Source organism: Serinus canaria, chromosome 1 (genome assembly GCF_022539315.1).
Source record: "Serinus canaria isolate serCan28SL12 chromosome 1, serCan2020, whole genome shotgun sequence".
In the NCBI taxonomy this organism is placed as follows: Eukaryota; Metazoa; Chordata; class Aves; order Passeriformes; family Fringillidae; genus Serinus; species Serinus canaria.
In genome coordinates, this window is record NC_066313.1 from 86,261,695 (window position 1) to 86,322,642 (window position 60,948).

Sequence of the window (60,948 nt, forward strand, 5' to 3'; positions counted from 1 at the left end):
CTGACATTTTTGGGGATGCTGGTAGCTCCAAATTAGGTTTTGTCCATGTCTATAAAGTAAAAGACAAGCCTATTGAGTGAAGATTCTGTACACTAACTTTCAGCTTCACACACTTCTGCAGAAAGTATAGAAGGGCTGATAATGAAATCCTTGCCCAATGGTCTACATTGCCAAGAATTTTAAATTGTAAGTTAACCAATTTCTCCTCTAAAGTTCAAACAATAAATAAAATTCTATGTGAAAAATGGAGCCTTTTATTCCTTTGTTAAAATCTGATCAGAGTAAACTACAGATGTTAAAAGGCATTGTAGTTCAAAGAATTAAAAGAATCTTACAGGGTTTGTACAAAAAAAAGAGTTTTAGAGAATAATATGGAAAATATTATAATGCTATTATATAAATCAGTGGCTTTGAATACTGTCTTCAAATTTGGTCACCTCATCCCTGAAAAAAGAAAGTAGAAATAGAACAAGTCCAGAGAATGGTAATAAAAATGATAAAAGTCAAAAGGATGGGAAATTTCTTGAGAAAAGAGAAAGAACATAAGCACCACCTTGTCTCTCAGGAAAGATATATTCTCATATATTCTCATCTACATTCATAGATATGGTACTTAGGGACATGGCTTAGTGGTGGCCTTGGCAGTGGTAGGTTAATGTTTGGACTTGATCTTAGAGGTCTATGATTCAAATCATACTGAACTGAACAAAGCCTCTCCATAAACTTAGAACACATGCTGTTGTCTCAGACAATCTAGAAAATGTCCTTGGACCCCAGCAGTTCTGGAAGGCTCTAGGACCTTTCATGAACCAGATATTGCAGTATTTTCCTCAGTGTACCCTCTTGTCTTAAAGAACTTTCAGCCACTGGAGGCCAATCTGACTCATGGACAGTAGACAGGACACAGAGCTACATATTAGAAACACTTATAACCTAGCCTTGAACATTTCCAAGGGTGAGGTGTCCCACATCTCTGGACAACATGTTCCAGTGCCTTACTTAGAAACTCTTATGGTAAAGAGTTTCATCCTAATATCTAATCTAAATCTATTCTTCTTCCTCTTAAGGCCAGTTCCCCTTGTCCTGTCACTTCATGCGCTTGTGAAAAGTCCTTTCCCATGAACTTGACTGTGCTCCTAACTCATTTTTTAGGTCTAACTTTTAGAAACTTTACTTTTCCCTACCTTTCCCTTCTGGAAGGCATAGGTAGTTGAGAGGTAACAATCCATTGACTTGACAGGGAACTTTTACAGTTTAATCACTCATCTTCCTTGAAAATGTGCCATGTGTCTATTAAAACAGTCTCAGTCCTGAAGGACTTGCACAGCCTCCCTCACTTTGTGTGATGGGATCCCCAGGCTTTGTCAGAGTTCTACTTAAGCATGACTATAATATAAATAACATTTTGTCTTCAGGATCCTTGAACTTAATTAGCAGCAGAGGAAAAAGTCTTTCCTATCCTGCAAGGTGATACAAAAAGGTATTGAATTTTAAATGGATGAAAGGAATTGCTTTTCCAAACAATGTGCAGCTAATTAATGGAACTTGCTATCACATGGTTAGAACTGAGAGAAACAGCATCATATTTGTAAATGACAAGTCAATTTTAGGCATAAAAGCAAATCTTCACACAAAGCTCAGCTTCGGTTAAATTCAGTTGAAAGCATTATGCAGAAGATCAGATTAGATAATAATAATGGTGCTTGTAGCCTTAAAAAATCTGTGAGTTTTACTAGCTGCTACTACACAATGATGTCCAGTCATCCCAGTGGTTCATGGCATGTGCCAATCAATAGGCAGTGTCAGGATAGCACCTTCATGCATGGTAAACCATCACACTGGGCCTTCAGAGGATCAGGAAAGCCCAGGAAGCTTTTCAAACTGGTGACTGTCTCATTTCTTTCTAGAGTGGGACAAGTCCTTTCTCCTCCAGCCCTGTATGGGCACCCTGGAGGTATCAGTCATACTCATGCTAGCATGGTGTGTCTTCAGCTCTGTCTGCAGGTCTGCAGGAATAAGATGATCAAGTCCAGCAAGGTCTTGGGCAAAAAAGGTTTGGAGGAAGGTGAGGAAAACAAAAGGTCAATGGCTTCAATTAACTGTGTCTCTTGGCTGGTGTGACAGCGCACACTGGAGTGCCAGTGCCCTAGTACTCAGACCAGCATCCCTTCCATGCACATCCAAACCCAGAACCACCCAGAACCTGTGGAAGCAGAAGGTCCATCCTCAGGTGCTCATGGTTGAGTTGTAAAACTGAACCTTGGAAGTAGGACAACATTCCCCATGGACAAGTGGGAATAATAGATTATTGCCGTATCTCATGTTACCTTACTGTGGTGGGGCATGATAGATACCCAATTCATCTCTGAACTGTTAAGAATATGTTCATGCTGACAAGGTACCAAGAGAATAGAGGCACTTTTTGACATGATTGCACTTACCTACAACTTCAGTCATCTTATGGGCCCCCAAGAAATCAAGGAGGATATCTTCTATTAAATAGCTGTGCTGGGGTCATTTCAATTTAAGGAAGTTGTTTCAGCCTCGTAGGTTGGAAAACTTATCTCCTGAGGGGAAAAGAAAACAAAAAAAAAAATTAAAAGGGGCAAATCAACTCCTTACACTGGTGGTTTTATACCATCAAGTTGTACTTTTATATAAAGTCAAAGAATACACATAAAGTAAGCACAAAATGCTCATGCAGTTGTTCTTCCAGGATGTTTGTAATGGCAAGCTAGATTGTAAATTATTTCTTTGGAGGCCAGAAAGCACAGTGGAAATAATGTATATTATTCATAAAAATGATTGTCCTGTTCACTTGTATACCTCTGCAATTTATTCTGTAACAGCTTTTTACTTCAAAGAAATCACTAGCTAATGACATCTCAAACTTAAAAAAATCCACTTATTCACAACCCTGCCCCTGAGGGAATTCCTGCATGTTATCAGAAATTTTTCCAAAGATCATTAACAGATATTACAAACCAATTGAAACTGAGTATTTTCTTTGCAAATTACTTTTAACTTTGGAGCTATTGAAAAAAGACATTGAGTGATTTAATTTACTTAATCTGTCTACAGATTGCAGCTATGTGCATATCCTGTGATTGCATTTCCAACAAAAAGCATATATAACTATCCCTAATAGGGATATTTTTCTAAATTATCATACAAGATCAGTAAGATCTCTGCAGATATTAATGTTTACTTTTTCATTTAGAAAATTGCACTCAAAAAAGAAATGGGCATCTTTATTCTGTTGTTATTTTAGAAGTAATAGCACACCATAATACTTATTTTACCTGCTATTTTAATTAAAACTCCAATAATCATCATATCCTTCGAGGATATGTTCTACTGATTTTTCTGAAAAATCACTGTATTTTCATTAGGCTGTGAAGACAGTGTTTTAGAAACACCTTACACAGCAATGAGCATACCAAAAGAGATCCTCTATCTTGCATCAATCCAAAACACCAAGCTAATTCAGCAGTGGAGGGCTGGAGATTGTATCTGATTCTGTACCTCACTGCCTTAAACTCCTCCCAGAGAACCTTACATGTGTCAACACCATTTCTGCAGGAAGTATGAAAAATCTCTTCCCCCATGAATATTTAGCATGCAGCTTCCTACCTAAGGTTCCTGCTCTCTCTGCAGATAAGAGATAAGGGCTTGAAGCCCCTGAAGCTTGGGTGGAGTTTGAAGTTAATGCCTTTGAATGACAAAGAACACAGCTGCTGTACATTGTGTACTGCTCAGTCCTGATCATGTGTTACATGTGCTTTACCAAGACACTCTTGGAAGACATATGGGTGAAGCAGTGGATGGTTTGAGGAGATGAATCAGGATTAACAGCTGGGAAGTTCAACTTAGCTGAGCTGGTGACTGACCAAGAGACATGAGCAGAAAAAAGCTTTTAGACGTCTTAAGAACTTTCTTATCAAAAACGCAGGTGATAAAAAATGCAAGGGATGTGTAGATTGGGAACTCGGACTTGGACATCTCTATCCCACATGAGTCTCAGTCATCTTCTTTCATGGCCTTGGGCCCAAAGATAACTATTTAGAGAAGGACCCAGATTTTCAAAGCAAATAGATGCATAAACATCTTTTCATATCTTACTTTGAGTGGTGGGAGAAATGGCAGGAAGGGTAACAGAGAATTTGCAGGGGGTAGTGCCTTCCTTGGATAGTCTGCATCTTCCTATCTGCTGGATCAGAGGTCTGCAACCAGTCTAAACATTTCTCCATTCCCAGTACTCTCTTGCTATTTTCCTTTCTTGGGTTGCAACAGAAAGATCTCGCAACCAAAAGAATTTCTTTTTTTCACAGTGTATCAAAATACAGGGGGTCAGTTAAGCTAATTTTCAAACTCTGTCAAGAGCTGAGAAAATTACTCCCTGAGCTACCTGATGTCCAGTTTTGTCCTGTAAATATTAAAAAACCTTATAAATCTTTACAAAGATCCCATGCCATTAGCCTGGTAACTTATTCCTGCCACCATCTTGTGGAGGTAGGTAGGCATGAGAAAGAGGAATTGGCTGCTACTGAGCGATATCAGGGCAGGTTACTGGCCTGGTTTTAACCCACACAGCACTCAGATAAGTGCAAAGGGAGGATAGCATGCCCTTTTTCCCTGATGAAATTGCAGCCTCTTACTCCTGCTCTTCATTCACCCCCATGACCTGCTCAAGACACTTTTCTAGTCATGGTCCAGACCTCTAGTTTACAGCCATAATAGCACTGAGACTGTCAGCAGCCGTCTCTGTGAAATTCAACTGCTTTTCAGGATCCCCTTCTTTTAAATGTGTCTCCCTCACCCTTCTACCACACACTTGCAACTGGCATTACAGCATCAGGTCAGATGGCACACATGGAAAGCCAGACCCTCAACACATTTGCTCGAGGCTTTTGCTTCTCTAGCAGTGCAATGTCTTGTGCATATCCAGCTTCAGGGACAAGTCAGTTCAGTGCTGCATCCTCCCTGTCTTCCTCCTCTCAGGAGTCTTGTTTTGTTTGTGCTTTACTACAACCACATGCCTGGTGCTCTGGTCTCTGTCTGCAGCTCCTTCCACTTGGAGACTGGTGACAGAAGCCACCAGTGTGCCTCCCTCAGGGGTGACCCGACCTTTCCACCTGCCAGCATCGGGCACTGTGCCATCAGCTGCCAGACTGGCACAGCTCCACCGGCTGCAGCAGCTGAGCGCTTCTGTTGTCACTCAACCCAGGACATCTCCACGGGGTCTGATAACACATCTGCTAATTAATGCCAGTTGTGATCATTGGTCAGATCCTCAACTGGGTTAAATTGAAACGGGTCCATTTAAGCCTGTGACAATTAGCAGCAGCTTAGAGCTGACCCGATGGCTTTCTCTATGACGTGAATATATGTCTTGCTCAAGGTGAGTAAAACTCACCAACAAATTGCATTAAAACTAGCAAAGGATCAGAAAATGAAATGAGTGTTGGTAACTCCAAGCCAAGGCCAAACTGCAATGGTGGCAAAGAAGTGATAGCCCCAGCTATGTTAACAACATTCTGAGCCATCCAAGCTCCTTATAATAAAAATAATTGATAATAAGAGATTTGCTTCTGGACACATTCACCTTTCTGTAAAGAAAGCCTAATGAGTCTGTCTTTTAAAAAAGAGACTATCAGAAAATTTAAAAGTGATTCTATTGATTTGTAAGCAGTGTTTTACATTTTAACAATAGAGCAGATCCAATCTATTCTTGAATTCAGTTTTTAAGACTTGTAAAGCAAGAATTTTCTTTGTATTTTGTTTCTGCCCTTTGTAAAAATTTTATTTCAGTCAATACTTCCACCCTGTTAGGTTGTATTACCAGTCCTCTCAACCATAACAAGCAGAGTTGTAGAAGGTATTAAATCTTATACAGAGGTAAGTAAGGTACTCCTGGAAATAAAGCAAAAGTTTGATAGGTTGTGTCAAAAGGAACTGCGGTTATTATTATAATTTATTATTTGTTAAGCACTGACAACGTGCTCAGTTCTGCTGATTAAGTTTTTCTGAGCAAGTTCTACTGATTATCTTCTGAGGACAACACACTGTACTACAAAGAAGATATGTGACAGCTATCAAGACTTTTGCTTTCAAGACTCACTTAGCAAAACAATTACATGCCAGTTATGCAGGTTTTATGGAAAAAAGGAGAAAAAATGCATAAACTGAGTAAATATCATGACTTTTGTGTTAACTAATTTTCCTACTCCAGATCTCTCACTTCAGTACTGTCTGACAATCTCAAGGTTACAGTGAGATTTGAGGAAGATCTAAAGCCTCATCCCTGCTTATATTCAGTTATAAGCATCATGTTATATTAGAGGCATGCACTCAGGATGTATTGTTAGAATCTGTCTTTGGATCTGGGACTCACTCCCCAGCAAGGGCAGAGATGGCTGAATGGGGCCAGCCTGAGACAGACAAAAATCAGAACTCCAGACTCACACATGCATTTCCTTCATGCCCCAAAGCAGATCAGACTGAGCTAGCCTATGCTTTACCCGTAGGTGGTGATCTGACCTTACAAAGACATTTGGGGTGCAGGTGCCTCAAGGGAGCCTTGCTAGGCTCTCAGGGCTGTTTCTCTGACAAACCTATTGTTATGTTTCTCCAGCCTGAGCTATAGGTACATTTTTACAGGGCATCTAGGAGTCAGGGATGTTTGGTTTCTGCTGATCTAGAGGTACTGCAGACATTCTATTCCTGTTAACTCTGTGCCTGGTTTATATCTACTTTAGCATGTAAAGAAATCACAGTTTCTTCCTTCACCTTTACCCTCAGATCATTTATGTATAGTTTACCTCCAGGGTGGAAGATTCCCCAAAACAGGCATTTGATGGCAAAATAATGTCTATGCATCTGTGTATGCACAGCAAGGGACATGGCTGAGGACTGCTCTAAGAATCTCTGGCCAAATTTGCGTGTCAGGAGGGTGCCAAACAGACATTGTCCCTTGCCCCAGCCAGGCAACACCTAAGCTTTCAAACCACAGCACTGCCAGGGTTCCAGCTGTGCAGATGTTCTTAGAAGAAAAACTCCCTTTTGTCTGCTTCTATCCTTTAGCCTGCACACTTCCCTAAATCCTGCCAGCATGCTTTTTTTTTTTTTTTTTTGGTAACTGACAGAGAGAAGTGAGTTCTTATATAAATCTTTTGTGTGAAGATCAAACTGCGCACATGTAGAACTATTTTATTTTTAGGGAAAAATCTGCCCTAAAATAATCATTCCATGTTATCCTCACAGAGCGTCTGCACTGCCTTTTAAAAGGTGTCCAAGGCCACCCTCAAGACCAGACTCAATGCTGTCAGCTGCAGCTGAACTCTCCATGTGTGCAGGAGGGCAGAGCGCGGGCAGCCCGGGGCAGGACTGGGGTCAGGGGCAATGCAGCTGGAAGGGGCCGTAATCCGAGTTGCTCCTTGCAGACAAAGTCAGCCTTTGTACTGATAGAAACTTGTGGGGCAACTCAGGAGCCGAGCTGGGTCATGTGAAAAAGGTGTTCCTTTACCTAGCCAGCTTGGACTCCTCAAGCATCCAGCTGGCAGGCCCTGAGGTTCCAGTCAAGTCTTGTAAGTTAACATTAGTTTACTAATAGACAGAGGAGCAAAGGATTTGGCCTTTCATAGCCTTTCATTCACAAACTCAGAAACCTTTGTAATGGAGAGGAAAATCAGCAAAAATGATCACCTGATAACAGTACTGTTGGGAAATTCTTTCTAAAAAAAAGAAAATACTAAAGAAGACAGACCCAAATGGCAGTACACCAGCAGTTTTAGGGTCAATTTCAGTGCTGCTTTGTGTTTCACTATTTACAATTTAATTGCCAGCTAGAGAAATGATCAGGTATTAGGTATAGTGAAGCCCCCATGTGTGACACCAAGCAGTAGCACAACTCACTGTAGCAGCTTATCTTTGGGAGGCCTCCCTCTCTCCCTTTTTACTATTTCTCTTCATCTTGCTTCCTTCTTATCCTCCCAATTTCCTTAATACAATATAGTCAGCATTTTACATTCAGCTCTAATTTTCCCAGAAGAGGCAGCCCTCAAAAAGCAGCACCAAGTTCTTTTACTCAGGACCATAAAAAGGGACTTGCACTCCAGTGCAGCCATCTACAAGACAGATGAACCAATTCCATTAATACAAAAACATTCTACCTGTGCCCATCCCCCAGCAAAGCTTTTGCCAAAACACAAAACCCTAATCCAGCCTTCATTAAAGTGGAGAAAAACCAACTTACTTTCTCCCCCCCACTCATTTTCCACCTCTGTGATTTTCTAAATTTCAGGCAGGCCTGTGACCAAGAGCTACAGGGCCAAAAGTGGCTGGGTGTGCTGTACTCCTGGCCCAGGTGGAAGCAGGAAATACTAAACATCTTGCATGGGAGCCTGTTCTCATCAGGTTTATAGCCCAGCTTTTTTCATCAAAAGCAGTTAGGATAGTACACAGTTCAGAAATGCATCCAAGCATATGGGAGTCTCTCTACACTAATCCTCCTTTTGAGTTTCATCCAGCACTAAATCAGAGCCACACCGGAGAGAGAAATAATGCAATAGCTTGTGGAAAATACATGGCTCCTCTCTGTTAGGGTATGGAAAATCAAACATGACTCACTTTTCTCCTTAAAAATTGTTGAAGGAATATTAGCAGCATAAAGCATGACAGAGATTGGAAAAGAAAGAAGTCAGATACCTTTTAAACTTGCCTTCCCTGGGACTGTACATCCCCAGACAGCCTTTGCTGGGACAGCAACAACAATCTTGAAAGAGTAACAGGATAATAACCCAAGTGACAAAACTCACCTGAGAGGCTAAGAAAACACCTTTTTGCAGAATTAACCTGCACCAAGCTCACAGCATTTTAACTGCAGCCACCACTTTGAGAAGTCCCCAAGAACATTGCCTCTGGAATTCTGGGGAAGAAGGGCTGCACAGTCTTATTTTCCCAGATAGAATACAGATCTCTCTGTCAGGGGAAGAGAAAGGGCTTTGCTGAGCTCATCCAAGGACAAGAGGGCCCTATGGCTGCACAGGGACCCAAAGAGTGTGCTGTCAGTGCTGCCTTGGACGTGGGAGCAGAACAGGCAGAGTGCTGACACCCCACTCTCCACCACAGCCTCTGGCCTCACCTACTGAAAGGAAAAACAACAGAAAAAGCAGTAAGAGGAGATCTACACCATCTTCTCGTGATGCTGTATCAGGGAAGCAAAGGCTGACCAGGGCTTGAGCCTTTCATTCCTTTTTCAGTATGTCAAAAGTAAAAAAAATTCAAAGTACAGCCCTGATCCACAGGCTCAAAACGCCACTCTCCGGACCTCAGACAGGTGACAGAAATAAAAGTTTTTAACAGAGCTTGCTTCAGGAGTGCTGATGTGTTAGGGAGCTGAAAAAGAGCTGTCAGTTGACAAAATGATGTGGGTAGTTAAGGATACAAGTTAGGAGAGGGATTGGCTATGTAATTAGCAACAGGAAAAATAAATGGAGCTCCAAGCACACAAGCAGGTACACGTGCAGAGCCAACTTGGAAATTGTAAGCAGCCTATTGTTTCCATACATAAGGGCTTGCAAACAGCCTTTTGTTTCCATATATAAACATATTTTAACTTGACTTTTCTTGATCACATTTATTGCCTTTTCCTGAATAAAACTGAGATACATCTTTTTCTATTTTTTCTAATTGTTTAAAAGAAAGAAATCAGTGTTTGAGTCCTAGCTCTAGAAAAATATTGACCAGAATCTTGTATGGCATAACTCGGCCTCGCTATCATAGAATCATAGTTATCACAGAATTACAGTATCACAGAATTGTTTGGGTTGGAAGGGACTTCAAAGACCATCTAGTCCAGCCCTTCTGCCTTGCACAGGGACACCTTCCACTAGACCAGATTCCTCAAAGTCTCATCTAACGTGGCCTTAAACAATTCCAGGGATAGGGTATGCACATCTTCTCTGGACAACTTGTTCCAGTGCCTCACCAGCTTCTCAGTGAAGGATTTCTTCCTAATATCTAATCTAAACATACCCTCTTTCAGTTCAAAACTAAATTGCCATCTACAAAGCAAAGCATCTTTACTGAGGCTTAAGATTTTCTCCCATATGCTGTTTCTTTAGAACAACTTGTCTTTCTCTTTTTCTTTTTTTTCCTTTTTTTTTCACAATATGCATCTGGTTTAAGGTGACTTTTTCTTTTCCAGCATATGGAGTAGAATGATTATGATGATTTAGATTTATTTTAAATCACAGCCTATTAAATGGAAAAATAAATGCTAATATGTTGATATTGTTTACTTCTGAATGAATTATTGATATGAATGGGTAGTTGCTTCTATCATAATTACTCTTTATTAAATGAATATATTTTGAATTAGAGATCCTTAATTAAGAAATCACATTCTGAAAATTCTTTCCCTGGTGCTAGTATAAGAAATACCTTTACATTACTCTATGGAGAAAAAAAAAAGGCCGGTGAAATTATTCTATTTTCTATCTTTTCCTTTGCTCTGTGATTTTGGCAGGGCTTTGTGCATATTCCCTTTCACTGCTTCTCTCCTCTAATCAGTTAAGTGAGGCTCTTTCCCCTCTGTTGTTTGTGTGGATCTGTCACATAGCACCTAGAGACAGAAAAAACCATTTTAAGTAGGAAAATGCAAAACACAAAAACTAAAGGATTGAGGATCAGATACCTGAAACTTCTCTCAACATTTTCTTTCAAGCTGAGCACGTTTCAGATTAATAGTGACTCTTTAACATAAATAATGATCTAATGAAATAAATATGAAATAGAAAGAATCATAAAAAGATTTTTACATTTAAGAATGCCATCTGTGTAACACTTAGCCTAACAATGAAATCATTTCAGTGCCAAAACAGCTCACTCTGCTTCCAGCACAAGTTACCGGAGAGGGTAATGGCTTTGTAAAATGGCATAAAAGTCTGAGCTCAATCACAGAAAGAACACCTGGGTTCAAACTCACTCTGCTTCACACAGACAATGGGTCTCACACATGAGTTTTGAGCTCACCCCTGCTAATGTTTCCACCTTAAGTCATCACGAATTTTTCACAAAGCTGACGATTTTTATTGCAAGGATATAAGATTTTGTGGGTCAATGTGAGGGAATCTTGCAACAACTGATTCTCTGCTTTCCAGCTGTGAAATCCAGAGTGAGTCTTGTCTGACTGAAGCGCACAGGGCTCAAAAACAAGACCCTGTGTAAGTATATACATTGCAAGTAAAATTCCCTCATTCCCTCACCTAGGACCTAACACCAGACCACCTACCAGTTTGGGAGCAGTGTCCTAAGCTGCAGGTCTGTCTGGGCACACACCCTGTCGCAGAACGGAGATGCTGTTTTTGTGAACAGGGAAGCCAAGCTCTTGCCATGTGCAAGGCGGCGCAGCAGAGCCATGCAGAACACAATGGAGATTGTTTGTTTATACCAGCCAAAGAGAAGGGAACATATTTGTTTTGAGTGAGCTGTGTTAGAATACATATTGTTGTATATGCCCAGGCCTCATTACGCCATGCTAGTCTTCAATATGGATCAGATCCTAAAACTGCTCGACATACTGAAATAAATGTGAGTTCTACCCACAGAACATCTCCAGACTTAGGCCTCATGTCTGTCAATGTCATCTCAAAAAAACAAATGTTCAAAGAAGAAAAACAACAAAAGTATCTTAGAGACTGTGGAGGATGCTCACGTGTGGTAAATGCCATTCAAGGGTATGCTAAGGAATTGCTTGGAGAGAGAGGAAATCCACATACCAAGGCTGGAGAAAAGAGTGGCCCTGAAAAAAAGGAGAGAGAATTAGGTTTCATAAAATAAATATTTCTTATTTGTATTTCAGAAGTTACTGAGAAAGCAAAAGGAAATTCTTCCTTCACGTCAGCAATGAGGCCACATTTAGATCTCCTCAGGCAAAGGTGGCCACAGCTCAAATTTTACTTAAAGATATAATTGTGAGGGCATTCACAGAGGAAGAGTTAAAGTGCTGTTCAGTAAACAACCTGAAATGCTGTAAGCTGTATTCATATAAGGAAAGGTATGAGCCAACGGAGAGAGATGTTCAGCTGCAATCAAAGAGGATCTAAGCCTAACTGAGCGCTCACATGACAGTTGGGATCATTTCGGATCCCTTCCAATGAAGATAAAATAGCATCAAAAGCAGAGAGGGGTTTTTTTCTTTCTTTTAAGGATGAAAACACAACATCATTAGTCAAATTTACTCTGAACTTCCACCTCCTCATGTTGATTTGTACTCAGGTTCAGTAAACATATCTTTCCATCAAGGTAAATAAATGTAAAAACCCATCAGTAACTTAATTGCTTAAGCACGATGGATGCAGTGTGGGGTGTAACACTGTTTCTGACTATACTGTTGAAGTTAACGACCTCTCAAAAACACCTATTATACAGCTTGGCAGTAAAAAAAAATCTGTTCCTTCTTGGAAATCTGCTTATAAAATTTCAACCATTTTTCCTGATGTTGGGGAGGGGGTGGAAACCTCTGAGGACAATTTTTCAGGTGGACGGATGTAAAATGGAGTTTATTCATTTGAGATGCCATCCTTTGTGGGCCTGCATGATCCAGGGAAATTAGGCTCAAGAGAAGTGGGGAAATCTACAGTGAGGGCAAAAGTTACACAGCCTGGGGAAAACATCTCCAAATTAAAATGCTCATGGTTCTGAGTGGGACCATTCACTGGGAGGGGTAGAGGGCTCGGTCTGCAGATGTCAGGCAGAAGCCTGATCCCGCATGTGCAGCACACACCTAGGGACATCTGGGAACGTGCCCTCCTCCTCTATCCTTGCACACCTAGAGCCCAGGATTGAGGATCCATGAGAGAAAGCAGTTGCTCCCATTAAAACCAAGGCGTTTAATAGAGGTGAAGGCAAAATCAGCTCTCCATGAGAGAACAGTGAGGGAGGAGGTTATGCCAAGCATCTGAGAGTGAAATCTGGCTCACGGTGGGCAGGCAGGCATAGTGCAGAGGCACAGCTGCCAGCCTGACATGATGGATCAGAAAAGCTACTAAGGAGCTGTGAGAGTCCAGGCAATTGAAATGAAGCAAAACATGAAAAGGCAATAGGTCAGACCTTCTTTGCAATCTATCAATTAAACAAGCATCCACTTCCAAAGGAGTATGATGTCCTAAGCAGTAGACATCCCAGCACGTGATTGCTGCTGTGATGGAGGGACAGGCTTACCAAAAGGAATTAATAATAATAATTACTAGTAGCGCTAATAATTTAGTTGAAGTTGTTCTTTAGTGAACCCCTCTGAGGAAATAACATGGTTGGGCATTTTGGCTTAATTCTATAGTCCCACACCAGCTTTACTCAGCCTGTTGAAAAACAAAGGTGTGTTCAAATCTGTCCGTTACATGGGAGGCTTGTGCCAAAATCTTGCCCTCCTTCAGTTAGGCAGCAGTGGTGAGTGCCACAGAGTTGGCTTCAGCTGCTTTCTCCAAAACCCTGAAGCTTTCAGAAACATTCATTTCTGCTGGCATCACTCAACAGCTCATTGTTAGGATTTGTTCTCATTGGCATGCATGAACTGAGACTGATGTACAGGATGATCCAGAGTGACAGCCTTCAGCCCCAAAAGTGGATACCTGCTTCCCTTAGAGTCCAGCGACTCACACTTGACTCAGAAGGATATATACAAAAATTATCTTTCCTCTCTCATTTGTGCGTGCTAAAGCTAAGAGTGTTCAGCCAAATTAGCAATCAGGCAAACTGTGCATGCAGAAATCTGCACTTGTACAAACTGTGCATTTTTTTGTAACATTCCAAGATTAAATATCTTGACAAAAGATAAAAACCCTTTAACAAATCTGCCCCTAGAGAAAAGTAACATTTTTTTATTCCATTTACTGTCAAACAACATATAGTTGAACACAGTCCTATAGGTTGATTTGTTGCTTTAAATAATGTCACTAACATCCAGATATCAATGTGATGGTGCAGAAAAAAGAGTTCACATTTAGCTAGATTCAATTACAGACCTAGAAATTGAAATTAAGTCTGATGCTGCATGCTTAATTCATGTTTGTGTGACTGAGAAAGGGAGTATCTGGTTTACCCTGAATTTCCTGCCTTAGTGTGGTGAAAACATGACCCATCGCATTAATTAAAAAATAGTTTACAAATGTAACTTAAGTGGTATTGCACTGGCAGGAGGAGACAAACACCTTTTTGTCCTTGACATGTTATGTGATATAAAGGAAGCTGTTCAATAGCTTTTTCCTCGATTCCAAGGTAGGTCTTACAATTCTCACTGAAGAGCAAGAAAAAAGGTATGATGACACCTCAAAATGACTGTGCTTTGCTTAAAAAAAACAATTTAAGCATTTATCCCTCAAAACCCATAACCCTCTCCTGACCACACCGTTTAAACAGGTGCCTATAGGTAGCTGTCACATATGTTATGCAGATTTGTATTTATCTAATTTGAGCGTTTTACCCAGGTTGGTGTTTTCACATTTAATACCCCCAAATACCATATCACAGCAATGGACTTTCAACCAGCACACATTTGACTACTGATTTCACATATGCGGCTGGGACTAACTTTTCTCCTAATATGGTGATGGCACAGGCACTATTTAAATGATTCCTGAGCCTTGTAAATATACACCAGATGTATCTTTTGTAAATGTTACATTTTTCAACATCTCAGCATTTGTGAATAGTTGAAAGCGATGCCAGCCATGCTTTAATGGGGCACAGAAGCATACTGCATTCAAAGAAATGGCACACCATTGCAATAGTCAAAATTACAAGTGCTGTCAAAAAGCTACATTTTTGCTTTATTGATTAGCTCCAGGTAACACAGTGCTTCACATTGTACCTTCATACATGCCTCTTTCAGCTGATGATGTCCCTGCACATGGGTAACACAGAGAGGGGTATGGAACTTTCCGGGCTGCACTGGGGAAGGAGAAGGGCTGAGTGGCCTGGAGAGCCCCATGAGGCCAGAGGCAGAAGGGCTATGGGAGCTGCCACTCCCACAGCCATGGTCACAGCCCACTGCCACAAGGATGTGCCCACTATCCCAGAGCTGAGGAGGGAACAAAGCTCGCCTTTCCCACAGGTACTGATGCAGTTTGAAGCTACAATACATTTTCCTGCAGCTCAGGCTTCTGCTGCTTGGTCCTCCCTTCTTGCAGAGGTAACTCAGCACCAGGGAGAGGTATCTCCCGTTAGGGACCTCTCCGTGAGCACAGGGTGAATTCAGCTGTAAGAAGAAGCCACCTCCTGGGCTTTTCCAGACCTCTCTTTTTCCCTAAGCTTTTCCTGGCTTTCCTATGTCATTGCAGAAATCTCACAGAAGACCCAGGAGCACTTGTATAACAGGTTATGGGAAATGTGCTCTCTGTACCTTCTACCTCCTGGCACTTGCCCTGCCCATCACCACTACATCCAGACTTCCCCCGTGGTCTCCCCCTTTAGCACCAGGCAGTACAAGGAGCTGTCAGAAATCAGCCATCGTATTTGCTTAAAAATGCAAAATTTTGTGGAATTTGTCCCCCAACCCTCCCACAGATAAGAGGAAAGACCTTTATAATATCGCACAATTACTATTATTTGCAAGGCAGAGTGCTTTTGCTCAGTGAATTTTGTGCTGTAATTGCACCATGCAACTCAGTTCAGCAAATCAGCTAAAATCAGAGCTAGGTGACACAGGACAATAAACTTAGAGGGAATGGACTAGACATAATGCCCCACTACAAGTATTATTTCCAAGTTCACAGGCTTGCAAATTAAAATGTCCCTGGACCACTGCCATAAAAAAGAACATTAAAAATCAGGGGAAGAGGTCTGGGCATCTGTTAGAAGCATCTAATATATACCAAATGTGTATGCTGAGCTTCTTAGATAGATGCGTTGCTGAAACATAGCCTACGATTAATGTAAAAGCCGAAATATTTTAATTGTATTTTTCCATTTGATATTCAAATGAAAAAATATATCTTATTAAACACAACACTTGGCTTTGCTATTTAAATAAAAAATAAGTTGTTGAGGAAGAGAAAAGCAAAACTACTGATTCCTTTCCTTATGATGATCAAATGAGCCTTTCATGTTTGTATCTTATACTTCACTTTTTAGCATTTTGAGGCAAATAGCAGATATCAAAACTTAGTAAATAATCAAAGACTTATTCAGTTTTCCAAACTGTCATGCTGCTTATCTTGTAATAACTGATCTCTTAGGTAGCATAAGCTATTTAATTGCTACTGAAGATTATTTGAATGAAAAATGAGACGATATTCTCCCTTACCCCTCAAAAAGACAAAACTATATTCTTCAAAAAGACACATGCCGACAGATAGATTCTGATCTCTTCTACACAGGCACAAGTGCAGTAGCTAATTTTACAAGATTTGATAGGAGCTGTGTATCTGAGATTACACCCTGTCCTCCAGACTGCACATTCCACATGGAAAATGACTTAATTTGGAAATAAATTTTGTTGCTGATAAATCCAGACTCTCAAGTCTCTGGGCATCCAAAGAACCAAACCTATTAAATTATTGTAAAAAACAGCTACTGCATTTTAAAGGGACTTTTTACAGTGTTGGCAAAGTGCGTATTCATGTATCCCCTCTGACATGATAGACTGTAATGGTTCCAGTCTGTCATGTCAACCATCTGCATATTAAACAGTCCCTAAGTACACATTGACACAGCAGACCCTAATAGCTCTGAAGCCGTAACAATCTATTGAGTCAATAATATGCATGTTAAGGAGCATCTCCTGTACTTCCATCAATATCTTTTCTCTTTTCCTTAATTTGTATCTTCTTTTTATATGTATATTCAGAGTTAAAGTTTTAGGAACCTTGATGCTTTAATGTGCTGCCACAGATGTGAAACATGTGGCACAGAGAGGCACATGCAGTAGCAAAATCCTCCCCTAGTATTGGGGCCAGACCTTAAAATAAGAACTGTAATATTTTTACACTGACAGAATACATTCTTCCAGATAAGGTGGAAATAGCCCCTCTTTTCTGCTAGGCTGGATGCAGTGATAGTGAAAAGCCCAGGTTCCTGATTTCATGGGCTTTGGATGGAGCCCAGTGTGATGATACTCATTTCCTATTATGCATTTCCTTCTAATTAAATGAAATAGGTCACAGGGGGAAAATGAAACAAAAGACAAATGTATTTACTTACAGTAATATCAACCCCCCAAAAACGGCAATCAAAAACAAGAGAAAAGATAATACAAAACATACTGTCTCTTCATTAACTCAAAAACATGTCTGTTACCACAGTCTTAATTCATTCCTGCGTGATCTTGGGATCCTTTATACCATGGAAGAGGGAGACTGTTATTTAAGCAGAAGAAAATGGAGATTTTACATCTTTTGTCTAAATAACTGGAGAAAAATAATCTAATTTTCTTTTGCTTAACTTCACCATACCCTGCTGCAATCCTTTCACTCTCTGATTACAGGACTTTCCCACCTTCTTCCAATCTTCTTGGTCTCTGTAAACACCACAATTTGGCTTACGCATTCAAAAGTGAAACCAAAGTACAATTTGTGTTTCCAAAATGTAGACCTAAGGACAGGGAGGTCACCTGACCCTATCAGCAGATCTTAGCTGTCCTAAATTCCTTTCTCCTTTCCATTAATTTGATACCTCCTTTCCATCGAATTTGATAATTCGATGTATCTTTGATGCACATAGGAATTTATTCCAGCATATTCTTGATTAACTTTCACTTCAGTGAGGGCAGAATCATGGTACTCTCCCTCTTGCTTTCCAGAAGTGTGCAGTTCATCCTACCCCTGCCTTGCACCATCCCATGTCCCCAAGGCACACTGGACCAGATCACCTACTTCTGTGCCTCATTCTGTACAGCATCCCTGAGCTGCATCACAAGCACTGGAAGGTACCTACTCTCTATGAAGTCCTTGGTAACATCTCATAGCCAGCAGGCTTTTCTTCCCAATGTAATGGCGGGGAAGTGGATCAGATGTCCACATGCGTGCCCAGGGATTTGCCCAGCCATGAGGCAGGTCCTCAAAACCTCAGACTAGTGCATAAACTTCATCTTATATGTGTTGTCTACTGTGTGTTTTATCAGGACAGGACTTTCTAAACTGTGAATAACACAGTACTCAAAAAGCCACAGTAGTCACCATTCAACCTTTTTCACTGAAGATCTAGCAAGCAGATTTAGTTTTGGGCAGGATATGTTTTTCTTCCTGAATAAAAAAAAACTATTTAAAAAACCTAAGCAAATGAACAAAACCTAAATAATGGGTGCCATTATAACAAAAAAAGAAAAAGCAAAAGTCACTGAAAGTCCTGCTACATTGCCTGTATTTCCTTTAGCTGAGGGAGGCAGCCCCAGTGTAGCTCTGGAAGTACTTGTTCCTGACAGAAATGGTTCATTGTCAAGTCCTCTCTGTGATGCTGCAGTTCATCACCAAATTATACATGAAGCATGGTCCTATTGTCCTCTCTCTATAATATTATGGGTAACAGCCATGTCCATTTGAGGAATATAGGTCCCCTCTGGATCTCCTGCAGGAGTTCTCTTGTTATTCACTCTGGTACTTGCTGTGGAGCAACCCTACAGCTCCGACCAGTCCAGCTCTAGTAAAGGCAGTAACACCACACAGCAACCACACAGCAGGTCTGGATAATTTATTACATCCCTTTCTCCTCTGCCATTTCTGTTTGTGCCTGATGGGCCTTTTAGGCTTCCCAGAACTTAACAAAATTACCAGTCAATGGCAAAGAAGGACAGGAGGAGGGCTGCTGGCCACGCTGCCAGAGTCCTTTAACAAAAATCCTGTGCACCAAGGGTTACTGGTAGGTCACACTCACTCTGGATGGCAGTGCTTCTGGGAATTGTTCCACTGATTTAAGTGGATAGGTTTCCCAGTCCAACTCCATGGACTTAGAGCAACCGATACCTGCCACCAAGCGAAAGAAGAGCCACCAGCCTTGGTCTGTAAATGAGATCGGTAAGGGAGATGAAGGGAGGGCAACGAAGGAAACATAATGCTGTAGGTGAAGTGCTCCATGTTCCCCCAGCAACCTTCTTGTGTGTGCTGCAAATGTAAGGTGGGCTCATTTCCTGCTGCCTTGTTCCCCCTCCTGCACAGCCCGTTCCACGTCCAGCTGCAGCTGAGCCTACCCCAGGCCAGCCCGACCCTGAATGGAAAAATTCCCAATTACTTCAGTGAAGAGGGCTCTGTGTCCTCAGACAAATGTGGGAGAGCAAAATTTGGGTAGGGCTATGATTTCACTGCCTGTGTGCATAGGATGTCTCCTTTCCTACACAGAGGAACGCTGGCCACCGTTCCCACTTTTTTGGTTCTCAGTGTTCATCACTGCACCTGGAGTTATCTCCCATTTACCAAGGAGTTGATTTAAGTGTCTGACTCAGTCACATATGTTTGGCTCCCTTATTCAGAGTAAGATTTGGCCTACTAGCTGTGAAAACAGCTTATATCACATGTGCTGCAAAGCCTAGCCAGAACAGGCTGAATAAAGGATGAAGTTTAATCATGGAAATGTTGACCTACAAATAGAGAACAAAATGTTAAACCACATGGTATAGGGTGCTGCACGCCCCAAATATCAAGGAGAGAAAAGAAGAATTGAACACATTTGGAAAGTAAAGCTTACTGTTTGGGGTTTGGTTGGGGTTTTTTTTTTACTTTTTCTTTCTGCATATTCGGAGAGTCAGACCCACACTGTTCTCGCTCACGATGACACCCTGGCATCCGAAGAACAACATAACACCCACCACAAAATGCTGCTGCTGGCTGGCGCCGTCTAAAGCAGCAAGGTTTGGTGAGGGAGGTGAGACTGCCAAAGGCAGGCGAGTGGGGGTGTCACAGAGAGTGGGACCCGGCCACCAGCGTGACTCCAGTCTACGGGACCTGGACAAACTGGGGAGAGGTAAATGTGATGAAGATTAAGACCCCTTTCATCTTGTGTCCTTGAAAACTAGTCCTGAGTTACCTCTTACGGCTGGGGTCGGAGGGATGTTGTCATTATTTACACACCACCTTTCAGCTGGGACATCCTCACCTTTGTGTGCTTCACACAAAGAACGGCAGTGTTTTTGTCAGAGAGTCCATTTTTAATCACAACCATCACACAGACAGTTAATCTCATAGGATGGGAAAACTTTCTCATAAGCTTTAATTAACAACATTTTGGGTATTGCAAATGACAAAGAATAATTTTTTTTAATCAGTCATCTTGCTTTCAATAACTCGTCGGCTTTGTCTTTAGGTACACTACATTTTACACAAACGTAGTTAACAGCAGCCGGCCAGGTCTTACTGACTGACAACTGTTCTTTACAGGATTTCTATGTGCCAAAGAGCTGGACAGTAATATCCATTTGGTATTCATGGAAAGTACTTGCAGAACAATAATGACAATAATTGCTTCTGATTCTTGTGTTTACAACACTGCCAAAGTATCATTAGAGCCTTATTTATAGATAATAATGCTTATTAATCACACATATTTGAATTTTGGAATGTATTAGATTAATATTCTTTTGTAACTTGGTTCTGTACTAATGCTATGAAAAGCACTTTCTGAATGCAGCCCAGTGGGAAGTGCTTGCCTCGGTAAAGTAAAAGCATCCAAGCCATCTGCAGGTGAGGGACAAAAGGCATACCTTTTCCTCAGCAGGGAAATACCAAAGCCGGACGCTCCAGTTCCAGAAGCAGCTCCTTTAGATTAAAATCGGGGCAGATGCCTGAAAAAAAATACCACGAAAGGTGTGATAGTAGTGTTGTTCTTGAGCTTGCTTTTTGATGCTCTATGAAAAGGTTTGTTTTCTACTGCTTAATAAAGAAACTGGGTTTGGAAGGTGAGGAATAGATCCATCTATCATCTCACTCTCTAACAGCCCGTTCTACCCCATGGGTGAGTTTAGCCTGGACCTTAGAATTCCTCAAGTCAAGAGGTTGGCAATGAGAAATATAGGAAATATGCTACAAAAACCACTCCTTATTTTGGTTATTAAATAATTCCAGCTTGTCTATCTCAACATCTTCTACAATTCAATAGCATGACAGAAGGAAAATAGGTTTTTTAAAAAGAAATTTTCAACACATGAAAGTGCCACCCAAATCTAAATACCAACTGCCCTATATTCACATCCTCCTTTGTTTCTCTGTAACTCATTACAATGGTGAAAAATATACCAAAGTAACTACAGTACCAAACTGTCCAATTTTTAGTGTGTGACTAGCTCCATACATTTGTGTTTAAATAAATAAATTCCAGAACAGTGTAGAATGTTTTTTTATTATTTTAATATTTTACGATAGTTCTTCAAGCAAATTTTCAGAGACTGTCAGCTTAGAGACAACATTTCCATCTGTTTGGTTGAGTTTTTTTTTCCTTTTTACCCACTGATGATGCAGTGTAACTACTCTAACACCAGAAAGTAAAGAAACTGGGAAGCAGGAGAGCGGGTGATGTATTTTCTTCTGTGTGTCCATTTTGTGGTTTTTATGGTGCTCCCTGCACAGTGAGGATAACCTGTTGCTAAGTGTCACAGCCCCATTGTCTACAGGGATCTTTTACAGTGGCACAAAAAAAGGAAATTATTAAAATGCAGAAGCTTTAAATTGTGAAGAACACTTGTGGCTTTACTGCAACTCCCCCAAGCTGCCCCTGGCTGATATGTTTTAACACACAAAATTACAAAGTGATGTTGTCCCTTTAAAATGTTTCAGATATTAATATTCCAGTGTGCTTTGCTTACTGTGTTTAGAAAATTCCAGTATTGAGGTTTCCAAGGAATTTCAAACCTATCAAGACAGCCAGAGCTGAGCACAGTCCAACCATTTCTAATTGAACCCAGGATTTAAAATCTTAAAAATCCTAACAGAGAGGTTAGAGATGAAACCAAAGCGCAAAGTTGGTGTCGGGATTCAGAGGGAAGCCTTGTCCCTGTAGGTTCAGCACAACAAAGCGGAGCAGCCCTGCCATCCCAGAGACCCCAGCCCCTACTGGAGGCTGTGGGATCAGCTTGTCCTGGGCATTGCTGGGAGAAGGGTCAAGCCTTCAACCACCACTTGCAGACAAAGGAATTATTCTCCAAGTGTGGGCACAGGGGGTGCAAAGAGCTTTGGATTGGGTTCCTTTCCCAGTTGCAGCTCAATACCATCCAGCCAAAACTGATCCCAAAATTTGAAAGTCCTGCACCAAGGGGACTTTGATCAATAACTAGTAATGGGTTTTGGTTCTTCTGCTAGTCCTTTTCTGAAAAGAAAACCCTTAGCCCCCGGCGCACGCAACCTGCTACAGCATTCGCTGGCACAGAAGCATGTGCAGATACTCTCCTCTCCCCAGCCATTGGTGGCTCTCTGAAAAGTTTGCTATATTTTCCTTAGGTTTCAGAGTGCCACAGTGCAAAAAGCTGTCCCTCTAACAGGTGTGTGAAATCTGTATCTTATTCCTTCCTACTAGTAATGAAAATAGCTGAAGGAGTTCAGTACAAGGATCCTAATTTCAGAAAGGCAAATCAGCAATGTATAAAATCATAATTCACCCTCTGCAGATTACAGACTTCTTATTTTCTTAACAGAGTAGTGAACAATAATTTCTATTGTTTCTGTCTGGGTTTTTTTTTCAGGGCAATAGTGGTTTAATAATTTTTTCTACCTCTTAGAAGGAAAAGGCAAAGCAAACAGTTATCACATGAGGAAAGGTACATTTGCATTTTATGTACTTATAGCTAATGCTAAACCCACACAAAGATAAAAACAGACATTTCCAGCTATAGAATTTTACTATTTATTATAGCCAGAGATACACAAGTCAAATTTCCATGACACTTGACTTTCTAAAGAAAAATTGGCACTTTTTTTTTTAACTGAAATTTCACAGTTCTCATTGAAGTTAAATGCCCTTGAAAAATAGTCACTTTCCTACAGTATCCCTTTTCTGTTTCTGTCGGAATCCCCAGTATGAAAAAGCTGTCCTCCTTGCACAAAATAAGTAGATGACCCTGCAAACATTGCTCATATGTACAAGAAATTTCATCATGAGTCAGGGTATGCAAAATAAAGTCTCAAGCAAAATCCAAGCAAAAAGCGGCAAAATCACCCTCCTGACATCAAGTGCAGTTACTACAAGTTGCATTTTTGGATTTCTAGATATGGGATAGGAAAATCAAGACAGAAAAGTTTTGACTGCTTGTTCACTAACCATATCTCAGTGGACACAAATGATTAAAAAGAAAATTCAACTAGATAAGTTCTAAACATAGAGGAAGTTTCATAAGTGTCTTTTTGTAGTACCACTTTACTTGTTATATTTCTCACTAGGACAATATTACTCTGCTCATATTTAACATTTGGGTTATTGTCAAATAATTATTCTTTCTATTATCAGATTTCATGATTATTGTCTATTTCTCCCTCCAGATATGTATCATGAACATTTTTCTTCCTTAGTTTTATATCATATGTAACAACTAAAGTCTGGAATTTGTAGTTTCCCATTACCTTCTGTAACTGTAAAACACAAGCAGGAATAAAAATAAATACATACTTTTCATCAAGTAGTCTGCTAACCAAAAGGAGAAAAAATAAGCTTTGTGTATTTCTAAATAGTCCTCTAGGAGTCTTATACTTGTACTACATGCTATATATGGTTTCTCCCCCTGTTATGACATCTCTGATTACTTTAAAAAAAACTTTTAAAAATGTTGAGGCACAAACCTTTGTATGGAATACTTTTAGTACGTTTTATATTCTGACAAGATTAATAATTATCCTATAAGCATGACACAGTGTTTTAAAATGTTTTTTCCTGCTATGAGTTAGGATTGTGCACATAAATGTGGAAAGAAAGGGTATTTCACAGCAGAGAAAAGCATATTTAAACAAACTGTGATTAAATGGTAAAACTGCTTAAAAAGGAAAAGCACGGGTTTTTTCTCACCACAGTTATTCTGAATTTAAAATACCCATAGTAACTTTCCAAAGGACACTGGGCATTTGTAATGGAAACACAAGCTACTAAAATTAATGAGAGATAATTGAGAGAACCGTAGCAAATGTCCCAGAGCTTTGGCCAAAACTGGACAGAAAAACATCCACTTGTGTAGCAAGTGATAACTGTGTGCCTCCCCACCATCACCACCCTGTCTTCTTCTGCGGCACTTGCAACTGGCTCATAGTGGGAGCAACTGGATATGTGGGAACCAGCCTAGACACTAACCAGGGTTTTGCTGTCCTTCAATAGGACACCTCACAAGTGCTGACGATCCTCATGGCAGCCTTAAGTCTTTCCCAGAACACCCAACTGCCCTTTCTGTTAAGCTTGTACACATCCAGCCCTTCCCATCGATGCAAAGACATGGGTATGGGGTTGTTTGACTGTTCAAAATGCTCAGTAATGCATGTCCTACTTATCAGTATGTAGTGACTACAATTATTGCTGGCCTGATTCACTAGTCAAAGCCTGTTGGATGTAACCCTTCGACAGCTGAATCATAAGGGCAAGATCTATGTGGCCCTCATACCTAACTCCATTCACATCAAATAAATGCAACAATAATCTCTTCATTGACATTAAGGTCTAATGGAAATATTTCAGGGAGCAGAATGAGATCTAGGTCCTGCTCATTCCAATCAATCAAAATTCCACATGGCTTCAATGAATGGGACAAGCAAGATTTGGTCCATCTTGAGCAGCATAGATTTGGCTTCCAGTTACTGAGCTGTACCCACTCGCTGGAGAAGGACAGTGAAATCCTTGAGCCAATAGACCTTGAACTAAGGAGAGGACCAAGGGTAACACCTTGTCTGCACTTAGATGGCAAGGCAAGCAGCAGCACCCAATTTGCCCCTGAGCCTTACCGCTGGGCTTCATGGTACTTTCTACTAACAACAACATAGTCTTTCTACTAACTTTACTTGAAGGAGTAATTTTAAAATAATTTAATGCCAAGTGCCAGAGGGTTCCTTTTTCACAACATTAAACTGAATCATATCAGGTCCTATTCTAAATATAAAATATGATTGCATTACTTGACTTCATGCTTTTTATAAAGGTCCCATTGTGGTGGAGTTTCACAAGGTATAAAAGCCCATACAGGTATTATGGGCCATATCAGTCCATTTCATCTAATTAATCATCTACTTAAAAATGTTTTTCTTGAATCATAGCAGAAAAAATAAAATAGGTGAGGTATTTTTATCATTTCCAAAATTAAATTCATATTCCAGAATGACCATATTTCATGTGCAAAATAACAAGATATGCTTACATACCTGACTTCCCTCCTTTAGTGATTTGCTTCATTTGTTAAACATTGCATATAAGATTAGAACCTAAAATGAATTACTTGGTTTTTCTTGATATGAAATCTTGTTTAAGTTCACAGCAATTTTAAATATGATACATTTAAAATATTAATATTTCCCATATATTATTCACTGACTTTCAGGTTTCATCTCAAGTTAGTGGCACTTCATATTTCAAAGGAAGAACTGTTTCTTTTTTTCAGTGCTTATGTTCTATTAATTCACTTTGTAATATCATTCTGGTTCAGACAAATAAAATTGCACTAAATTGCTTATGCCAAGAATTGTGCTAAAGTTGTTGGCACTATATAAAATTCCATATTCCATTAATATTTTATAAGTTTTTTATATCAGTGGCATCTTTTTAGGCATAATTCATAGTCCCATTTAGTTAGTTCTAGAAGGGCAAATACGCACAGAGAGATTTTTATGCTGAAATGGAGTGTATGTAGGTATTTACAGTAAAGTCTGCAACTAAAGTGACTTTTGCAATGTACCACATACCAACTCCCAGTGAACTACCTTAATGGCTTTTCCTTTATGAATATTTTTTGTTTTGGGCAGTTTTTTCTTCCAGCATGCACACATGTATAAACACATACATATGGACACACATACATTTATGAAAAATAAATTTGTGTGCATACAGAAATACTTGAAAGGCCTCATATACATATTATGCAACATATGCCATTCATATAATCACTACATACAAAAAGAAAATTCATTTTATAGATACAAATAAAATATGTGAAATAAGTTCTTAAAGGACCCATAAAGTCCTCAACAGAGATGGATTCTTCATCACATCCAAAGAACTGAAAGAACCATGGATAAAATCCAATCTTTTTATATGTCCATTTATATTTTATACTTTTTACATAAAGTCCACGTGGCCTCATAGCTATTTCCAGAGATGTTGATGAAAGTTACACCTGGATAAGCTGAAAACTCTTTAATGAGTAAAGCAGCATTTAATCCTATAAAATGCCTAGCTGGAGTGAAATAATTACTAAGTGCCTGAGCAAGAGTAGCAAACAGCAGTAAAATCACCTGTAAATAGATGTGAGGAACTATAAATACACTTTAGCATTTGTATAGTTGACTTTCTCTGACTGATTTCTCTCATCAAAATCAAATGTTCAGGAGGCAAAAATCCAACTCCAAGGAATGCATATAACTCCAAGATTAATACATATATATGAATATAGAGTCTGTGACTAAGTTTGCAACATTGTTAATAATGTATGCTCCTTTTCTAATGCCTAGTATTTGCTCCCTCGGCAATTTTAAAAATAAGAAAATTTGATCCAACTCTTTTAAAAAATAAATTGCAAAATAACTGATGCAAATCCCTGTCACTTGTGAACACAATGAAATTATACAGAAAGAAGCAAATGCAGGAGAGGCTCCCCCTCAAAAATAGAAACGAGTGCCCTGTTCCTATACGGTCCTCAAATGGCAGGATTTTGAAACATGGATTAGACCTCGAATGCAAATTAACTTCGGAAGGCAGGGAGAGGGGAAAAAAAATCAGAGACATACTAAGTCGAACACTCCTTTTCCTGCCTATCTCGTCCGCGATGTTAAAATAGGCTAAACAAAACAAGTGCACATCAAGATACAGCCAATTAAGGAATAGAGAGCAGGGGGAGAGGGTGGAGAGGAAGGCACCTCACTGAGCACATGGGGAGTGGGAGCGCAGCATCCCACCATACCTACCTTATGAGTGTTCAAAGGAAGACAACTGGGGTAAATTGGAGCCAGCTTTGATTTTTGCCATCCGGTTGCACCCGGGATGCGGGGGAGTGGGGTGGGGCAGAAGGGTCGGTCTGGGCGGAGGTAGACGGGTGATAAAAAAAGTGGGGATAAATACTGAGTGAGGGTGCCGAACGTTATGCAAATAGTTGGTCTTTGTTCGTCGTTTTATTTTTTTGGGGCGGTGGGGGGTGTGAGAAAAGTCACCGTCAGTGGCGAGGTGAGTGGGTCCCCACACGGTCGGCACACGCGTGGGGGAGGGCGAGGGGAGTCGTGCGGGAGCGCGGAGGGAGCGCGGCGCGGGGCAGTGCTGCCCACTGAGGGGCCGGGGCCGGGGCCGGCGGGGCGCGGCGGCTGCACCTTCCCGGGAGCAGCGGCCGCTCCAGATGGGGAGACAGGGGGTGCGGACCCCCCTCCTTCCGTCAGTCATCGCCTCCCTAACCCTCCGACCGCTCCCCCCCCGTCACCGCTGCCTCACCGCTCCCGGCGGCTCCCCGCTTAGAAATGGAGACCGGCAACTCTCACCAGAGCTCACCCGCATCCCACGGTCCTGAGGAAGGAGTTTGGGGCGGCGGGGGGAAGCGGGCGCGAGGCGTGGGGAGGGGGGGGGGGGGGTTGTTTGAGAGTGACGGTGAGGCGAGGAGGAGGAGGAAGGAGGAAGGCTGGGAAGAAGGGGGTGGAGGGAGACGGCTTCTGAAATGGAGCCAGCCCAAACGGGAGACGATGCTGGAACAGGGGCTGCGTCATTTCGGGGCTGGGAGAGGGCTCAGCTCCCCTCCGCCGCTTCCCTGTCTGCAGACAGGGAGGACAGATACCAGCAGGCCAGGGCAGGATGCGGGGCGCTGCGGGGTCGGGACCACCTCCGCCCTCCCTTCTCCGCAAGCCCCCGGGGCCGGGATGGGGAAGGAAAACCCCACGCTGGGAAAAGAGATAAGCTGCCTTCGGTCTGCCTAGCGATGCCAGAAAAGACAGGGCCAGGGAGAGGACTACGGGACTCGTCGGCCCCAAAGCAGTAGGCAGGACGGGTCACGAACGGGAGCCCGAGGCAGAGCCAGCTCCCGCGGGGGTAACAGGGTCCCGGGACGGCGAGGGTAGGAGGAATGATCGGCATTTATAACGCCGGGGGAGGCTCACAGCCTTTCAAAGAGTTTCAGCTGGGTGAGTGGAAATGCCTTCTGCCCCTTACACATATGGAAGCACAGCGATCTTTGACGGGGGGGGAGGGGGGAGGGAAAGCAATTTTTTGTTTTTCTGCTGGACAGTGGATCTCTTTAAGCCTCTTGTCATGTCCTATGGCAGCAATTATAAGTAAACTTTCTGCAGAGGAAGTAGCAGGGATTGAGGGTGTGAAGGTCTGAAGCTAGCGAGTGGCCAGCAGCTACCCTGATTCTTGCTGGCCCATGCCAGCAAGGTGGTGGCCTGGCCCTGAACTGAAAGACAATGGGCACAATATGTTGCATGTCTGAGACCTAATAACTGGCCTGGGAATACCTTTCCTTCATTCAACTCTTCCCATCCAGTCCAACACAGTTTCCTTCTGAAGCTCATCCCCTCAAAAGCTTTCTAAATTCAGCTTCAAATACTCATGTTCACATATTTTTAATTTTTCTTTAATTATTTTCATGCCACTTCTGTGGTCCCATGTTTAAAAAGCAAAGCTGCTCAGTGTCTTGAGACCACTGGTGCCATCATGGAGGTCTGTAATGAGTGCCAGTAAAAAGCAAGAGAGAATTAAGTCCCCAGGCCAGCTTATAGTGCTGGTACGCAACCATGTACAGCTTTGTCCAAGCCTTCTACAGCACCTGCCACAGCAAAGGTGTTGCATGGAAAGTCCTAACAATATTGACCATAGTCATTATTGTTATCTGCATAAATATTTTAGCTTCTTTTATGACTCTGCTCATGTGTGTGCGGGCAATATATGTGTGCATGCTCATACAAACACATTTATATCTATGTATATATTCAATAGTGATGGGCCTGTGATCACTGAGCAGTGATTTCGCTCCTACAGATAGTTGTATAATACACACATAGTGATGATACCTAAGGTGTTTGGGGGTGGGGGTGCATAATATCTTATAAATTTGAAGTTTTTATCAGGCAGAGCAGATTACTTTAAGCGTTCAATTTCTCAGCGATCCAATTTTATTAGGATTTACTATCATTTGTGCTGCACATCCCTGGGGAAATAATGCTTTGATTAATGTAATCCTGGGCTGGGATCCGCCACATGCCCCTCTCCCAAGAGAAGGGCCCTGTTTGACAAACAAAAATAGAGCAGCAACTATTGCAATCTGCACTCACCTTTCGCAAGCACATAGACCCACACGCACACACAGACACAAAATATAACCTTCTCCTCCCCCCCACCCCAAATACAATAGCAGCATCTCAAAACAATGTGCACTTATTCATTTACACACAATGACTCTGATTCAATGTGGGCTGTACAGTCCAGCCCTCAAATGCATAGAGACGGCCCAAAAAGGATTCTGCCCTGTCCCCTGCTGAGAAGCTGAAGCATCTCTGGGAAGCTCAATGCTTCTCTGTGTTTCAAGCCCTCCTTGGGCTCCCAACATTTCTGCTTCTTTGTTTTCCACTGCAGGGCTTGCTACAAACCGATTTCAAGTCTTCTCCTTCAGACCCAGGGGCTGGAGAAGCTGTCACTCTGAGGCTCCCTGGCATGTACCGGGGGGACATGTACCTCTCTAAATGGGCCCTGGTAAGTGAATCACAGCCAGGCACTCTGCTCAGCTCACAAGGATAGTGGGGGGGCCCAGAAAACAACGTCAAATAGAAAGACTTGTCAAATACGTTTTTAAAGAGAGAAAAAAAAAAAAAAAAAGTATTCCTCTGCATTTGGGAGTTGCTGGTGTTTGAGCAGCTTTGTTCCAGCCACCACCACCCCCTCCCCCCCCATCTCTCCCCTCCGCCCCCCCCCCTTCTGTTTGTGTCAAAGGCTGGCAGGAACAATAGCGTTTAAACAGAAGTAAATATGCCCAGATCAGAGCCCAGCCCCAGAGAAAGGGAAAGCTTTCTTTATACCCCTAGGTGAACTGGCCGTTGTTCCCCCCTTTCCTCCTTCTCCCCTCACGCCCACAAAACAACGCCCATTCCCGGCAGCCCAAATAGCAGTTTAATGTTGAATTTCTTCCTTCCACCCTGCCAGAACAAAGCGGGTCCCACTGCGCCTGAGAAGGACATACAGTGCCACAAAAAGGGCTCTGGCAGCACTCGGGCCGCTCTTTCCCAAGTCCGGAGTAATAAATCCAGGGGAAGAAGGAGGGGAGGGATCTACAGTCTGGAGATAAGGAGGGATGCGGTTTGCGCCGGGGTTTTCAATAAGCTCCTGCTCTCTCCTTCGTGTTTACCCACTGACCCCCAATACAGTGACTCAGCGATTACAGAGCGCTGGGTGTCTGTGTGTGTAAGGGTGTGAAGGGGAGCGGGGGGATTTCCTCCCCCTTTTCCCTTTCTTTTCTTTCCTGATGAAAAACGTTGCAATTACATTTCTGCATGCTGATCAGAGAGTTCAAATAACAAGCCTTAAACGCGTTATCAGGCTCTTGTTAAAGAGGAAAGAGGGAAGTGAAGGGGGGAACAAATCCAGACGCATATGCCTGGATGTATGCGTACCTATGTAGATACATATTTAAATGACAGTGCTACAAGAAGAGATGGGCTGTTGTTCGGACCGAGTGTCTTCACCCCTGCAGATGAGGAAAGAGCCTCAATTTAAAACACCAACCAAACTAGAGAAGAAAGCAAGACTCACAAAATCACTGGAGGGAAAAGTTATTTAGACGCAATCTCTAGATTTTCCCAGTGCAAACTGACTTTCCCATCGGGTTTGATCCAGTTTTCCTGCTCTTCTTCCCCCTCCCACCCCGGGGGGGAACCATCCCTATTTCGCGTTTTCCCTCTCAGAAGTGGCTCCAGCCGCCCCGCCCGGGAGGGCGTTTGCCGGGACCTCGGCGTGGCCGCGGCCCGTTCCGCGCCCGCGGAAAGGCCGGCGGGACGGGGGTCGCCCCCCGGGGACGCGGGGTGGCGGCGGGCTTTCGGGTTCCAGCCTCCGCCCCCCACACTGCTACCCCCCTTACTCTTGGCAGGCGGCAAGAAATTGTTTCAGAAGTCGGGTGGTGGGGCTGAATATAGAGAGGGGAGGAGGGAATAAATGCAAGGAAATGATGAATAACTTTAACTTTTGACTGTAGGAGTCATGATGGAGTTGAGCGAAGCTGCGGGGAAATATGTCATTTAATCCCAGGGCTACTGAAGTCCCTTTTATCAAACGTCGTGATGCTGGAATTACACTGCTGTAAAAGCGACTGAGTACTTAAAAGTATCCAACATCAGGCAAATGTATAGATTGGAGGAATGGGTGTAAAATGAAGGCACGTACAAACTAATCACAAGACCGTGAAAACCCCAAGCGGATTAGATAAATATAAATAGATGTGCATTAAAAAAAAAAAAAAAAAAAAAAAAAAAGGCACGATAAAACTCTAGCTGCTGTATTCACACAAGGAGAACAGACAGCGTGTGCATGTTTGTGTGCAATGCCAAAAAGAGCAGCCTTAAGGTTGACCTACTGCAATCTGCACTGAGCTCCTCAGACAATAGACAAGTTCAAATGTCAAAAAATCTAATAATAATAACCAGAGCTGCCAAACTGCACGAACTGTTTTCTGGTGTATCACAATTATTCACCATCATATCCACTCAAAGACTTCCAGTCCTTATGCGTGTAAAAAAAAAATCTATGTAATGCATATGGATTTTTTTTTTATCACATGTGAAACGCCATTGAGATGGCAAGCACGCAAATCGGAATGATATCATGTCTAATAAAAGCAGGGCTAAGGTTTTCACAGTCTCTTTTAAAAGACTCCAACTTGTAAATCCCCTTTTAATGTTGCTACATGCACAATTATTCTTATTAATAAAAATCTACATGTTCAGGGGTCTGGATTGAAACTGTGTATCCCCCTGATTTGAACATCGGTGGGAGCATTAGGTTTCCATCATATGTAATGTGTCTACGTTGAGCTCAAGTCAACAGATAGATTGTTCCATTCATTTGGCAACTCTCATTACAGTCCGTATGAGGTGAACCCTGAGCAAGACATTTTGGGTAATATCAAAATTATGCAGCTGGGAAATAAAGGAATCTTGCTTTGCATGTGCAGTTCTGTATTATTGTTCTAATTTATTACAGAACCCGAAATGCTTTGTTATGCTCAAAACAATAAATAAGGTTCCGAGTGAAGCTTTCAGAATAAAAGGTATAGATAAATGATCCGCCTGCCTATTGTGTTTATCGTTATTATTGTCAGCCTTTAAAAGTAATCTGCGTATTTTCCTATTTCCTCCAGATTGGTTAGTGTAATATCCCTAGTGCAGCTATCAACGTGGTCATAAGAACTATGAACTACAGTATGGGTAAGCTTGAAAAACCCAGAGCAGATCGCATTAGCCAAGAACGCTACATATCTGGAAGCCAGTCAACTTCACGTTTGCAGCTGACTGCTGTATTATGCACGAATGTGTTTTACATATAGCAGACTGTATACGGAATATGTCTTTATGTTTAACATTTTAATTTGTAAATGCTAATTAGGCAGTTGGTCTCCACGGTTATATTAGTACATACCTAATCGTTTCCCACTATAAGTAAATGAATACTAAATACGGTAAACACTTTCTTTTCACTATTTCCACGACAGTATCTCTTCTACATCCATTTTCCAAAGGCGTCCATTAGGACAAAAAAGGCATTTATTTCAAAAAGGGGAAGAAAAAAATGCACTCTGTAGCACTCTTACAATCGGGGTGCCACGGCAGGCATGGAGCCGGCAATCTTGGCCGGACCGAACTCTTCCAAAGGCAGCCAGAAAAGTTTACTTTTGCCGAATTAACTTGTTGCTCGTTTTAGCGTTAGTTTTTCTCTCGCTTGCGGTACCTAGTCGCCTGCTGCTGCTAACTGGCGCAGGCACAGAGCAGAGGAGCTGCTCTTCTAAACCCTGTTTTTTTTTAAATATAACGCAGGTTACGCTTGGAGGATTGGGGGAAGGGGGGGCAGAGGAAAGCTGGGGGAAATCCGCTCAATCCCGACCCCGGGATGATGAACTTTGCTGGGGTCTTTCAACTCCAAAACCTGCCCGCTTCACAGGCGAGGGAAATGTTCACTAAACTGTAAATCTCAAGAAAGCGACCACTTTTCTGAGAAGAATTGCTCTCTGGAAATGTGTTTTACTAGTCTGGAATATTCCTAGCGCTCATTGCGCCAAACGCGGTAGGTGGAAAGTTTTGTTCATGTAAATATCTCAACCATTTTACCTCACGGTCAATACACACAGAGACTTGACTCCGTTTTCCAAATGAAGCCCCACGAACACTTTAAATGAAAAGTGTTTCTTGTAGGTCGTTTTCTGTCTTTGATTACTTTTCTCCCTCTGTCCCTTTTTTTTTTTTTTTTTTTTTTTTTTTTTTTTTTTGCTGTGCATGTGTTAGGCTTTTAGGCGGGGAGTTCATCTTGCCAGGTTCTATCATATTTATGGGCTGTGTGATTTCCAGGGTTCCAATTGGTCTTTCCTTTATGGAGGCAAGAAATAAAACTTTCCTTGTAGCACGGAAACTGCTGGGGCTCCACCACGGGGAAACAAAGTGGCTTCAAGCTCCCTCCCCCGCGGGCACCGCTCCCCACCGATCCCGGGAGGACGCAGGTGCGCTGCAGGATGCTGCAGCCACGCGGGTCCGCCCGTGCCCTGTGTCCTGCCAGCGGACGAGGGCTCGGGCGTGAGAAGCAGCCGTGTTTGCGCAGGAATTCCACTCCCAAAAAAACAACAAACCGCCCCCCCCCCAAAAAAAAAACCCGAAAACTAAAAGCCACCAGCTAAATGTCTCAGTTCTGTCCCCTCTTGCAATCACTTAGCGAGGGAAGCAGAGAAAAGGAGTAAGGGGCTGAGGGCAGGCGCACTCGGGAAGGGACAGAGACCCGAGTTGTGTCGAGCTAAGCTTTGGTCGCTGTGGATGCTGTGTTTAAGTTGAGGTTAATCTGCGAGTGTCCCGGACGGCGAAACTTGTGGCGGGTGCGCGGCCGGTGCGGGCAGGGCGGGAGGCGGGGGGAGCCCGGCGTTACCTCTGTCGCTGGCTCCCGCACACAGATAAGTCTGAAGGGATCGGGGGGAGGAGTGGCCAGCTTGACGGGGGAAGGAGGGAAAAACGAAAGAAAAAAAAAAAAAAGGAAAAGAAAACTAGCCACTTTTCCAGGTTTAATAGAGCGATTAAATATTAAATAATGTAAAAAACCGGAGTCGTTTTATTGCATCTCCAGAGGCTTAAGCGCCTTATTTGGACAGAAAGAAAACCACAAAAAAACCCCGCGTGGCACCCCGGGTTGCCCCGAGCTGCGATGCCCGTGCCTGTGTTTAATTACCGCTCTCACTCCCTTGCAGGCCTCGGGTCCGTTGGAGGCACCGCACCGCCTGGGACGCTTTCGGGCGGCCCCTGAACCGGCAGCCCCCGCTGCTGTCCCTCCTCCCGCCGGCCCCGGGAGTTGCGGGGCGCTGTCCCGGCGGCGGGGAGCGCCGGTGTGCGGGCAGGGCTGCGCCGGCGGCGGGGCCGGGCCCGGCAGCCCCCGCCGCCCTCAGCCCCCGCCCGCGCGCGGGGAGGGGGCGTCGCGGGGCGCCCCCTGGCGGGCGGTCGGAGCCAGGCGGAGCGCGCCCAAAGTTGATTTTGTTCAGCAAGCCGTATCGTATAAAATTAACGACAGCCAATAAAATTAGCTTACATGTTTCAACCGTAAAAGTCCAAAACAAAATAAAGCTAGTTTTAGTAAAGCTAAGAAGCTCTGCTCTGGCCCCGTTCTCTCTGGCTTGAACTGGGGTCCTTTTATCTAAAGCCCAGTGCACAAACATATAGCTTAATGTGACTAGTGTTCTTCCTTTTATTTCTTTCTCTATGGCAACCAATATGTTCTGCTCAGAAATGTTCCCCCATCAAGGAAACAAATGATCTTGAGGGAGCAGCTCTATACGGCATCTGTTCCGATGGAGCACACAGAGTTAACCCCAGTCAAAAGAGACGCTGGGCACGTCAACAAGAAGTGGAAAATGAGCGATTCTTCTCCCCCCCAAATTGAAACCTATACCTCCGTAGTTTTACAAGCCATTTTATTGATTTGGCTATCGACCGTTTCCAAAGAAGTAACTAATTCTAGGAAATTACAATGATCACCAGCTATTGTGTATCCAAAAGAGCAGCAACAGAGGTGGCAAGGGAAAAAATGCAAAAAAAACCCAGGGTAAAATTAAAATAAATTAAGGTCACGTAATGGGATATTTAAGGTTCCGTAAAGTTTTCGGGAGCAGTATCTGGCCTGTTAATTTAATCCTACATTATTTATCACATTATTTTTCACACTGACCCAAACGCTATAGAAGAGTTTCAGATCATTAGACTACACCTCGCAATTGGGTGGGATTCGGGGAAAGCGGAGAGACAGGCAAGATCGTCAAGAGAGAGAAACAAAGTGAAATCTGGTCTGTAATCCTCCAGCCCCAATCTCCTTGGAGAATAAAATGAAGGGATGTCCTGGTTAGTTTTGATTGATTATACTCTTTCTGATGGACTTTCACTACAGAGCTCTAGATGTTGTGCTTAACCGTCTGTTCCCTAGTTACAATATTAACCCTGTGCGTGCACCGCCGCTCCGCACCTTCCCCGGCCTCCCCCGCGCACGTCCCTCCGCCGGCAGGTGCTCGGGTCACCCGCGCCCCGCTCGGCCCCGGCCCCTCTCCCGCCCGCTGCACCGGCCGGGCCCCCTCCCCGCCCGCCGAGCGACCCCCCCGCCACCCTCGAAGCAGCGTTTGAAAACAGCCCGCATCTCTGCCTCGCCTCCCCTTCACAAATCTGTAATATTTTCGAGAGCTTTCCTCGCCCCCCACCCCCACCACCCCCCCGCCCCGGCCCAGCCTCCCCGAGTCTTGGTGTTACGATAATTAACAGTGCCCAGAAAAGTGAAGTAGTAACCAGAAAGACTTTCCAGAGCTGAAGAATTGCTTTGCTGCCTTGAGCTTTGGAATGAATCCATGCTTTTTATGTAATATTTCACTAAGGTGCTTTTTGTTGCTGGTGGGATTTTTTCCCTTTCTCTTTCCCTTTTTTTTCCAGCCTGTTTCCTTCAAGGCAGTTGCCATGGGTTTCCCTGTCTTGTCCTAAGCTTTTGAAAATATATATCCAGAAGACTTTAAAGAAAACAAAAGTAGATAAAAAAATGTAAAACACTTACCGATCAAACTCCCAGGATTTAGAGAATTTTTTTTTAATTTTTGATTTTAATAAGGTGACAGGGGGAAAAAAGCATGTTCTCAACTCCAGCGAAACGATCCATGTTAAGATTTTCCTTTGCACTGACTCCACTAAGCCCCGCTCTCCACTAGTCTATTATTTTCACCAAAATATATGAAAATTTATGCAAATGAAAATCAGCACTAACTGTTCTCCCCTTGTTATACTTTGGATTTTTTTCCAGACAAAACAATCTCACTCTGCAAGGGAGGGGGTGGGAAGAGTTGGGGAACGAAGTTGGTTGTTTGTTTTTTGTTGGGATATTTTTTAAAATAAAAGACCATACTCCATCTTGAGCTTTATTTTTTGTTGTGGCTGTTATGAGGGTGTACGGTGGTTTGGTTTTTTTTTCTTTATTTTTGGGGGATTTCTCCACCCCCACACACACCTTCCTTTTTTATTAAGAAAGTAGATCTGTTTGCAGAGGCGCTATCACGTTTCATCAGGCCACCTGAGACGGCTTTTGAAAGCGTGTACTGTGAAATTCATAGCAGTAATTTAGACAAAATCCTCACTGTATATTAATGAAAGACGGCCCCATGGCACCGTTCCTATCCTCCCCATTCAGTGTAAACAAAACCACGAGACTCACTCGGTTTTTGAGCCTGATCCAAGCAAAATCGGCTGGAAAGGAAAACATGGGGTTCTGGCACTGACTATTCAAACGTCTGCACCTGGAGATCTCAGATTTATTCAATGAAATCTGTGTTGAATCTTTTCTATATAAAAAAAGAAACCTTTGGAGGACGCATGGGAACAAATATATATACCTATATATATGCATATATATATATATATATATATGCATATACATACACACACACATATATATGTGTATATATATATTTATTTATTTATAATGATTATGTTTGGTGTTTAGTTACCGCCTCCCTTAAGATCCATACGCTTCACTTGATGGTTTTTCTAACCCGGCCTGCCATGGTATTTCGTGCTGTGCCAGCCGGGGTCTGGAGGGAGCCCCGAGCACCGGCTGCCGAGCGCCGCGGGAGCGGGACGGCATGGAGGGCGCTGCCAGCGGGACGCAGCTCACCGCCTCCCGGGGCCGGCTTATTCAGCGTGCGGAGGAGGGGAGCGGGGCGGGCAGGGCCAGGCGGGGGACGACGCTGCCCATTCCCATGCCCGCACCACGCGTTTTCTTCGCGCGGCCCCCGCCACCCAGGGAGCGCGCGTGGGACGGCTCGGCGCGGCAAGGCGGTCACTGGCAGCGCCGTGTCCCCTCCGTGTCCGAGCGATGTTATTGCACCGGCAGTCCCCGAGGAGCGTTCAATTTGCCCTTGTTTTTGTTGCCACTTTCTCTTTCTCCTTGGTTCACTGAGGTTGCCTGCGCGCAGTGTTTCCGCTCGGTCGCATCTCTCCCCCGCGCCCCCCGCCTTCCCCCGCCCCCCTTAACTCTTTCCGCTGGACGAGAAATAATACAGCGTTTCATGCCGCGGGGCTGGCTCCCTGAGAGTAGACCGCAGCGCGCAGGGCAAGCCCGGACGCCGGCTCCCCTTGCCACCTCCCCCGCCGACGGGGCGGCCCTCCTCCGGCGCTGCCGGGCCAGCCCCCCGGCGTGACGGCTGCGGACGGGCTGCCGGGGTCCGGGGCGCACCCCGGGGTGCGGGGGCGGACAAAGGGAGGAGGGGGCGGGCGGGGGGCGGGCGCCTCCCGGGCTGAGCGCCGGGGGGGGGGCAGCTCCGAATGCCGGTACGGGCACTGCCGGCGGGAGAGAAGCGGGCTCGTGTGGCCGGTGGCGACACCTTCGCACAAACGCCTTTCCGAATCCGGCCAGGTGCTGGCGTCGTTATTATTGTCGTTATTACTGTTGGTATTAATTATTACCGCCCGCGCTCGCCCCTGCCCGAGCGGCGACGGCGGGAGAGCTCCGAGGTGCGTGTGTCCGCCGGGCAGGAAGAGTTAAGAGGCGGAGGGAGGGATGGAGGGAGGAGGAAGGAGGAATGGGAGAGGGAGGAGGGATAGAGGCAAGGGGGGCAACTTCCATCTCCGACGCCACTTCGCCTAAATTAAAAAGCAGCCAATCGGAACGGCCGGAAGGGGGGCCGCGCGGCCGGCGGAGCGCTGTCCGTCACGGGGCGCGCAGCCAATCGGCGGGGGCGGCGGCGGCCGCTTCCTCGCGGCGGGGCCGGGCGCTGGCGGCGCGGGCGGCGGTGGCGGCGGCGGGAGGGAGGAGAGAGAGGGAGGGACTGACGGACGGACGGACGGACTGGAGGGGGAGGGGGGAGGGGGGAGGGCGGAGGGAGGGCGCGGGCACGGCCCGAGAGAGGGAGGCGGGGAGAGGCGAGCGGCGGGACTCCGGCACCGCCAGTGCGCGCTGCCAGCCCGGCAGCCAACTTCCCCGCTGGAGTTAGTGTATAAAGGATACCATATATGCACACACACATACACACACCTCTCCACCAAGGCGCTCCTCCTCCGCCTCCTCCCTCGACCAACTGCTGGAATTAAAATAAAAAGCAAAACAAACACAACCAAAAAAAAAAAAAAAGAGACAACAAACCAAGCGAGAGAGAGAGCGGGAGAGGGAAAGAAACAATTCGCGAGGTAACGAGAAAATTCAACTTTTTAAATTTCTTTTTACTTTTTTTTTTTCCGACCGCCAAAAGGAAAGGTAGAGAGAAAAAAATGTCTTATCCAGAGCGTGACTCTAGCAAGAAGGCTCCGGCAGGACTCTTGTTTCAAAGGGGACAAAGTGCTTCAGCAACAGCACAACTTTGAGAAATGCATCATCACCACCATCACCACCATCATCATCACAGGAAGTTTTCTTAGGACACCAACAAAACTTGCAATTAACAGAGCAAAAGGAGATCGAGGAACCGAGGAGAGAAAGACAGAGAGAGAGGCAGAAAAAAAGGAAAATATACCCACACACAAAGCCTTAAAGGAAGAAGAAAAGGAAAAGTTTCACTCTGAGAGGGGAAGGCTGAGAGGAGGAGATGTACTCCTAGGGGAGCGGAGGGGAGAAGGCACGGGGGCTTTTTGATCCCCCCCCCCCTTTTTTCGCTTTTTAGCCTTTGTTTGGTTTCCTCCCTGCGAGCAGCAAACCCGGGCGAGAAGAAGGCGGAGGAAAACTACATGTACAGCTAAATATTTCTCTTTTTTTGGAAAAAAAAAAAAGAAAGGCTAAAAAAATATAAAAGGCGAAGCGAGAGCCGGCGACCGCAACGAGCGCGCCGCGGAGCGGAGGCAGGACGGCCGGCGGACGGACGGAGGAGAGCGCGCAGCGGAGCGCTAGCAGGTGAACCCCGCGCCCCGGCGCCCCGGCGAGGCTGGGAAGGCGGCGGCGGCGGCGGCGGCGCGGGCGGCGGCCCCGGCAGCGGCCCCGGCAGCGCCGGGCAAGGGCGCTCGCGGCGGGCGCCCGGCAGCCGGCGGCGGCGGCGCAGCGGAGTCTGCGGCGCGGCGGGGGCGAGCGGCGGGCGGCGGGCGCGGGATGGCCGCGGCCACCTCTAACCCCTACCTCCCCGGCAACGGCATCCTGGCGGCCGGCTCCATCGTCCACGCGGACTCGGGCGGCGGCGGCGGCGGCGGCGGCGGCGGCATGCAGCCGGGGAGCGTGGCCGTCACTTCGGTGGCGGGCGGCTACCGCGGCGACCCGGCGGCCAAGATGGTCCAGAGCGACTTCATGCCGGGCGCCATGGCCGCCAGCAACGGCGGCCATATGCTGAGCCATGCCCACCAGTGGGTGACAGCCCTGCCCCACGCCGCCGCCGCCGCCGCCGCCGCCGCCGCCGCTGCCGCCGAAGCGGGCTCGCCCTGGTCCGGCAGCCCCGTGGGCATGACGGGCAGCCCCCAGCAGCCGCCGCCGCCGCCCGACGTCAAGGGCAGCGGCGGACGCGACGACCTGCACTCGGGCGCGGCGCTGCACCATCGGCCGCCCCACCTGGGCCCCCCGCACCAGGGGCACCCGGCGGCCTGGGGGGCGGCGGCGGCCGCCCACCTACCCTCCATGGCCGGCGGGCAGCAGCAGCAGCAGTCGCTCCTCTACTCGCAGCCCGGGGGTTTCACGGTGAACGGCATGTTGAGCCCCCCCCCCGGCGGTCAGAGCCTTGTGCACCCGGGGCTCGTGCGCGGCGAGACGCCGGAGCTGGGCGAGCACCCCGGGCATCACCACCACCACCACCACCAGCACCCCGGGCACCACCCGCCGCACCACGGCGGCGTCAACAGCCACGACCCGCACTCCGACGAGGACACGCCGACCTCGGACGACCTGGAGCAGTTCGCCAAGCAGTTCAAGCAGCGGCGGATTAAGCTGGGCTTCACCCAGGCCGACGTGGGGCTGGCGCTGGGCACCCTATACGGCAACGTCTTCTCGCAGACCACCATCTGCCGCTTCGAGGCCCTGCAGCTCAGCTTCAAGAACATGTGCAAGCTGAAGCCTTTGTTGAACAAGTGGCTGGAGGAAGCCGACTCTTCCACGGGCAGTCCCACCAGCATCGACAAGATCGCCGCCCAGGGCAGGAAGAGGAAGAAGCGGACCTCCATCGAGGTGAGTGTCAAGGGCGCGCTGGAGAGCCACTTTCTGAAATGCCCCAAGCCCTCCGCCCAGGAGATTACGAACCTAGCGGACAGCCTGCAGCTGGAGAAGGAGGTGGTCAGGGTTTGGTTTTGCAATCGGAGGCAGAAAGAGAAACGGATGACCCCCCCGGGGATCCAGCAGCAGACCCCCGACGATGTCTACTCCCAGGTCGGCACCGTCAACTCCGACACGCCGCCCCCTCACCACGGACTGCAGACCAGCGTGCAGTGAGGGGCACCGCGGGCGGGCCGGGCAGCGCGGGGGCAGCGCGGGCCAGGCCGGGCCGGGCACCGCCGCCGGCACCACCACCGGCTCCGGCACCGCCGCGCACAGCCGCACGCTCACACAGACACACACGCGCGCACACACACACACACACACACACGATCCAGGCTCGTTCAGACTGCTTGTGTTTATATATATATGGATATATGCGTGCATCTATATATATATAAGATCGATACCAATAGGGAGCGGTGGAGAAGGTCGATCCGAGCGAGAGCGTTTAGACCGTGTTGGGAAAACGGGGTGGAGATGCATAATGCACCAAAACTGCAGATGTGCCGGGGGGTTGGTTGGTTGGTTGGTTGTGGGGAAAGGGCTTGGGGGGTGGGCTTGGGCTTTTTAAATTTTATTTTTATTTTTATTTTTCTCCAAATTGTCCCCTTCTCGCAGTAAGGAACACCACCGTCTGCGCTTCTTCTCTCCCCTCCTCCTCCCCCCCCCGCACTCTTCCCCCCATCCCCAAAAGGGCTCTCTTCTATGAATCACAGAAACTTTTTTTCTCCTTTCTCTGTCCCTTTTTTTATTTTTTTTTTCCCAAAGGGAGCAGTCAAAAAAAGGGAAGCAGAAGAAAAATAATCTGGTTAATCAGAGGGTGCCTGCTGCATTCCGGCACCCTGTTTTTCTTGGCCAAACCGTAGAATTTTGGTGCAAGGCAGATATCCACTCTGAAAACATATATCTGTATATCTATATATTCTGCAAAATGAAAGGGTCCACTTTTTCCAGGAAAAAAAAATATGCACACAGCACTAAAAACAAGCAGGCTGAATAGGGAAGCAAATACATATATATATATTTATCTATATATATAGGTATAGCTATAGAACAAAAATATGGAAATAAATGCCCGCACGCGGAGAAAACTGACCCTGAGGAGAAAGGGGGGAGGGACAGACGCCAGGGGGAGGGTGAGAGAAGGAGATGTTGTTGGTCCCTAAAGTTCGAGCTCTGTAGAAGGACTTTGCATGAATTAAGGAACCAAGGAAAGAAAGGGAAATAATTTAGGGCTGTCAAAGTCCTGCTCCTGACGGCTGCCAATCATCATGGAAGAGTCATAAAAAAAATCCACTGCTAATATTTTTTTTATTAATATTTTTATTTTTTATTTCTGGACTGATTCAGATAAAGGGATTTAGAAGGACTGAGCATCTGCAGCTGCACTTATCTGAACTTCTCCTCTCCTAAATCCGTTGCCAACTTTGATTGAATGGGTGCTGTGGATGTGATTATATAATACTGCCATTTCCAAGCAGTGTTTTTGGTAGGTTTTAATAAACAGACTTTTCAAAAAGACGGCAATATAGAATTGTTAGATCCGTTGTTGATCTAAAAAAAAAAAAATTTGCTTTATATTTTCATTAAATGACTTCTTTTAATATTTTATTCAGAATACCTATGAACTGCTGCAAAACGGTAATTTATTTTTTCCCCAGATCTTGTATTACGTGTTTTTTTCAGACGAGCACAAATCAAAATGAAATGAAAATATGGACAGTTGTTAGGTAATAAGGGTATCTTTTGATGTGATAATTTGATTGTAATTTAATTTGAGTAGTGATTCCGTAAGAGCTGATTGAGAAAATAAATTTGTTAGAATGAAATAGTCTGTGTCTGATGCATAAACGCTGTGTCGAAAAACAAACAAAAAAAAAGTTCTCTGAAGGGACATACTGCTAAAGTGAGAGAAATACCGAGGGTCCGACCTGCCGGCTGCACGGCCCGTGCTCCCCGGCAGTGCCCCCGCCTCACCCTTGCTGCTGCTTGCCCGGCGCAGGGCTCTCCCCCTGCCCGCCTCTCCGCCGAGCCCGTGTCCGCGCTCCCTTCCATCAGCCCCGGGGACCCTGTGTCACCGGGAAGGACGGCGACATTAGAGCTCACCGCATGCCACCTTCCCCCCGAAAGGGCTGTGGCGCCTCGGTTTAGGCTGGCACTCGGGCGCGGGCGGTACCTGAGCGCGTCCTCAGGTCCCGAGTGGCCGGTGCTAAGAGGGATGTTTCCAAAAGTTCAGTCTTGTTTCCTCTCTTTCCAAACTGAGGCTAGACGGGGGGGAGGTGCGGGGGGAGGGGGGGGGAGGCAAAGAGGGAGAAGGGGGGCTGACCTATAATTTATTTTGACTCATTTTATGTATGTATTAATATTTGTATTTAATTTATCTTTATAATTTAAAGGAAAATATATTTTATAGTTTTTTTCCTGATCGAATATCTAGAATAATACTTTCAGCATCCCACGTGCGGTCTGCCTGGTTCACCCTTTCTGTTGTTGCTGTTGTTGTGGCTGTTGTTGTTTTAAGGTTTTTCTATGGGGTGTGAAGTGGTGTAGACTAGTTTTCTCCTCCACTTTGCCATAGCGCTGCCATGCCTTCTTTACAAACACACGCGCGTGTCTGTAACGTTGGAGATGCCTATAGATGCACTAGCTGACCTGTCATATTTATCCACTAGAATTTATTGCAATGTAGGGACAAGTGAACGACCTCCTCAACTCTCCTCATTTTGCAGCGGGGAGGTTGTGGGAAGTAGAGAGGTGCATCTAATGCATCCACCCGCCCCCATTGATAGTCTGCCGGAGAATAAGGTTTTCTTTTATGATCCAGCTCCTCTGTGGCTCCTTCCTCACCTTCCTCTTCCTCCCCTCCTCCGCGCCCCCTCCCTCCTGCCTTGTTTCTCTACGTGCTATTGAGGCGGGGGTTAAACCCCCAGAAAACTGCTCTAGGAACAACAAGCACTTCTTCCTTTCAGATAGGCCTTGTGTAAGTCCATAAATCAAAGCCAACCTGGGAGCCGCGCACCGGGATGCATTATTTTAACACCAGCTCGTAGTAAATATCACCGTCGGTTTGATTTGTGAAATCCGAAAGGCCCTACTGACACGGAGGAAATAAGGGGGGGGGGGTGGGGAAAGAAGCCAACCCAACAAAGGGAAAGAGAACCCGAAAGGCTAAAGGACGCTATTTCTTTTGTTCGTTGTAGCAGAAGCTGCTGGCTGATTTTGCAGCTGGGGAGGGAAGAAGGGCCGGGCGGGGGCCGGCGTGCAGGCGGCCCGGCCGGGCTCCCCTCCGGGAGCCGGGTACCACTGACACGTGAGGTGGGATCCTGTTTTCACACACGAAGGGGAGCAGTTGTATTAGCCGCGGAGAAAGTCTATTTAAATTTCGGAGCGGTATTTGGTTACTCGATTTGGATGGCAACAAAGAGCTAACGTTAGGCTTCACGCTGGTTTCTATTAAAAGGCAACCTTTGCGGGTTGCTGCCTCCGAAAAGCTGGGGGTTAGGCTAGAGGAGTAACGTGTGGTCGGAGGGACCGGCAAAATGTGCCCGTTCCGTGGACTTGTTATGCACAAAAAGTGAGGCCATGGGCGCTCCCCCCTCCGCCCCTCCGCCCCCTCCCCCGCCCCCGAGAAACTGAATCCTTTGAATGTATTTAGGAATTTCAGGGTTGTGAGTCTCTGAGATAGCAAGAGGTAGATAATAAGTGAGAGGGTTTGCGCTAAGGGTTATATTGTTACACGTGTAAATAATGAAAATATTGTTATATATCACCAGATCTCTTAATGAATTTAGTAATTGTCTTCATTTATAATATCAGTGTTCTGTGCTTGGTAATAGAGTCGGCATCGTTTTCCTTATTCTTTTTTTTTTATCTTCTTTTTTTTTCCCCCTTGCCTAAAGGAAAGCCAAATGTTTTACAAAGTTATGTTTGATCAGACGGGGTAATCCCGAGATGTGATTATTTATAGTTTACATTTTCATATCCTGCGGTCTTCTATTACGCCCCAGTCTTCTCACTCACATCCCATCCTTCCCCTGTCGAGCCTGTACACAATAAATCATTTTCAGGTGTATTTAAAGTAGTCATGTCACTGCTGTTGGTCTGCGTATATTCCGAAATTTAGCAGAGAGCTCTACTTTGGTTAAAAAACGCAGCAGTTCCTATCGGAAAGTGATCTTTACAGAATCCTTATGCTTTAATGTAGTGACTCGTGTTTGCACATTACAATGCTCATAACTTGTTTTGTATGAATGGTTTTAAATGGAACGTTTAGAGAATAATTGGTTCTAATATGAAATGCAGTATATACTATTGATAATTTTATCAATAAGTGTACTATTTTAAATAACTTTAACAATTAAATTTGGGGTTTTTAAAATTATATATTTGTAAAATATTTATCCTGTTGAAAGCAACAATACATTGTTGTATTTATTCGTTTATTTTTGTAATAAATGATCAACATCTTCAAGCTAAGCAAAATCGATACTTCTATATATTTATACAGGGATCCCATTCTGAATCGCAGAGATGCACATTCCGATTTGGAAGCGAGTGTAAAGATTATCTCTGTAACTGGCAAGCTGCAGGACAAACTGTAGGCGTGAGCCTCTTCGCCACATGTACTTTAGTTTGCCTAAGTTCCAGGGTAATTAATCAAACTCTAAAAGGGACGCAACAAGTCCCGACCTCGGAGGCAGGCGTGGGGCGAGCGCTTGAGGACAGGGATTCATTTTGCTAATGCCAGGGTTGACGAGAAGCCTGGTCGCCTCTGGCGAGAGGAATGGGTGGCTGGATGGAACGATCGGAGGAGATGCAGGGAGGTGGTTATTGCCCCATCGGTGTTTTCAGTTGCAGTTTGGCACAATGGAGCGGGCGCAGCCTTCAATAGGCGGCGGAGCGAGGGGAGAGGAGGGCGGCGAGCGGCCCCGCAGTGTCAATGACACAGCAGTAGGGAGTTCTTTGCTTGAGAGGCTTTGGCGACACAAAAAGCTAAGGGGTGAAGGCCGAACGGGGGAAGGCTGGCCGCCCATCCCGTCCTGCCCCACACCAAAGGAGCAGCCGGGTCCGCGGTGGTGCCCACGGGGCCTCGCCCTCAGGGTTGCGACGGGGCCCGCGTCCCGCTCACCCCTCCCCGGCCGGGGTGGCTGCGGCGGGGCCCGGGCCGCGCCGGGCGCAGGGAAACTGTGCTGCCGCGTTCTTCCGCTCGGGGAAGGCTGGGCCGGGGCAGCGCCGACGGGGCGGCCTCCGCTGCCCGTCTGCCCTCCGTCCCCGGCGGGCCGTCCCGGGGCAGCGGGCGGCCCGCGGGAGCCGGCGGGCGGGCGGCGCGGTGCCGCAGCGGCAGCTGCCGCGGGTCCCACAAGTTGTTTTCCTCGTGGCGACCATTCAGCAAAACGCAGGATCCTTTCTCCAAGATTTAAATTTCGCGGATGAATTACCATACAGCGGTTGCTTAGCAACTAAATTCAAGCCGGGCTAAGAATATGCAAGCTTTTTGTATTCTCATTAATAAAAATGCCACTCTGACACAGCAACCTGACTTTGGATCACTGCAACTTCTGTAAAAGCCATAGGAGAATACAAACCGGCTCCTCCATTTAATTACAGATCAGAGTGGCTTGAAATGTGATGTTTTGTTAATCTATCTTCCTAAAAGCGATGTAAAAAATAACGGCTTTTCAAGAGCAGTGGAAAACTACTTTTTTAATGGAGCTGTCTCCTGGTGCTACTGATGGCTGCAAAGCAAAACCTTTTTTTTGAGTCACACTTTCAAGTAGCATCCCCCCTTCCGTTTTGAGTTTCCTGATATTAAAAAAAAAAAACCAAAATATTAAGACATTTCGAGCCATAGAAAAGAAAAGAAATAAATAAATAAGATGCAGCCGATTAGCGCATTAGAGAGGAGAGCATTGCTCGGGAAAGGGAAGAGGGGATTAAAAATGTCAAGGTGCGGCCCCTGCCAGGCGCAGACCCACGATGAGGGGTGCAGTCTGTCCTTGCTCTGGAGCAGGAGTCTCTTGTGCAGAAGTGGCTCTCTTTGGCATAAAGTGTGTGGGCACATCGGCTGGGGAGGGCGGGGGAAAAACCTTCAGGGACACCTTGTTGAATGTTTCTCTCCAAAATTTATTTCCCCTTCTGCTAACATTTACTTTATATTGCTTTTAGATCGGCAGTGATAAGATTTTGGCTTTAGAATCTGGCATCTTACATACACCCAATCTCATATATATGGGAGAATGACCTCATCAGAGGAGGACTGTGTGTATAGATAGAATAATTTAAACATAGACTAGACACCTACATATAAATCTATATATAAAGACGTGTGTGTATTTTATATATATATATAAATTTGTGTATGTGTGTGTGTGCCTTTAGCAGTACCAAAAAACTTCCATGGCAGCCCCGCAGACCCCAGGCAGGGCTGCTTTCCCCGCTCAGCGTCCGGAGGGAGGGCGGCCCCCTCCGCGGGGCAGCGAGGGGAGCCCCGGGGCACGGCTGCACGAAGGGTGCCGGCAGCCAGCGCTGTGGCTGCCTCTCCCTGCCAGCCACCACCGTTGTGTGGCTGGAGGGCACCGGCTGCCGGGGACGCTGGGCGCTTTTGGTGATGCCTGGGGGTTTGGGTTGTGGTGATTTTTTAGAGACGAAAAGTTCAATCCAAACTTTGTTCTCCCTTGTCGCCCCTCCGCCCCCCGTCCCCCCCCCCCCCCTCCGGGATTGTTAAAAATTGAGCCTGAATTGTATAAACCCCAAGCACGTTAAAAGTTCGGACATGTGGGGTTTTTCTCTCCGTCGGGGCTTGTTTGCAGGAGCTGGAGGGGATCTTGGAGGTCTGTCCGAGCTGTAAAGGTCACTGAGGAATCAGGGGTTCTCCCCCTTACCCCCACCCCCGCTTGTCTCTTTCTCTTTTAAGATTTCCTTTTCTCCCCTGAAGAGGGACGATGACCTGAAGGGGGGCAGTCGAAGTGGGTAGGCATTTTCCAAACGTGAGCTTGTGATGGAGGGAGCTCTCTCTCTTAGCAGGATTGAGTCTGTACTCACTTTAAAACGTAGAACAGCAGAAAAAAAAAAAAAAAACAAACAAAAAAAACCTCCCGTATAACAAATACTAGGGGAAGAACGGCAGTGAAGTGAAAACCTGTGAAGACTAGAGTCCCCCTGAAACTCAGGCTCACCCAAAGCTTTAGCAGAGTGTTTTGCTTCTCTCCCCAACAGTTATAAGATGAGCATCACAAGGCTATAGCACAAATAATCAGGTTCCATTCAATTTTGCATCGCTCTCTAACAAAGTTGAGATTAAAAGCCAAAATTCAAGCACAGCACTTACAGAGCTGTCGAATAGTGCCAGTACATATGTTTCCCACTCACATGTTGAAAACTGTACCTTCAGACATAGGCTTGTTTCTGATATCTTGCATTTTTTCAACTACAAGGGGGAAAAAGCTAAACAGAACTTTTCTAAATTGTTCCTATTGCGCCCATCCATGGGTGAAAAGACAGCATTACATCGGCTCTGTACCTCCAACATAAACAGGGAAAGTTTAGCAAGACAAGCTCACTGTCATACCACAATGGAGATCTTTATTTTAGACCTGGGACAGTTCAAACCAGTTTGACACTAGTATTGAGCACCACAAAGTATGTGGTTTGGAACAAACTTTCCTTCACATAGTGCAAAGCGGATTGTCAGGCTTGATGCCAGATGCTTGGTTACTTCAAGTGTCCCCTCGCTGCTTCTCTTGCAAGGCTCAGGGTACAGAGGAGAGTTTCCATCTGCAGGGACAGTGCTTTCATATCAGACCACTGTGCCATAGCCTCCAAAGTCCAAGCATGGGCTCCTAGCAGAACTATTTCTTCCTCAAAAGGATCCTAAGATGAGAAGGGCAAAAATGGATTAGAAAGGGGGAACCAGCTGGCAACTGTTACTTTCCCTGGTAGTAGGCCTGCTCTTAAAACACAGTGTCAAGGCACTGGGGTACGCATGTGAAATGACAAAGACAGATGCTGTTTCTTCCTGAGGTCCACATTGAGTGGAGAAAGTCAAAGGGTTGTTGACTGTCTTGAGTATGAGGCCATTCTTTCAAAGTGAAATGAATTGATTTTAAAAAGCAGGGACTGGTTAATGGGAAACTGGGTATGTCTGCTATATTTATATGCATCAAAACCAAAATTTAAACAACTTGAGGGAATGTGGGCTGTATAAACATTTTATATATAGTAACCTTTTTGTTATTAGTTTTGGAAATACTTGGAGCTACTTCCCTGCCACCGCTCCTAGACAGCTGACTAGACAGCATTCAGTCCACACTACAGTCAAACAGGAGTTGTTTGCTCAACAACTCCAGGTTCCCCTTTCCACTGGAGTACTAATGTACACCTGGAGCTGGTCACATAAACCCAGATAGCCTGATGTGTGCAGACCCTTTCACCAAGCAGACAGATAAAATACAAAAACTAACAGCATGACTGTAGAGTTTTGGGCTGGAGGGTCTTCTGAACAGGTTGCTTGGTTGTTTAGATTTTTCCTTCCTCTGTGTGAGTACTCATGAGGATCCTCTGAAGCTGAGATTGGGCTCATCTCTTCACCTCCCCTCTACATTCAAAACATTACAAATATTTACCAAGTACAAAAGATATGAGAAGTGCTGGGCATTGATCATTATTATACCCCTTCACTGACAGAAAATGGGCCCAGGATAGGAGAGATTAAATTAATCTTTCAAAAAAAAAAAAAAAAAAGAGTTGATAAAGAATTGTTCTGGAATAACATAAGTTTCTTTCATCACCTGGAGCTCTCATTCAAAACAGGGGTCTGTCTGCCTGAGTGGGATATTTTTCAGAGAAATCTAATAGATATTTGTTTCAGAGTCCACACTAAAGCTACAGATCAAATGCAAAGTGCAAATCTCTCCATTTGCTTCTCACTCTTCTCACACATATGCATCCACACACACATGTATTCACACACATGCAAACATGCACTCCCTTCTCTTCTTAAAATAATAAAATATCCTCTCACCTTCTCTATTTTATGCAGATCCATACTCAGATGTGTACCAAAATTTTTAACCCTCTTTGGTGAAATTGCCTAGATTGTCAAGAAAATTAAACTAAACAAGGAGCTGTGTGAAATGTTGAACTTTAAATACCATCCGCTACTTCGAGAAGACGAAAATTAGTCAATAAATGCTCAGGTTTCTACTAGTTTTAGATTATCATAATTAAAATAATTTTTTATTAGTTTCTTTGATTTTTTTTTATCCTGATGAGAATTCCCTCATGCTAAGATGTGGGTATTTGAAAATAATGCCCTTTCCCTTTTGATTTGATACTGAAGGACAGGGTTAGGTTTTCTCCCCTTCGTATTAATGCCGTATAGGGATGTGTTTAATTTTATGAAACGTGTGTGTGTTTCTGTGAATGCCAGGCAAGACTACTATATCATTCTCAGTAGCCCAGAAGAGGCATGTTTTACCTGAAGAACTGGGCTTGGGCTGGATGCTGCTGTTGTTCTGGGTTTGGGTTTTAATTGCCCTGCCTATTCTCTCAAGTCAATATTAATGCCATACAGCACGGCTGAGGCCAGGGCTGAGTGAGCCCCGTCATTAACAATAGCATAAACAAAGGAAGGGGACCAGTTACCTTGACATTCGATGCCCGCTTTGTTCCCAAGCTTCCAACTGCATCCTGAAGCCCATACAGGGAAGTATTGCCCTACGGGAATGAATAATCCACTCCAGCTATTGTCCCAATCTCCTGCAAAACAAAACAACACAACCAAAACAAAGATGACAACACACCCTCGCTCCGCAAGGAGCCAGCAAATGGTTTCATCCCTTCCTGCCTTTCCCTGAGCTTTCCCTGGCCACTCGTGTTACTGACCTGCTCCCCACAAACGCTGCCCATAGTAGCCCACAGGTGCATCCTAATTTGCGCATGCACTCCAGCCTCCTATTCCCCAGCTTTCTGGGCTCATGGGGTTGGAGGCACCCCGTCCTGTGCCAGCGCAGCCCGGCCGGATCCCTGCCGCGGCCGGGCGGCCCTGGGGGAGCTCGGCGTTAGACGGGGCGGCCGGCGGGGTGGGCTGCCCTCCGGCCGTGCCCGCCCCCGGCCCGTCAGCACGCAGGGCTTCCCCCTGCGGCGGCGTGGCCTGGCCAAGGGGCAGCGCGACATCTCCGTGCACCGCTGTGGGGATGCGAGGGGCGAACGTGACCCTCTGTGTGTCTGTGGGTGTTCCCATTGCCCTTCCAGCTTCTCCCTCCGGGACAGGTTTTCCGACCTTGCCCTCCCTGTCTGGCAGCTCCCGCTCCGTAGCCCCCTGTCTTTGGCGGAAAAGCCTGGAGGGGCCTCCCCTGCTCACGCCCAGTCGAGGGAGTCTGCATGGAGTGGGAATAGCTTTTTCCTCTGACAAATAATTAAGTTCCCCGAACTCAGTTTTTCTTCCCCTTCTACAGTCCCATGTTGGCCGTCGGAGCAGAGGGATGGGCAGAAGTCCCCCTAAGTTTGAGGACGGCTGGTTTGCCCCCCTCCTTCCCCTCACAGAGGGAGAGAGGGGCCAGACCACGGCAGCGCTGCCGTGGGGCTCGTCCCCGAACCGGCCCCGCTTCGGAGGCAGGTTTTGTTCCCGCTGTGCTCGGAGGGGAGCCAGTTCAAGCTCCAGGAACCCTGCGCCTTCACCGGGTTCTCCGGGAGAAGATGAAGGAGACTTAGTAGCATAGCTCGAGGTAGAGGGAGGCCTGAGGAGACATTTACATCGATCCCATACAGCCAAACCCATCCTCTCGTCGTGCCTCTGTGTGGGGAGGGGAGAGGCATACAGCAGGTTGAGAAGGAGGTAGTTTGAACCTAAAGCCCTTGCTTCAAAGGTTAATAGCTCCCTCGTCAAACGCTGCCAAACGCTACTGAGCCGGAGAAAGGGGAGAAGAGGGGAAGAAAAAGAACATCAACATTGGTACAAATTTCAAAGCACTGAAAATAGCTCTGAGAAATCCCGAGGATCCGCCACCCGTCCTTCTTTTTCCCCGGGACATAGGCATTAGGCAAAGCTTTTCTCGGATGTGCTTGTGAGCAAGGCCAGTGGGAGCCGCCGCTGCCTTTGGGGGCGAGCCGGGTGGCGGGGAGGGGGGCTGCGGGCCGGCGCCGCCCCAGCCTCCCCCCATCCCCCGCACCTGCAGCCTCTGGCTGCGCTGGGGACCCTGCTGCTGTTGGCTCTGTGACCATCCCCCCGGGCCGTGTCGGGAGCAATCCCACTCCCAAATCCTCCCCCCATCCCCGGCCCCCGGGCCGTGTTCCCACCGGGAGCCGCGGCGGCCGGGCAGGGGCCGGCCCCGGCAGCCCTTTATGCGCAGCGGTCAGCAGCCGGGTTGTGGGTTTGCAGCTGCATGCAAATAAATCCCCGGCAATAATCTAATGCGGGTGCTGCCCCGACGACATAAGTACCGACACAAACGCAAGTGCTTTTGTTTGGTTTTTACCTCCTCGGTCCCGCATCCAAGGAAAATAAATAAAACTAGGGAGGGAGAAGGAGAAAGTTGGTAAATAAGGGTGTTTTACCCAACGAAGCCTGCTTTTGTCATATACGAAAACTGAAGATTTGCATCCTGCACCTCTGCGAGACCTGCAACACCACCTATCCCAGCTGGAGAAAACGATTCCACCCGTGATGAGCAGGAACGAGGTGTCCTGTCTACTCGACCGACCTTAGCTGTTACGTTCACACGTGGAAAACGCATCTCTTCCCATTTTTCAATTAATTTCAGCTTTATTCGAGATAGGACGGGGCGGGGGCGGGGGGGTGGTCCACAATATTGTACACTATCTTCTATTGCAGGTAAAAGGGGTTTTGTTTTACTTTTCTCCAAGAGAGGTCCGTTTGCACATACAGGGTGGAGCGGTTTTGTTTTTTTCTCTTGCTCATCTTAAGCAAAAGCTGAGTAGAGTCAATGGGATGATGAAGGGAAAAAAAAAAAAAAAAGAGAGAGAGAGAGAGAGAGAGAGAGAGGAAGGGGGGAGTCTTTGAGAAAGAGCTGGAGTGAGAGAAGGGGAAAAAAAAAATAAGACCGCAAAAAAAATCTTCGCAACACAATTCCAGAGAGGATGGGAGTGAATAGAGTTTCCCAATTTCCTTTCTGGGGACTGACATAAAAAAAAAAGTCACATTGAAGGCTGAGGCGGGGGAGAGCTTTACTTTTGGGAAGTGTAAATCTCTAATGACAAGCAGTACTTGATGATGCCTGGTGCCGCCCGGGACGGGCTCACTCCCCGCAGCGGCCGGAGACCAAGGGGCAGGCAGGGCAAGGGTGAGGCGCCCAGCTTGGGGAGAGCCTCCAGTTCTCCCTCTCTCCCGCCCCTAACTTTTGTGAAGAGGGGTCGTTTTCCTGGTGTAAAATCCCGTTTCCCTGGCAAAGGACAGCAAGTTTGTCTCCAGCCCCTCCCCGCCACCAGTTCCCGCGGAGTGTGCGGGCAGCCGGTGAGCGGCCCCTGGCCCAGCCAGGTCGACCCCAACAATCTCCCGGTGCACCTGAGGCAGTGCCCGCTCGGCTTTCGCCTTCCACGCCTCGTGGAGGCGACGCTGCCCCGCAGCCGCCGTGCTGGGCACACACGGGCCGCCCCTGTGATCAGCCGGCCAAACGGCGGCCCTCGGGCCTCCCCTCGGCACATCGACCCTGGGGGCTTCACCAGGCTTTGCCCGGTTGTCTCAACGCCTCTTCCTGGCCTTGCTCGTACCCAGCTTTCCCCGCTGAGCCAGCCCGGCACCCCTAGCACCCGGGTCGGGTGCCGGGAAGCGGCACGGCAGAGAATAGCCCTCCCCTGGGCGTCTCGGCTGCCTGAGTGCGCGACCCGGCTTTTCCTGCCCTCGGCCCTGCGGCCATCCCTCTGGCCTCCCTGGCATTCACAGAGCCCGGCCCAGCTGTCGCTTGTCCCCTCGGGGAGCTATTTTCTCCTCTTCCCCCGCTTCCCTCTCCCCAGATGCTCCTGGAGGCGGGATGCAGTCGCCCCCCCGCGAGAGGACTCTGTGGATCCCTTCGGCCTCGCTGCCCACCGCTGCCTCCTTGTCTCCGCCGCCAACACAAAAGCCCTGACCAAAGCGGCCAAGCAGAGACGGCACAGCAAACCCCAAGCCTGCTGCCCTCCCCGTAATGCGAACTCCTGAGGGAACTCTCCCTGCGGGGCTGCGCTCCTAAATCCTAGACTCTCAATCTTTGCAGCTTTTGGTAGGAGAAAGAGGAGTTTGTCACCTAAGTTGCCCTTCGCACCCTTGTGTGACCTGACGCTGGCACCGGGACATCATTACGCCGGTTTCTGCAATCCAAGAGGATATGTCTGAGCAAGGGGCCGGGAAGAATCTCCAGATCACCCCGTTCCCTACACCCCATGCACAGCTTTCTCGCCTTCGTCTTTGAAACTGTTTGACACAGCAGCTGAAACACAATTAATTGTAACTGATTAACATGGATCCGTTTCGCCTCCAAAGCACTTTAAGTCAATTCAGCAGCCATAATAATAATTAATTCATTAATAAGTACTATTGGTGCTTCGTCACTAACGCCAAGAAAAGTTTCCCTGAGAAGTACAGGTGGCAGGGAGTGTTAAAATGAAAACATTTGCATGAAACTTTTTAACCAGAAGGGAAAGCACTTTGGTTATATTTGGAGACATGTGTCTCACACATTTCCCCCTTTTTTTGTAAACTATGTAGGAATAAACATTACAGCTCTGGGCTTTTAATTTCTCCAGATGGAATCATAAAGTACCTAGTAGATTTTTTATATATATATACTATACAATTGAGGACACATGTCTGCTTTTCCCGATGAGGACCGAGAAGCAACTTAATTTGAAGGCATAACTACTGAACCACATTTTGAATAACACACTCGAACAAGTTCACTTTAAAAGGCAGGAAACCACTAAGAGCAGAGCACTGAAAGTTGCTCCTTCCCATTTGAGCTGCAGTGGAAGCTCACAAGCCTGACCTTCACATACGCTCTGGCGTTTCGCACACACGTACAGAAGTACACACGGGCGGAGGTGGCAGGGTGCTTAGCTGTGGAGGGGGCTTTTCCGAGGCACTCGCATCCCCGGAAGGCTCCCCCCTCTCTTTGTAGTCTGAAGAGACTGCCCGGGATCCCACCCCCGGCGCGACGGAGGAGTCCTCTGATCCGCGGGTGACGTGAGAGGTCTCCTCCAGCCCCCCCGGCTAGAGCAAGGGGTCCACTCACCCTCCCGGCGCTGCTCTCCGCTCCTCACACGCACATTTGCGCGCCCAGCAAAGCGCTCTCGTGCAGGACAAAAAGAAAGAGGAAGTCTGGAAACCTCACTGATCTTAGGGATCCAGGCATGTTGAGGGGGGCAGGAGCCCCTAGGCTGGGCGAAAAACAAATATTTTGAATTGTTTTTTTTAATCCAAGGATAAGGTTTTTTTGCTATTTTTTGGGGGTGGCTGGGGGGCTCGAGGTGGAGGGGGGATGTTGGTGATGGAAATAACCAAAATACCCCAGTCATCTCCTCAGTCTCCCCCTTCCGTCTCCCCAGCACCCCCCATACCCCCTCCCCCCCACCCACGACTTACATGTGTTTAGAGCAATGCAAGGATTTCCCAACTGGAGCCCTGGTAGAGGGTAGTTTTAAAGTCGGGATGATTTACTCCTCCAGAGCTCGGGTCCCGCGTGTGAGCCTCCAGACCCGTGTCAGCTGGGCACTGCAGACAAACAGCCTTAAATATGCATAAGGAACAGTTCGCTTTCTTAAAGGAGAACTTACCCCACCGGAAAGTTCGCAGCCCGATGGCAGGCACGGGAGGAGGGCGCGGCGGTGGCCTTTGCGCCGGGACAGCCCTAACCTCTTCGTAAGGTGATCGCCTACACGCTCAGCGGCAGGGCTGGGGACAGCCACCCGCCTTTCGGCTGGGGACCTGGCGGAGAAGCGTTGACTCTTAAGTCATGGACTTAGTGAGTTCGGGACAAGCAATTTCATACACAGTCCTGTCCCTCCTGCGCTCGTCCGGGATGGGCGAGGGACAGGGCCACACACCTAGGGCAACCTTGCTCCGGCGGATCCCCGTGGCAGCCATTGACAGGCTGCCCGAAAACTTGCGGTGTTCTACACAGAGGGGAAACGCGAAAAAACAAGAAAAAAAAGTGTTGGGGGTGAAGAGTGGGGCTGATCAAACACCCAGCCATCAGAACCCAAGCAAGCTGTGGACATTGCACGAACAGCTTTCTGGAGAGAAGTAATGCAGGGGAGGGATGAGAGACGACCCGCGGGTTTCACTCAGCTCCCCGGCTGGGAACCGGCAGGCGCTACCTCCCCGTTCCTCACAGGATGTTCTCCCAGTAGGAAGGACCGCTTCGTTCACCCACTTGCCCCCAGCTTTGCCCTGCTGGTTCCCGAGCCCCCAACTTTGCCCTGGTGGCTCCCGAGAGCCAAGCCCCGGCAGCCGCAGAGGGGCTGCCGGCAGCACCGGCGTTTCCCACCGGAACAGGGCATCCCGACGCTGGGCGTCGCTTCCCGCAGGCCCACCGCGGGGCCGACTCCCCGCGTTTCGGACAATACGAGGGTTATTTCTTTTATTAGTGCTATGATTCTTCCCCCCCCCCCCCCCCCCCGCCCCTGCACACGTGGTTGTAAAGTCTGTAGCGCCATCTAACGGGAGGACGGGGCCGGGCCGCTCCGCGCCGCCCGGCGCCGGGGGAGCGGGGCTGGGCTGGGCAGCGCTCCTGGGAGCGAGGAGGTGCCCCCGCATGAGGAAGGGCGCGCATCCTGCGCATGAAACCGGCCCGAAAGGTGCTCTGAAACCCGGCCGGGGGTTGTCCTCCAGGAGCTTCCCCCGGCTTCTGAAGTTTTATTGTGTCCTTGTAGCTGTGAAGAGCTGGAAGAGCTACCGCTGTATTTTTAGGGAGGGGGAATGAATAAATTCCAGCAGAGTCTGACAGAGTTGAGGTTGGAAGGAGAAGACCTCTTAGCCTAGCACGTCTGACTTCTTTCTCTTTGCAGGGAGGTCAGGGAGGGCCCCAGCCAGCTGCTACGTCTTACAAGTGAACAGGGCCCCAGTTCTGCTGCTTTAGTACCTTTAGTATTCCAGGAAGCTTTTTGTTTCCAAAAGTTTTGAGCATATGCTAATTTTTACGATTAAATTATGATGCTGACCTTTTGACAGGACACTTCAGCCATGCCTCTGTCCACATTCAGATGGGAGGCATCTGACTTGGTCACCCCAGTTCTGTTAAGTCACTGCATTAGTTGCCCAAATTAGGAGACTGTGTACCCCAGGCCTATGGCATGAGCAGCAAAAAGAAAAAGAGAGTCTCCACAATGTTTGAGCTCATTTAAGGTCACATCCAATCTCTGCAGGTGCCTGCCTCACTTCAGGTCTTGCTACCTCTAAGGCTTCAAGTTAGAATTAGAGAATGCAGGTATTTATGCTGAACAGGATGTAAGTTTTTCTCTAGGTTTGGAGTTTTCCTTATTTCTGCTTCTGCATTTCTTTTACAGGTACAGAATGTGAGCTAAGTCTTCAAATCCATGTACCAATTTTATTGTGTTTACTTAGGCCTTCTGTACATGCATGTTGGCAGGGAGTACCAAAGAAGCACAGAAATCTTTCTGTCCATACCTCAGGTCATGAAATGGTACTGTAGCCTTTGGCTAGCAACAACTGTATTTGCATGACCCATTCAAATTGTATTTATTTTTTCAGCCCAGGTTGTCCAATGCCTTTGGATGCCGTTTTTGTGTGTGGCAAATTGTACGTGACTTAAATGTCCAGGCTAAATTTGCCCAAGTGATTTTGGCAGATTAGGTACCTGAGCATCACTGACTTTGATTGACTCTGAATTGTCACTACTAAGGCCCAGCCCAAAAAGAGATGGTTTAGGCTACCAAGTCTTGTGCAGGATTTTGACTTCCTCCAGACACCAGTTGGGAAATCAAGGCTAAAACTAGTGTTACCAGTCTAAATTTTTTGTTGTATATTCAAGCCCTCAGTCTTAAAGCCCATACTGAAATATTCAGATTCTAACTCACTCTTTACTTTGGTGTAACATCTGAAACACCTTTGATGTCACCTGCACAGTTTGGAAATCATATTCATCCACCTACATTGCATGTGCCTTCTTAACAGAAGAACAACTAATTGTTTTGAAAAGCTAGACCTTAAAATTCAACTCTGAAGTCCCCAGATAGCCAGAAACCAACATTTTCTGTGCTCTTTCCTGGTTTTTTGTATGGAGTAAAAACTTTCTCCACAGCAAAAGGAATTTTAAGTGAAAGGTGACCAGGACTTTATTCTTTCTAAGTGTGCTGTGCCACAGGCCACTACATATACCAGACAATCAAGCAACAGCAACGACTGCTTGATCAATACTCTGCTGCTTGATCACATTTTATCAGGGTTTGCATTTTCAGAGGTGAAAGTGTGATTCGTAGCTCCTGTGTCATGTCATTTCCTGACACCCTATGAGCACCAGCAATTAAAAATAGCACAAGTTTATTCCAATATCAAAATAAGGCTTGTAAATAAAAACTAAACTTCCCATGCAAAAAAATGAAATAGCATACCATCATTGAACTGGTTTTATCGACAAGAAAAGATAATGTGTATAGCAACAGACAGGAATAGATTTTCATTCCTGACTCTGGGAATGCTCCTCTTCTTCAATGATTGTGAAGAAGGGCAATTTCTATCTATGCTGAAAGGAAAATGCATTTTTTGCTTTATGGGCAATACACAGCCTCTAATGGTCAGGCTAGGATGTCACAGAGTAGGCATGAAAAATGAGACACACTCCAGTTCATTAGCCACCTAGGAAGAGTTAGGCTAGCAAGGTTTATAGCTAGTTCCACTGAAGGGTTTACATGTCTTAAAAGTTAGTTGTCTCAGTGTTTGAATTTCAAGTGCCTTTCCCTAAGACTGGCACCCTTGATGTTGTGTTTGGCACCACAGGCTCACTATACTGTGAACTGAGCAGGTGTGTACAGACAAGTCTTTTGTGCCTTATCCAGAGCCATACTGTCCAGCAAATGACAGGAATAGCAGAGAAGCCCAGGATTGTGGTCATATTGAGAAATAACAATTACTGGTTTCAGCTGAGAAAGTTTTTTAAACTAAGAAAGTAAAAGTTTTTCCTCCACTTCTCCATGAACAGTAATGGAAGAACAGCTACCCAATGCCTTTCAGATGGAGGATTCCTCATGCTTTACCTCACAAGGACTGCAGATCCAGAAGAATGGCACATGGCACATTTTGCTGTCACAACTTCTAGCTTAGGAAAGGTTCTCCTGATATTGGTGGTGGAGACCTGCTTTGAGCTCTACAGTAGCAGATTTTTTGTCTATTTGTGTCTATTGGGATGGAATATAAAGACTGTAATTCAACCTAAAATATGACACCTATTTTATCTTACTATGTAATCTTTAGGCCTTCCCTATTACTCAAAGGAGTCAAGCTTTGGTTTCAAAATTACTTCAGTGTTGTGAATTTTCTCATACTTCAAAAATGAGAACTGTTCCTTGAGCTAATTTAACACAATGAATTTCTCAGGTCAGCCCCAGGGGGGCCACAGGCAGGATTGTGAAGAGGCAGAAGCTGTGGCAATCAGAGGTATCTTTCACTGTGCAACTGATGGGGCTGAAACCATCATAAGCTTTTGGGTTCAAATTTTCTGAAGCTATGGTGGCAGGTTTCTGTTTCTCCAAAGTCCTTTTGATCAGTCATTGGTGACTTATGTGATGGGCCTCTGTTTTTTGGTGTTTTCATTTGTTTATTTGCTTGGTTTTGTTTTGTTTTTTGAGGGATTAGTTCTGATTCGACTGAAAAAACTCCCTCTGTCAGAACCAAAGGCTTCTCTCATTGTTCTTCCCATTCTGGTGCAGAAAGACAAGGGGCCAAGCCCTTTTGGGGTTCTTCTAGTAAAGCAAGGAGGATAAATATCCCTTTGTACAAAATTGAAGGAACTTCATCCACATGAAGTTATTTAATTAAAATTGGAGTAGTTTTCAGAAGTGCTAGGGAATAAGTAGACTCAGCGGGTGCTCAGTCCCACTGTAATTCACAATCCCTTCATGTAGATGCCAATGTTTTGACTTGGCTGACTATCTTTAATATTTGGGTTTAAAACTTTTGGCCCATGTGTTCTGTTTCCTCAGGGCCCTCTAATCTTTAACTTTTACCATAGAAAAATCTTAATGTTTTCAAGGTTCCACCTTGCTAGCAATATGGTTTGAATCAGATACACTGCACAGAGACTATTTTGATTTTAAAAAAGAACAACCTTATGGTTTTATTTCTGCAGGTATGAATAAAAATCTGATAGATCTTGAGTTTAGAGTTTGCTTTCTCTCGATAGCAGACAGCATGAGGACTGTGATATGGATCAGTGATACAACATGTTTTCCTTCATTAGAAACACAACCCCGACATTGAAAACAGCCTGCTGAAGAATCATATTCATTTAGTAATCATGTAATTTCACAATCAAGGGGTTACTATCCCTCCCCCCACCCCAGCCTCCCTTTAGAACTGCCTATTTATGGACAACATCTGATACCAATAAGTTCATGATACCTATTTCTAAAAGCAATGCCTGCAGTTCAAATGGAGCTTTAGCAGTTGAGTTATCAGATCCAGCACTAACTGCAGATGGGATTTATCTTCACTAACTTTAGCCATATACTAGTTAAGTGTTCAGTCCAAGTCTTGGCTCCTTCTGCATTCAACAGAGAAAGGCAGAGGGCAATTCGTGCCAGCTAGCTTAGGCACCTACTAAAGGGAGGGATGAGTCACCTTTTGAAGTTGCCTGCACAGCTCAGTCAATTACAGTAGGCAGACAGGCAGTCAGCTTAGTTAAAGCATACCTGACCAGATGGCTGAAGTTAGGGTAGATGGGTCCTGTTCTACCTGTC

General features: G+C 46.0%; 1 protein-coding gene and 3 long non-coding RNA genes across 4 annotated transcripts in view; 2 read left to right on the forward strand and 2 right to left on the reverse strand.

Moving 5' to 3' along the window:
* Positions 1-2,526, reverse strand: part of LOC108961400 (uncharacterized) — a 5,143-nt gene extending 2,617 nt beyond the window's left edge. The window contains exon 1 of the long non-coding RNA XR_001989710.3: positions 2,442-2,526. This is a non-coding gene — a long non-coding RNA (uncharacterized LOC108961400). The remainder of the gene's footprint in view (positions 1-2,441) is intronic.
* Positions 2,527-27,999: 25,473 nt separating this feature from the next.
* Positions 28,000-31,462, forward strand: LOC108961401 (uncharacterized). The gene is made up of 3 exons (XR_001989711.3): positions 28,000-28,253; positions 29,704-29,820; positions 31,313-31,462. It is a non-coding gene; the product is annotated as an uncharacterized LOC108961401 (long non-coding RNA).
* Positions 31,463-39,900: 8,438 nt separating this feature from the next.
* POU3F3 (POU class 3 homeobox 3) lies at positions 39,901-41,220 on the forward strand. The gene has a single exon (XM_018926149.3). The coding sequence runs from the start codon at positions 39,901-39,903 to the stop codon at positions 41,218-41,220; it is 1,320 nt and encodes a 439-aa protein (XP_018781694.3).
* Positions 41,221-48,792: 7,572 nt separating this feature from the next.
* On the reverse strand, positions 48,793-55,742 carry LOC127060188 (uncharacterized). The gene is made up of 4 exons (XR_007778907.1): positions 55,619-55,742; positions 55,269-55,413; positions 50,689-50,802; positions 48,793-48,915 (listed from the first exon to the last, which is right to left on the reverse strand). It is a non-coding gene; the product is annotated as an uncharacterized LOC127060188 (long non-coding RNA).
* Positions 55,743-60,948: the final 5,206 nt, after the last annotated feature.

Coding starts and splice junctions, on each gene's coding strand:
- POU3F3 (XM_018926149.3), top strand. CDS start 39,901: ATGGCCGCGGCCACCTCTAACCCCTACCTCCCCGGCAACGGCATCCTG.